Source organism: Strix uralensis, chromosome 3, assembly GCF_047716275.1.
Source record: "Strix uralensis isolate ZFMK-TIS-50842 chromosome 3, bStrUra1, whole genome shotgun sequence".
Lineage (NCBI taxonomy): Eukaryota > Metazoa > Chordata > Aves > Strigiformes > Strigidae > Strix > Strix uralensis.
Window position 1 is genome coordinate 9,293,796 of NC_133974.1, and position 72,089 is coordinate 9,365,884.

General features: G+C 39.4%; 1 long non-coding RNA gene across 1 annotated transcript; it reads left to right on the plus strand.

The window, feature by feature from the left end:
* Nucleotides 1-3,274: 3,274 nt before the first annotated feature.
* LOC141941712 (uncharacterized) lies at nucleotides 3,275-46,372 on the plus strand. Its single transcript, XR_012628393.1, has 3 exons — nucleotides 3,275-3,395; nucleotides 43,614-43,798; nucleotides 46,039-46,372. It is a non-coding gene; the product is annotated as an uncharacterized LOC141941712 (long non-coding RNA).
* The last annotated feature ends 25,717 nt before the right edge of the window (nucleotides 46,373-72,089 follow it).

A 72,089-nucleotide genomic window follows, 5' to 3' on the forward strand; every position in this document is an offset into this window, starting at 1 on the left:
CAGACATGGTGGAAATGTGGAATTTCTGTACTATTGGAAGATTTCTGGGTTTTTTTAAAAGGCTCTGAGGCCAACAATTATGAAGTCCTTCTGAAAGTGACATTTTGGGAAAAAAACAATTTTCAGGTCGGTCAAACCATTCTTTCCCCATTAATGTGACTGTGTTCTATTTTTGCAGAAATTGTTACATCACTTGACATTAAAATACATATTATGAACAGAGACATAATTCTATTTAAAAACTGAAAGCCAAAATATTACATTTCAATCCTGTTAAAATAAATTCCACTGAATATTCTTGGAAAATAAACTTTTTTGGAACTTAAACAAACAAAAAAACCTGATTCCAAAGAATAGAAATTTTCTCAGGAAAAGAGTTGTAACACTGAAATGTTTTTCATCTGTTTTTAGTTGCTGAAGTTAGACTGTCTTCTGAATTGAAATGAAGAGATTTGTGAAAAATTCTGTACACTCCTTCTTGCCTTTCCACCTCTTTACAGAGAATTCACCATCAGTTGGGTCTATATCCACACTGCATTATGTCTCTGATGAGGTTTGTTTTAATGAAAGAGAAGAGATAATAACTCATGGGTGGGTACAGTTCTTCAGTAATATCTCTTGTAATGATAAATGTCATAATTTCTCTAAGTCCCTCTGTACCATTCTTCCCATCTCACTGTTAAGAATATTTTGATCTAAGGAATATCCACAATAATTTAAAAATACAGTTTCAGACGGAATAAAAAGTTACGTTCCTTCTGAAATTTAAATTAAAAGCATTTACCAAGCAATCATGACTCAATTCCAGTTAATAATTATATAAGATATATATGCTCCAAAACTCCAGCACTGGGAAGTAGAAGAGGATTTTTTTGCTTTTGCATTTTACGTAATTATCTTTGTTACAGATGGATTTTTAAAACTTCTTTTCCACTTAAAATATCAAATACTGGTTGCAGGGTAGCACAAGGGTGGCCAATCCTGTGTGTTTTCATATGGCTGTAAACAACAGGACACATGGTGAATCAATGGGAGAGATGATTGAAGAGCAATTCACAGATGGGAGATGACAATGGCTCATCATGGATTGTATTTTGGGAATTGGTGGGGCTATGCGTATAGTCTTTCAAGGTCACCCAGTGATATCAGCTTCATTAGCCCCTTCTGGCTTGGTACTTGCTATTAGCAGGAGACTCTGATTATACCCACAGTCCCTGTGCCAGCATGGCCCATTACTCCTCTTTCTACAATGTGATTTAGCCCTGGCATGGAAACCTTACTTGAACAGCTCAAGAGGTGCATATGGCTCAAGAGCCACATGTTGCTCACTTCTGGTCTAAGGCCATGAAACAAAGCATCAGTTTGATTGTCTCAGTATACCCCCCTTAACATGTATCTGCAGATTAATTTTTAGCACATCTTTGATGGAAATTATTCCTCTCAGCAAAATCAACAGTTGCTCAGAGCAAATCTCATATGAGAAGACTTGATTTCTTTATTATGTGTTACAGATCATGGGCTCTCTTGGATAAGATAGCTTCTAACAGCTATTGGTATAAGTGAGCCCAGTACCTAGTGGCGTTAGCAAGGAGGTGATGAATGCATGCAAATATCTTTCAATGCTTTTTTAATAGGAGTTTAAAATAGAAATGTTCCCTAATCTGTCTAATTTATCAAGGGTAGTTTGGACATCTACCATTGGTAGTGGAGTCTTAGATGATCACATAGGAAAACTTTATCCTTCTCTTGAAGCCATTTGGTCACATAACAATTGTGTTATCAGTAGACAATGCATATGTAAATGTGTGCTCTTAAATTGTGCTAAAAGAAATAACACTTTTCTAAAAAATGTTTTGAAAAATCACTTGTTCTGAGTATGGTTTGTCTGCAATAAATCATGTTGCTGTGGAGACTCAAGGATGCTTGACTGGCTCTGCTCTACTGTTGGCTGCTAAATGAAACCTGTGTACTCCATGACTGAATTCTCTAGCATCTTTGGTTTCCAGAGGGGCAGAGTTAAATGTTGCCTGCCTAAGAAATCCTCAGCTGAATAGCAAAGCATAGAAACTCAAGCTGCAGCCAGCAGTCACTCACCCCTTTTTTTTCATGACAGTCACCAAGAGTGGAACAGTGATAATCTCTTTTGGTAACACTGCTATGACTATTGCATCAGGAAGACTACTATTAAGGATGTACTCAAGAGTTTCTGATCTTCCAGTGTGTGTGTGTACATAACACAACAGATACAAGTCTCTTGGCTCTCCGGGTTTAGGAAGTAGAAGGCATAATGTCACCAGCATGGGCTAGACTGAAGTGTTACTCATAAAATCCACTGACATCTCTGCTTCCAACTGTCGTGTTATTGATAACACATTGCTGTTCAAAGGGGTTGTTCAAGTGTTTAGGGTTAAAGTTGTGGGACATATTTTCAGTTGATGTAAGCTGGCCAGGTGTCCATCAATAGACCTATACTATTACAAGTTTTTGGTGGCATGGTTCTGTCTGAAATCCTCTGGTCTTAAAATTGTCGGAGAAATACTTTTGACATAGCAATTTAGGAAAGCTAATTAAAGAGTACCTGGCTTTCACTGATGACTTGGATGTGTCATGCTGAATGCACCTGTCTAAAGATGTTGAGAAGTTTTAGACTTGTTCTCTATTTGGATGGGAAAAGAACCTTGGCAAAAGCCAAGGACACCTAGGTAAACATCTCCTTACAAAATCCATAAACTCATTTTAACACCCTCGGTGATCTGACAGCAAGGAAATTCTTGATAGGCACCACTCAGATCTCACTATTGCATCTTCTACTTTGTTGTATTCAAAGCAAATAAGGATTTGTGTTTGAACAGTTTGGGGTAGAACTGTTCAGTAATTTACTTTTAAAACAATGACTAAAAGGGAAAGCTAAAGGTAAATCTCAGGTAAGCAAGCAAGGAATTAGCTACATCAGGCTGCCAGCATTAAGTCACAGCAGTGAAGTCCAACAAGGAGCAGGAGTACTTCTTTCAATCTCAGGAGCAACCATATGCCTAATTGTATTGTCAACACAGTGTAGCATTGGATCTGCTAGCAGCAGACATGCCAAGTTTTGTGTCTTGCCTTGAGTAAAGTATGCTATTTACTAAATGAAGATGCATAGTCACACTCACTTATGCATACTTTAAGCTGAAAATATTTTCCACTGCAGCCAGCGAAGGTGAGGAGTAACCATGGAACTGCACAGAAAGTAGTCAGTGGGGAATGTGGAGACTATTGAGAGCAGAGGGAATGATATACAGAGGGTATGAGGAGGTCTGGTGTGGATAAATATTAGTGTCTGAGAAACACCTGAGAACAAGCTGGACAGAAGATTACTGGTAAAATGATTGAAAACTTGCTGAAAGAAATCTCAGGTGAGTGTAGAGAACCTGCTAAATATTGAAGAAGCTGCTGGAAAATTGCTCTGTCACCTTTCAGCTCTTTTCTGCTGGGTGGTACTGCCATCTACTCCCCCTTTCTTACTTTGGACTAAAAAGAGACAACTTCCTTGTTTCTTTTTCAACAAGTATCGTTCCTAATGGCCAGAAACCTTAATTGCAAGCAATTGTTGCCAACACACTGAATATAAACTTAAACAGAAATGTTATCAAATGCATGTGATATATGCTTCCTGGCCAGTCTTCAGGGCAAAATTTCCTGTTGACATTTCCTTCCTTTAAAATTCTAGTTGCTTAAGTTTATAACTTAAAATATCTGTCATGTAATAGGCATTCTCATTAAATGGTTATTATTTTTAATTAAATGCTGAAATCCTGCCTGGGAATCAACAAATAGTTTTGAATTTTCAGGCTTTTCTTAGGGTGCTTAAGTAAGATCTCAGCATCGTAATTTTTGACAGGTCTTCTTGAAAATCCCAGTGTGTATAGTGCTATCTCAGCCAAATTAATTCCTAGAGTAATTCAGTTTGATTCATTAAGGATTTAGCCCTTGTGAGATTGTTTTTGGCATGTCCATTGCCTTGGAGACATAACTGTAGAATTAAGTGTGTGGAGACTTTTGATCACCTACAAATTAAATTTTATCATTACTAGTGGCACTATCGTTTTCCAAGTATTTGATGATTTGTGTAATAGTGTCACTATGCTTTAGAGATGGGAATTTCATATATGTGCCTTTTAAGATGTTGGGTCTTTTTCATATTAATCTCTAGAGCAACAATTTTCCAGCTCTGAATAAGGCATAAATCCTAACTTTACCTACCAATGTTTTCGAAATACTAGATGTTAGAACTTTTTTTAATGAGTCCTTATTCGCTTTTCTCTCTCCTTTTCATGGGGCCAGGGGCAAGGAGAGAAGGTGAAAACCAGCTCTGTTGAGGGATGGGTAGGCAAGCTCCCATCCTACTAAACTCAGTGGGAGGATTGCTACTGTTGTGAATAGGGATCTCTCTGATGCACACAGCTCTCCTGTTAGATTCAGCAGGTATCCCAGCAAGTCAGTACAAGCTTTGAGCAGAAATGCATAACAGGGAATGAATGCATTTCTAAAATATTCCTTTCTTTTTTATTCTTTTAAAATTACATTGCCTATAGAAGGCAACAGATAGGACATGCAGTCTGATCTGTAAGTCTTTGTGAGTAACTGCTGAGATTCTTGCTAAAAACACACAACAGAAAAGGAAGAATGCCCTAATAAAAGCCCTTTAATTTCCCTTCTCCCTCATTTTTCCTCAGAGTGCCTTTATGTTCTTTTGATAGAAGAAAACTGGAATTAAATATTGAAAAGAGTTAAAAAAATGGGAAACCTCTTTTCTCAGACTCATAGAAAAAAAGATTTTAAATCCATGAGACACTATTTTGACCATATAACTTGAACTTCTGCAAAGTACAGGACATGGAATTTGGCCTTGTCAACTCTGTAAAGATACCAATAACCTGTGCTGGACTAAGGTATAGCTTACAGAAAGACATCTTATTCAGAGACACCAGAACACGGACAATCCACTACTTCGTCTGACAGTGTATTTCATTTGTTAGGTTATTCATATTGTTAGAAAGTTGTGCCTCATTATTAATAATATCAGATCCAGCCGTTGCTTTGGAAATAGGTACCGTTTATGTACTTTGCTATGTGAGCAATTGTGAACTATTGCTCCAAGTCTGAAGCCTTAGTTTGAAAATGTCAGTGCAGCAGATTATCCATTCAGGTCAGGATTTATGGAGATCCTGTGGGGTGCCAGTTTCTGTTAATTAGCGTGGGAGTCGGAAGCCAAAGAAAACCACAGGATCCTCCTGTCCAGCTGTTGGAGAAGAGAGTCTTCTTTTCTTCACACTGGTGCTGAGCTTCTCCACTCCTGGAGACTCTGTCATTACCAAATCACAAAAAGCTGATGCTTTCTCCCTCATCTAGTGAAAATGGTTCTTCTGGCAGATTTGCAGCCCACTGAAACAGCTTTCTTGTGTAACTGCCTGCTGCCTTGCAGTGCTGAGGGAGAGGAGGTAAAAAATGAGGTTATGATTGGCCCAGAAACAATGAAGTTTTGAATGACAGCATCTACCTGATTCCTAGAACCTGTATTTAAGAGCCCCAATGGGGAAAATACATTTTTCAAAGCAAAGGGGAAAATGTATTTTATAGGCAGTTGTGCATGGCCTAAGATCCCTAAAGGAATAATTGACTTCTACAAATCAGAGAAGAAATGTATTTTTCAGACTATAGTTTAGAAGCAAAAGGAGGAAGAGGAAATCACTTTTTCCATAGCTGAAAACCAATATGTTTTTCAGGTGGCTCTTTGGAGTGTAGTGGGAAACAATTATTTTCCTAAAGAAAAAGGAAGCAAAATAGATATATTAGGAAAGTGCTAGTAGAAATGGAGTGAGAAAAGACTTCATCCTGAACTGGTATATGAGGACTCACCTGAACACCACAGAGGTGATGGGGGTACTAGGCAGCAGTAGCTCAGGGCAAATCAAAGAGACCTCTTATCTGTCATGGTTTGACACAATTCAGCATAGCACAGGAACTGCTCCATACATGCTCTGCTTGAGATAGCCTGAGACACAAACATGGAGAGGAAGGTTGCTCAGACTCATTTGTTGTGCTTTTCTGTGTAGTGAGAACACATGAGAGAGTAAAGTATAATCCACTAAGTGTATGGTGTTGAGGAAGATGCTATCCTCCCAAAGGGAAGATGGAAAATGGTTACGATCTGTTGCCCCCAAAAATTAAAGCATCTCAGGTGCACCCCATGAGCTCTGAGTTGCCATATCAGTATTACTTCCAGCCTGTTTTTTAGTGTGCCTGTGTCCTGGTTTCAGCTGGGATAGAGTTAATTTTCTTCCTAGTAGATGGTATAGTGCCGTGTTTTGGATTTAAGATGAGAATAATGTTGATAACACACTGATGTTATAGTTGGTGCCGAGCTGTGCTTACACAGAGTCAAGGAGTTTTCAGCTTCTCATACTGCCCTGCCAGAGGGGAGGCTAGGGGTGCACAAGCAGCTGGGAGGAGACACAGCCAGGACAGCTGACCCAAACTGGCCATGGGATATTCCAAATCATATGATGTCATGCTGAATAATAAAACAGGGGGGAGCTGTCTGGGGAGTGGCTGCCCACTACTCAGGGATGGGATGGGCATTGGTCAGAGGATGGTGAGCATTGTTCATCACTAGTTTTGTCTATTCTTTATATCATTATTATTGTTTTCCCTTCCTTTTCTGTCCTAGTAAACTGTCTTTATCTCAACCCATGAGTTTTACTTTTTTTCCGATTCCCCCATCCCCCTGTGGGGGGAGTGAGCGAACAGCTGTGTGGTGTTTAGCTGCCTGACACAACTGTCCTTTTTGGTGTCCAATGTGGGGCATGAAGGGTGGAAATAATGACAGACCTGACCAGAGTGTGTTAAAACAAATTTGTTATAAGCATTCTTTCTATTAGTTTAATAGTTGCTGGTCACAATGTTGATTTATTGGCTCTTAGAGTTGTTGTGCTTGTTCTCAGAGTTGTGTTATGTAACACCTTCCTTGCTGTTTATGTTCCCTGTTGTGCTGTTTATCGTCTCTGGGGGCTGGATTAAGGTTATCATTTTGCTGTACTGTGTAAGACTGGCTTATGATATGATAGAATTACTGGTCATGAGACTAATCTGGTATTTGTACTCAGCATTGCTGTCATCTCTGTACTTTGGGAACCATCTCTTGGAAACTATTAATAATTACACTCTTTACCTTTTCTCCTTGGAGAGTCAATCTGTGGGGGACACAAGGGAGGACACTTTCCGCCACTCCTTTCCCTTTCCCATCTCCTCCAGGTTAGTTGCAATAGCCCTTGAGAATTTTTAATATCCTTGGGACATTCAAACCAGCATGTTCCTATTGCTACATCTCCTGAATGTTTCAGGTCTTGCTTAAGGTTAAACAACTATTTAAGACTACCAGCCAGAGATCTGCACCAAGGCTGGATAGTTATGAGTGGTAGTGTGTGTGGGATAGTGTGGGCAAGTACCTAGGACAGTGGACATGTCCAATATTTTGGACTTTCACCCCTGAACAAGTGCAGAGTCCTGAAAATCTAATGAAATATTTGGAAAAAGTATGCTGTTGCCCTGTCAGTTCTAGAGACACAAATCACTGCAACGTGCTGGGGCCTGGCCCATGCCTACTGAGCCCTGTTCAGCACTATTGAGTACTCTCAAGGGGAAAAGAAGGTATCTAGATCTGATGACAAAATGACAGTCACTGCAGCCGCTCCAACCACCGTGACAGGCACTGCAGCTGATCCAGAAAACCAACCCATGCCAGTATCAGTCACCCCTATACAGAAGAAGAAATATTGGATGCGAAAATCAGCTTGTTTAGTAAGGGAAGAAACTCTTAATAAAAAGGGGAAGGAGGAAGAAATGAACAAATCAGGCTACTCTGAAGCAGGGCCATCATGAGAAGAGGAGGAGGAAGAGGCAGAACTCACAGGTAACCACCTGATCCCTAGCCCTGAGTAATCTGTGAGATATGTGAAAAGATTTCAGTTGTCATCCGGAAGAACACATTGCCATCTGCCTGCTCTGATGCTGAGATAATGGAGCCAGTAGCCCCTAGGGTTTTGGAGTCGGGGATACAGAGGATCCAAGGCCCGCTATACTCCAGCTGAAAAGGAGATATTGGCAATATATGAAGGAGCTCGAGCTACTTCAGAAGTGTTGGTACTGAACCACAGCTCCTCCTGGCACCTCAGCTGCTGGTGCTGGGCTGGATGTTCAAAAGGAGGTTCCCCTCTACGCATCACGCAACTGATGTCATGTGGAGTAAGTGGGTCACACTAATCGCACAACGGGCTTGAATAGGAAACCCCAGTCTCCCAGGAATCTTGGAAATGATCATTGATTGGACAGAAGGCAAAGATTTAGGAATATTGCCAGAGGAGGAGGTGATGCATGCTGAAGAGGCTCCACTGTATAATAAACTACCAGAAAATGAAAAGCAATATGCACTGTTCACGTATGGGTCCTGTCATATTATAGGAAAGCATCAGAGGTGGAAGACTGCTGTATGGAGTCCTATACAAGTTGCAGGAACTGCTGAACCAAAAGGTGAATTGAGTCAGTTTGCAGGAGTGAAGGCCATACAGCTGGCTTTAGATATTGCTGAGTGAGAAAAATGGCCAGTGCTCTATCTCTATACCGACTAATAGGTGGTTGCAAATGCCCTGTGCAGGTGGTTACATCAATGGAAGCAGAGCAACTGGCAGCACAGAGGCAAACCCATCTGGGCTGCTGCATTATAGCAAGATATTGCTGCCCAGATAGAGAACCTGGTAGTAAAAGTACATCACATACTCAAGAGTTGAGCCACTGAAGAACATCAAAACAACCAGCAGATGGATCAGGCTGCTAAGATTAAAGTAGCTCAGGTGGATCCGGACTGGCAACATAAGGGTGAATTATTTATAACTTGGTGGGCCTATGACATCTCAGGCCATCAAGGAAGAGACGCAACATATAGTTTAGTTCATGATCGAGGGGTGGACATGACCATGGACACTATCACACAGGTTATCTTGAATGTGAAAAGTGTTGCAGTCAAGAAAGACAAGCAGTTAAAGCCTCTGTGGTATAGAGGAGGATGACTACAATATAAATATGGGGATGTCTGGCTGATTGACTATAGCACACTCCCACAAACCTGCCAAGGCAAGTGCCATGTGCTTACAATAGTGGAAGTAACCACTGGATGGATGAAAACATAACCTGTGCCCATGCCACCACCCAGAACACTATTCTGGGCCTTGGAAAACAAGTCTTATGGTGACATGGCACCCCAGAAATAATTGCATCAGAGAATAGGACTCATTTCTGAAACAATCTCAAAGACACTTGGGCCAAAGAGCATGGCATTGACTGTGTATATCACATGCTCTATCACGCACCAGCCTCTGGGAAAATGGAACCATACAATGGACTGTTAAAGACTACTCTGAGAACAATGGGGGATGGGACATTCAAATATTGGGATACATATTTAGCAAAAGTCACCTGGTTAGTCAACACTAGGGGATCTGCCAGTTGAGCTGGTCTTGCCCAATCAAAACTTGTCTGTACTGTAGAAGGAGATAAAGGCCCTGTAATGCACATAAAAAATGTGCTGGGGAAGACAGGCTGGGTTATTCCTGCCTTGGGCAAAGGCAAACCCACCCATGGGATTGCTTTTGCTCAATGACCTGGGTGCACTTGGTTTGTAATGCAGAAGGATGGGGAAGTCCCATGTGTACCTCAAGGGGATTTGATTTTGGGTGAGAATAGCCAATGATTTGAATTATATGATGTTAATTGTTCTATAATACTGTATGTCATCAGTGCTATGGTTGCTATACGCCATATCAACGGTATTGCAGTAAAAATTACCCAGATTAATGAAGAATGAATTCTGATGAAACTGAGCAAAGTGCAGCGATGATAGAACTGTACAAGCACAGCGATGATGGAACCAGAACTGGCTTTATCTTGGAACAACACTCCAACACCACACACCATCTCTCTTGCCCTGAAGGACTGTTATAACAGATGGAGACCAAAGACATGGACTAAATAAACTCAACTGGCATTTTAGAGGGATGGCACATAGACTAAGTGAATGATATCTGTATGTATATATCAAAAGATGGGAAAGGTGGTGGTGATTCATTGGAATGTATTGGAAAGTGTGGGACCTGGGCATGACTTAGATGGTATAGAATAAGAGGTGGATATTGTCCTGGTTTCAGCTGGGATAGAGTTAATTTTCTTCCTAGTAGCTGGTATAGTGCCGTGTTTTGGATTTAAGATGAGAATAATGTTGATAACACACTGATGTTATAGTTGGTGCCGAGCTGTGCTTACACAGAGTCAAGGAGTTTTCAGCTTCTCATACTGCCCTGCCAGAGGGGAGGCTAGGGGTGCACAAGCAGCTGGGAGGAGACACAGCCAGGACAGCTGACCCAAACTGGCCATGGGATATTCCAAATCATATGATGTCATGCTGAATAATAAAACAGGGGAGTTGGCCAGTGGGTGGCAGCCCACTGTTCAGGGACAAGCTGGGCATCAGTCAACAGGTGGTGAGCAATTGCATTGTTCATCACTTGTTTTGTCTATTCTTATGTCATTATTATTGTGTTCCCTTCCTTTTCTGTCCTAGTAAACTGTCTTTATCTCAACCCATGAGTTTTACTTTTTTTCCGATTCTTTCCCCCATCCCCCTGTGGGGGGAGTGAGTGAACAGCTGTGTGGTGTTTAGCTGCCTGACAGGTTAAACCATAACAGCATGTGAACTCCTTCCCTGTTAAAACTATCCTACATTTTTGGGTGGAAGGTGAGTGACTGGTTGCTGCTCACTGTTGCTGTCCTCAAAATGACAAGAGGTGTGGTTAGCATCTCTTGGTCACTCTTCCTTCTTACAGTCATTAGGGTGCTCTTCAGCCAGGTCCTTTGACAGCGTTTCCTCACAGGCAGGTTCAAATGTACTCACGGTGATTTGTCTCTCTAACGGTAGGAGTCAGTTCTTGTTTCCAGCCACAGCTAGATTAAACTCTACATCTTTCCTGTTCTGGTGCTGCCACTAGCTGCTTCATTGTTGCTATTGGCAGGTGACATGGAAACTGCAGTTACAGTCCGGGAAGATATTCTTTGCTAGTTTTGGTGGTAAAGCACTAACTAGCAATGGGAGAAATTGCTGCCGTGTTATGATTTACATTCTTTGTGTCTGACTGTCTCTCCTGGTGCCACCTTTGTCTATGAGCATGGGGGTGACCCCTTCATTGTGGCTAGCCCTTGAGATAATGCTGAGACTTACTTAATCATCAGTTCCTTTCCTGCCACAGCAGCTGCTGCACTGCGGTCTTAATAAAACTGCTCCATAGTGATATATGTATGTCCAAGACATAATCAGGGCTCCTACTATGCGTATTGTCATTGCCAGAGAGATTTCTTCACTAGAATACCCTTCTGATGGCTGATCATGCTCACCGTTTGTGGCACCTGTCAGTGATAATTCAGCAGCTCCTGCTGATGAGACAAAAAGTCAGGTCCAAGATAGTTAATAACAGGGCCACTGCAGCAGCAACAGAGTGGGCATGGCAGAAGAGTCAGGCCTACATAACTATTTACAGAAAAAAGAAATTAGACTATTCAGTGGCAGAGCCAGAATTGGACAGTGTAGTGCTTGGCGCTGGTTAAACACCAATCAGATATTAACAGCTAAAGTAACCTACACTCTTTTTATCTGCATTTACCACTAAACCAGCGTTTACTATTGTTATAGCTCTTCATTAAGCCCTTTCCATGTTCTGCAAGGCTTTTCAAATTCGAGCAGTACTTCAGTGGTTGTTAATGGTTATCATCTGAAACCATTAGTGGGTTATCAAACCATAGGGTAGTTTAACCAAGAAGAAAAGGCAAGTGAGTTGTAGTGATGAAGCACAGAACTGAATGGGAAAGTTGATGTAGGAAGGCAGAAGGTGGGGTGAATGCTTCATTAGTGACACACTGTAGGTAAGGCAGTACTTGGACCACGCAGATACTAATCCCTTCTTTACAGATTCTGGGATTTCAGGTGAGCTATGTCTTCCCTAAATACAGTTCATTGCTGTCTTCATTTTAGAGGTCTTGAAATGCTGTCCCCCACTTTCTACAGACCATATCTCTTACTGCAGGTGGGAACATGTTTTTAAATCAGTGTTGTCCACACAGCCTAGGAGATGACTGGGACTCCTTATGTGGTCTGGACTGAGTTGCTTCTCTTGCTGCTGCTGATTGTCAAAGGGAATACCATCACCTGTCCATTCAGACTGGGATTCTCATAATCATCTTTGAAAAAGTGCCCCAAATACAACAAAGTACCCTCTCTCCTCCCCCTCCCTCTACTACTGTCTGTACTCACTAGATTTGATGAGACTTGGTATTTCTGCCACTACCCCTTGTAGAAGAGAACAGAACAGAAGAAAGCAGCATAATGCTATCTAAGTATGATGTGAACAGAACACATTTATTTATGTCTGTTCATTAATTAGACTGCTGTAATGCAGCCAGTTTCTCCTCCGGTTTTTGAATAGGAGTAGCGTGGGTTTTCATTCATCTAACAACGATTTTATGACTTGCAGTATGGCATAGAGTAAAGTCTCAGAAGATAAACCTGTCAGCCTGCCTTCTTTGGTGGCTTGAGTTTCTGGACACACAGGGATAGAGAGAGCCCAATGGAGAAATAAACGGGGATTGTTTGGGTCTTGGCTATAAACAAGGAGCCAGGAGCTCCTTCTGTCTGGCTTTGTGTGTCTGCATTATTCTTTCTAGTGCCTACTGGATACTGAAATCAAAGCAAAATTTCAGCAATCCAGAGGAAAGAGAATGCATAGAAAAAGGGCACCAACAGAAGAGCTGGTAACACTTCTTTACATATTTAAAGGCCAAAAATAGCCTTGGTCTGACTTCTTATGTATTACAGACAGCTACATTTCAGTCAAGTATTTCACCACTGAATTCAGGAGCTACCAGTATAAACCACCTTTCAAAGCATATTTTCCACAAAGGAAACAAGAGATGTAAATCTGGTACCCTTCATAGTCTGTTCCAATGGTTAATCACACTCACTGTGCTCTATTTCTCATTTGAATTCATCTGGCTTTAACTCCCATTCACTGATTCCTGTTATGACTTTCTCTGCTAGATTGGTTTAATTTTACTTCCCACATCCTGTTCCTTTCAGATTTATTGGCCAAGTTATTCTAAAAATAATATAAAAGCAACAACAGTCTGCAGAGGGAGAGAGGGGGAAAGAGAGATAGGAAGACAGAAGGAGAGAGAGAGAGATGGAGAGAAAGCAAGCAAGCAAGCACTCTCTCTCTTCATGTTTTCCTGATGCACAATTCATTGATCTGTCGTGATAGTATTCAGGGCAGTGAAATCTAAAGTTAGTGTCATGAGTCAAGATTAACAATGTCATAAGAAGACTGATTAGAGCATGTCACATCTGTCACTTGTAAGTCCTTAGAAATGCTCATCTTAGAGTAGCTCAGGAAGGTTGGCTTCTGGGCAGTCATAAGGTGAAAGTATAAAAAAATAATGATAATTACTATAATGATCTCTAAGATCAGGTCTTATATACTTGCATTCTTAAATATTTTTCAAAGTATTTTTTTTTTTTTCTAAAAGCCAAGTATTTTTTAAAACATGACTTTATGCAGGGCAGAACAAACTCATGAAGTTTTAAACACAACTGTCCTACACTAGTCCCAAATCATGTTCACTGCCCTAATTCCCCCTTATCTGATAGGTTTCTTGACATGATGTGCTTTCCTTGTATAACCAGGACTCAGGATATCCCATGGAACAGAGCCATTCTGCCAAATCTTGTCTCTGACTCCATGTGAATCTAACCATCTTCTCTTGATCTCTGACCTGAGGGTAGTGGTGGAAGGGCACACCTGGAGAATAACCCTCCAGTACTTCTGTCTATAACAATTTTAGTTCTTCAGGTACTGGAAGAGACTGTGAGATAAGCTGTGTATTTTGCTACTGTCATGTGCATAAGCAACCATATGCACTTCAAACAAGAGTCCAATGACAAAGGCTCTGTTATCTTTGAAAGCTTTTAATGAGCTCCATATGTCTAACAATCTGCAGCACAAATTTGAGGCACAAATTAAAATGTGGCTTTTTTTTTCTCAAGGACTCATTGGCTTATTACTATGGACCATGTTCTGAATGCTGTTAGGACACTGGGAGGTGGATATCTCTGGGTAGTGTGACTGGTTCCTAGTCTGAATCCTGTATCAAGCCAAGGTTTGCAGGGATAGGTAACAGCTTTTATTAAACCAGCTGTTGGAGAAAGTAGAGGAGATGTCAGGAGCACAAACTCTGCTGCCAAAACTTGACTATATTTTTCCCTGCCTGTATTAGGTGGCTTAATAAGGCCTCTCTGCAAAACTTTTTAGTCCTATACCTTCAGATCATTATGGCTTCAGTAATAAGGGTGCCCGTGAAAAGAACTGAGAAGGTCACATTAAGTCACTCTTATAATGCTGTAAACATCTAGTTTTGCATAAAAATAGACTAGTGGTATCATTACTAGAGATAGGTTTAGAGCAGTGATTGTTTTCTCTGTGCATTTTTGCAAGACTTTGCATTTGGAACCAAATTTTGTTTCCTGAGCTCATCTACAATCACAACAAGGTGGAATTCTATTTTGCATATCTTACAACACTGTCATGAATAGCCGCAAGCTGTGCATGATTACTAGCTTAGAGTAGGTTATTTCAGCACTGTACCAATCTACCTGGAATTTGATACAACAGTTACTGGCCAAGTCTTCTCTACTGGCAGCAAAGGTTCGTTGTTGCTGCAGCCACCTTCAATCACAGCATCCCAACTTCAAACTTCCGGAATATTAAAGGCTTCTTACAAAAGAAGACTTTGATTAATTCAGTGATGCATTAAGGACAGGCTGATGCCTTGCTCAGAAAATGATCTGTAGCTCTGCAGCTGAGAAGTGATGAAAAGGAATGATCAAGCTCTCTTTGTGTTATGTCCTTGCAACATTGCTGTATTTAAGGTTCCTCATCCTCATGACTTAACCAAAGTCACAAACAATGCAGAGTTAGCCAAGGATGTCCATCAGTCTGGAAGAATGTTTGGTTCCTTCAGGCACAAAAAAGGCCACAGGTATTCAAGCAACTGGCTTCTTTGCAGTGGTAGTAGTAGCAGGTTTTTTTCCTATGTTTTTCATAGAAGGGAAACTGGTGAAATCTGGCTATTTTACTTGGGCATTTAGCTTCAGTCAAAGGCTAAGTGACCTCTCCTGCTTCTTGTCGATAGGGTGAAATAACCCCAATTTGCTTTACAGTAGAAATTGCCTTGAGATTATCTAATGAAGGTATTATTATCATTATTATGAAGTGAATGGGAAAAGCGTTTGGATAATTGGCAGAAGAGAAAATGAGAACAGTGAACAGTTACAACACTGAGGCCCCTTGGCAACAGATACCTTCTTAAGTGTATCTGAAACAGGCAGCTCCCTTGATCAGTACAGACCTCTCTGCTGGAGAGGCAGCTTCCTCTAGAAGTGTAATTGTGAATTTAAATGCACAGGAACCAAGAAACAGAAATAACAAGTTTCTTGATTTCCACCCCTCCCACTGGCTATATATGCATTTACTGCTAATTAACTTAGAGGTATAGACCACATTGCCTGGCAGAAATTTGTTTCCTACTATTTGTTAGGCTGAATAGCAAAGAAACAACTTTTCCCATTTGCATTAGCATGTCCTTGTTTTGTTCTGTTGGTAGTTATGTTGGTTTGGTTTTTTTAAAATAGTTGATTTTACTACTAGAAAAATATGTCTAGGTTCCTCTAAGGAGGGAATATCTTTCTCCCATTCTACTGAAACACAGGCGTAAAAGTTGGAGCAAATATTTTAGGGTAAATGCTTAGAGCAGCCTCAGGCCCTGTCTCTGCACCTGCCCCTTCACTCTTAGGAGTGGTGTAATTGCACCAGGCAGGCGAGAGCCTTTCAGTGCTGCTCTGTCCAGGGAGGGCGATGTGTGGTGTGAGATCAGCTACCCTCCTGGGGTGCTGAGTTGGGTCCCTGCTGCCACTTGTGATGCTGTTCTCCATCCAGGGAGGCTCCAAGTGAGACACTGTGGATACATATCCAGTGCGTTTTTGCTTGTCTATTTTCCTTTTTGTTTTGCTTTAGTTTTTTTTAACCTTTAAACACAGGGCTCAAGTGCCTTTTATTTATTTTTTGTTATACTCTATTCCACCTGGCCTCTGGCTGTTGTGCCAGGAGGTCATAGAGCTCCCCTGGGTTCTACATCATGTCATCCAGCCTTTTGCAGGTCTCTCCAGCACCATCCCAAGGAGTCTAAGAGGGAACCAGCGGCACCTGTTTAGACAACTGAATTTCTTTCCCTGAGCGTTGTTCTGGCATCATGTTTATTCTCCCAAAACATTTCTGTTAGTTTCTCTCACTGGCATAGTTTTCAGGGACTAAAGTTTTCTATAGAAAATAAAAGAAAAAGCAACCTGATCTCAGTATTTTTTCTTATAAGAAAATATAGGTTTTTATTCGTGGTAGGGGTATTGTTTATAAATGGGGGATGGGAAGGGACTTAGCATGCAAACCAACTATACATTCCTTTTCTCCTCCTCCTTTTGCATTCTTGTGATTATTGGTATTCAGAGAGCCTTTGTTGTCCAGTTGCATGTTATTATGCTCCTGGCTGAAACATCAAAATGGAGGACAGTAAATTTTGGCTGTTGTAATGAGATAGGAAGCATGATCGAATGTGTGGGGACTGAGGCGCTGCATGATAGCTGCTGAAATGACTGCTAGGGAAGGCAATTTTCTACTTCATGTTCCTTTTCTCCATTCATACTCATCTATATAGACTGTAAGTTCTTACCATGTTTCCATGAATCTACACAATGCCTTATACAACATCGCTTCAGTCTCAGATGGAGCCTGTAGAACCCCTTGTCAGAACATATAATAAATACCTACAAACAAATGATAATAAATTCTAATAACAGTTAGTGCCACATGAGGATATCACAGAGTCACTGATTGTTCTTTCATTACACTGAGAAACAGAAACATTCAGGCAATCAACACAGTTTGTTCAAGACCTGGCCATCAGCACTAATAATGTCACTTGTTGCCCAACCTAAGCAGCAACCTGCCAGAGGAGGAAAGGGTAAATAGCTACAACCCACCTCTGAAGTGACCCAAAATGACACAGCCCAGATCATTTTTCCATGTGAAAATTTCAGGGGTTTTTTGTTTGTTTTTTTGTGGGTGGTTTTTTGGTTTTTTGTTTTTTTCCTGAGAATAAACCACTGTTAAAATAAACCATAAACGCCACAACCCTCATGGCTCTCATTTGCCTCCTGCAGTCTGATCACACGAATAAAGTATGAGAGCATGAAGCAGCTCTCCAGTCAAGCTGAAAGAGGAGGAGCTGACAAGCCAGGGAAATGTTCCCCTGTAACCTTGAACTTGTATTCACTTCCCTCTGAAAACAAGATGTCTCAAGGCAGACAGGGGTGGAGGTGAAGTACTTCACAACATCAATACCATGTTATAAATACCTCAGAACTGTGGTAGCCTGAAGGTTTTGTGGGCTCCATGGAATTTAAAATCAACCTACCACGGAGCATTTCCTTTTTACACTGAAAAAAAGAATTAAAAAAATCCAAGTTCAGCTTGTTGCAATTATAAATCGTTGGAAAAAGAGGGCTAAACAAAGGAATAACTCTTGTTTGGTGATTCAGTGCTTCAGCTGATGGAGAGCTGAGCCAATAATCTGGGTGATACTCTAGAGAACAAGGGTAGGGCTGAGGAGCTATACTCAATTCCTGGCACATCCACAAACTGTATAATACTGGACAAGTCAGTAAGTCTGATTTGTGCCTGAGTATATCCTTTCTGAAATGTACACACTCTTTCCCTACTTTACAGCATAGCTGTGGGAATAAAAATCTTTAAAGTCTGTTAAAAATGATTTGCACAGGCAGGAGGACATCTTACCGTTCGTGACACTCAGGCATGTTATCAGTTATCAGATGGAGGAAAAGGAGGTATGACACCAAAACTTGGTCTCTTCACCCTTTATATGCTCAGTAGTGTTCGGCACATGATAAAGTGCCTGGAAAACCAGGGCGATTCTGGAATCCTTGTGAAGAGCCTGTGTATGAAGATGAATAATCTTCCTGTGAGAGCTTGAGCCTCTTGGTATTTTTCTTCAGCTTTTCTTGCAACCATCCTGAGAGAAAAAGGGTTAAAATAAATACAAATAAATACTTAAATCCTCAACTTCTCTGTTAGAAGAAGGAATGGAGAGAGAGACAGATTTCACGAGAGCTCAGAAAACGTAGACATGGGTGAGAGCCATACAAAGGCAGGGAGATAGTAAACAATATGAAAAATGTTCCTATCTCTCATGGCTTGAGGGGCAGATGGGCTCCAAGAGCCCCACTGCTTGGTTTCATTGCTGTACACAGGGTCATGAAAAGACAAAGCCATGCCCCCAGCAGGGTTATTAATTGAAGACCAAGGGAAGAATGAAGAGAGATGGGGTTTAATAGAAAACATCAGGAAAAAATAGTGAAGTAAAAATTTTTCCATGCCCCACCCTGGCATTTATTATCATTTTTGTCCCAAGTAAGAGGAATAAGGATTAGAAGGCTTCCTGGAGAAGAATGAAAAAAGACAGATTAAAGATTCTGGAGATTCTGAGTGTGGGAATGACATGCTAAATCCTAAATGCAGCAGTGGAAAACAGATAAATGAGATGGTAAAAATAGAAAGGTTATTAATCAGGTGATTTAGTCAAATCTCTGTTGGAAGAACAAGACAGAAACATTGAAGGTGATAGGATCTTATTTCAAGATAAGGGGAATAGTATTTTGCAGGTACTTAGTTTTTTCCAAAACTACTTTTAGACAGCAAAATTAGATGAACTGAATCTTATGTGTGGGACAGACAGCAATGTATCGTGCTTAGATCTTCTAAGCCTCAAATCCACATCCAACCATTAAGCTATATTTTCGTTTTACATGTTCATAAGTTCTTCCTTCTTTTATCATCACGACCTCAAATGATGTTTCTAAACATGTTATCTGATCATGTAACGGAACTGCGTTCTAAACAGAGATCATGACAGACATTTTCACAATGGAAATGTGGTGAACAAGTCAGTTCTGTTGCCTGTCAAGGCTTTATGGCATCCAGGAATGGGCACCCACAGTAATTTCAGTGGCTGGTCACCTTATCGGCATACTCAAAGTAGCTAGAACTCATCGGAAAGTGAAACTTGGATTTTAGGAAATTCAGGGACACTTTTATTGACAGGGGAAAGAAAGAAAAGGGTAAGAATAAGTCAATGCAGTGCCTTTTGTCTACATTTAGCTCCTCTAATAAAGACCCCTGAAAAATATGGTTGGTGTCTGTCTGGAGTTCTTATGACAGTGCTGCACAGAAGGCATGTGATGGGAAAATTGAGACAGGTGTCTTAACACAGACCTGCTGCAGATAAAGAGTGGTTAGTAAGCAGGGTGCTAACATGCATCATTCAGATCCATGTAATCAGACCAGACACTTTATCAAATCCCAGATGAACCTAAAGGCTTCACTTTTCTAGGCATCAAAAAAAAAAAAAAGAAAAGAAAAGATGCGTGAATGAGAATATATGCACAAAATCAAAACACATGCACCCCCCTGTTGACATGAAAAGGACTAATTAATTATCTAAGTTGTCACATCCCCAGCTATTCTGCATTCTATCTCACATTCACATTCTCACTCTATCACAGTTAGTTTTTTTAAGGATATAAAGCAAAATTTAAATTAAACACCTATAATGCTTTGTCTGATATTAGTGATCACAACATTTTAAACACAGTGAGGGAATGGAAGAAAGAAAGATTCAGAAAAAAAAGAAAAAAACCCCAAACATAGAGAAGGAAAGGTCAGGGAGATGCATAAAATCTTACAAAACCACAAAGTAACAGGGGAAATAAATAAGCAACATGCATGCGTGCACAGACACACACACTCACACTCACAAATCTCTTCTTGGGTTAGTGGTGGTTTACAGATGCATCTAATATTTCTGGTAAACAGAACTACCAACTCTTTTTCTCTAAACTTCTAAACTCATTTCCAAAACAAACAGAGCATCAGGCAGCTGTCCTGCCTGGGTACTCATGTTTAATCATAGGCTGAAGATCAGCCACTTCTAAAAAAAATAAATAACCCTTACCATTTATTTTAGCTCTGGAATTTTATTTTGATTTAGCTGTGCTTTTCTTATCTCATCAGGCTTTTGCATTTATGTCCTTAGCCCGTCCTTATTTCACATTGCTCTCTTGCTCACTGTTTGCTATACTTTGTTGAACTCATGAACAGCATCAGCGCTGACATACAGTAGAGTCCAACAGCTTATATTTCCCACTGACTAATGTGCAAGGATTTACTACTTTAGGATCACATGAAACCAAGATAGAAACCAACCCAAGATTTTTCTGCAAAATCTCAAACTTGTTTCTTCAGCCTTTGGTTTGCGCTCACTTTGGGACAAAGAGTATTTCTGTTTCTGTCACAGAGAAACAACATTTGGATAATATACATATTAAAAATAATATTTTATGTAGAGTTTTTTTAAGTGGAGAAACAAATTGCAGTGCAGAATCCCAGGAGATCCAACTGAAATTTTTAAACTGCAGTTAAAAATATAAATAAACACTCCCCCCTGATTTTAGAGTAAAACAGCTCCTTTTTTAAAGAAAAAAAGAACTCCAGATATACAGATATAGTAATGTTAAAAAAAGAAAGAAAAGTGAAATATTTTCACATTAACCAAAAAATTCCCCAATACCCGAACCCAGACCCCACTTTCTATTTCTAAACCAGCTCTGAAGTTTCATAGGCCTTAAAAACACAACTGTGACCATTTAGTCTAGCAACATCTAAAACACCAAACCATTAATTTAGCTTCATAAATCCTGCATCAAACCCAATAACCTGAAGATGAACTAAACTGTGTCTCAGAGAAATATTGATTTTTTTTTTAAGGTTTCCAGAGACAGGTGGTCTACTACAGTGTATGATTTGACAGTTATTTACCTGAATCATTAAATATGAGCACTTTTATTTCCACTTTGAATTTTCTGTTCTCCATCTTCAATCTCCCTGGTTCTCATATGCCTCTCTGAGATTAAACCTCTCAGCTAGATTTGAAAGTTGTCTTCTCTTGTAAACCTTCTCCCTGTTTTGATACACATAACTATTTCTGAAAATATCCTCTCTATCATCAAAATCTCATGAAATATGATATATCTTGAAGGCAAAACCAAATGTCATAGTGATAATATTTCATAGTGTCTCCAGCTGAAGACAATAATACAATTTAAAAAAAAAAAAAAAAGTTAGCCAAGAGTAAAAGAAATTAAAAAGAAACTTCTAAGCACATCCAAAGAAAGAAAAGACCCTCAAATGCATCCACATCCACTCACTCCAGGGTCCTGCTCACTGCCCTGGCTGTCCTTTGCTGGCTGGGTGCCATCTCCCTGCAGCATCCCAGGGGATGTTCAACCCAGACTGGGCAGAGTAGTGATGCCATGGGTCAACTTCTGACAGCACCAAACCAAATTCAAACTGCTGCCTCTCTTGCTCTGAGATCACTCCCTACTTTTAAAACTTTTTGAGTTATGTTGATGTGCCTTCTCAGGTTGACTTCTCTGTTTCAAAAGTAACTTTGAAATTACACACTGATTGTTTAGTCTAGCTGACACTCATTTATTTACTATGATGGATTTCAGCAAACACCCTCCAGAGACTGCTGTGTGTTTTATCTGCACACAGTGTGTGCTTTCAGATTTTCATCTTAACAGGGGTTGTTGTTCAGGCCATTTGCAAGGGATGTTTGGTTGCAGGGGGTGAGCAGGCACCTGCATGTGGCCAAGTGTCATCTGCAGCCTGGCTAAGCACAGGCGGTCTATGGCCTTTAGACATGTTAAAATACAGTTACAGTAGCCATGAGACCATCTGTATAGAGAATACTGATATGTAGTCAAAGGATATTAGTGCAGTATAGTTAGGGCAGGATTTGGCTTCCCTAATATCAGATGCCAAAAAGTTAGTAGTTTAGGTCCAGGCAAGACACATTTTATAGTTAATGGAGAGCAATCAGCATTACTGGAAGATGATTTATCTCAGTTCTCTCAGAAAATCATTTTAGGATGGGAAATTTTTCTTTCTGTTGACTCTGAAAGAATAAAGACTTGCTTTGATTTTGACGAGAAACTGTTAAATGTCTCAAGGGTACTACAAGCTTATGAGCAAAGGTATTTAGAACTGTCTCCTGTTTGGTTCTTTTTTTCATCCTCTATTTTGTTAGCATTTCTTTTTTAGGAATTCTCATGTTTTCTAGATCTTTTGAAAGAAATACACTCAAAAGCAGGCAAATGAGAAGGATTAGTAGGTTTGATCATGAAGTAGGAATATCCTTGGAGAGAAAATTTACCAAGGGAAAAAGGAAAGATGAAACAGTAGGTAAGTGTTAATCCTAGGGTTGTTAAACTGAAAAAAAAAGAGCCAAGATTTTACTGGGAATACAAGGGACTGTCTCATATGTGAGCTTCACCATAGGTCAGAGATAGGAGTAGTGGTCATAGCACTTCCCCATTACCATTTATAGATTTGCAGGGTATACTGGCTTTTGCTCATTTTTCAAGGAAATTTTCCAATCTCTAATGAAAAGGTGACTTTCTAAGTGTATGTAATACCTATGCATTTGCACTATTTTCCATCAGGTATTTTGCATATAATCAATGTTTAGAACTAGTTTGAAATATGTTTTGTACCCTACATACAGTTTGTTTTGGAACAGCCAACAAAGAAAAAATAGCTTCTTGAGCACATGCAGCCACACATACACAGAAAAACAAAGAGAAACTTGTTACAATGCAGAGGGCCCATAACTTTGGGTAAAATCATCAGCTTTGCTTTAAGCTTACATCAGAGCAAGAGAACAAAAGATGGATCATAACAGTACACTAATCTGATCTTATTCTGGCTCTTTCTCTGAAAAAAAAAGAGACTGTTTCATAATATGAGAGGCACGCTTTTTCATATCTATCTAACCACTCTTCATCCCAAGCCATGTGGTTCAATTCTGACTTGACATGAGGTCAGCTAAACAGGTGACAGTAGTATATAAGGGATTCACACTCAGGAGAATGGCCTGCTTCAACTCTAATTGCGAGTCAGACACACAAAAAGTTTCTGATGGTTTGGGTACCACGACCATCAAAAGCTGGTTGCACTGCATTTTTTTTTCTTTTTTTTTTTTTCTTTTTTTTTTTTTCTTCTTTTTTTTTTTTTTTTTTTCCCTGCCTCTGGATTATGAAAATGTTCTTTACAACTCGTCTGAAACATAATCCTTGCTTTCCTCTTTATTCGGAATGAAAAACCTCAAACCAAATTATAACAAAACACAACACCCTGCTTTCACCGGCTGTATGAGACATTTGGAGACTTGTTAAAATGTCTGATCTTACTTTATAGTAAAGCGCTGCAGACCAGCAGACCAAAACAGAGACCACTCTGAACAAGCAGAGAAATTTACAGGCTTTTCTCTTGGGGGATGGATGGAAAGGATCCTACAGGTCCATCCACATCCTCCAGAAGAGTGAAGAGGAGATGGACTATCCAGAGGTCCCTCCCCTGAAATAACAAGGGTCCCTCCCCTGGAAGGATACAAATATCTAACCTGAAGAAGGTCTTCTGTTTCTTACCTGCCTGGAGCTGTCCCAGCCCTCAAGAAGTCCAGAGGCTTCCCTTGAATGATTGGTTATTTATTTTCTTGGACACCGCATCTCTGGAGGACACCTACACTTCCCCCAAATCAATAAATTCAAAACCCAACAGTCTACTGTGTATGGTGGACTGTAATTATATCTTAGCTTGATTTGGTTTACAGACAACCATAGCTGTTTTACAACAGGTGAACATCTGAGACCATGGGAACAGAATTCTGAATTCTGAGAATCAACTTGTCCCTCAGACAGAATTATCTTCTCTGTAAACTCATACTCTGAAATAACCATTCCTACTCTTTTGGGGTTTTTTTTTTGTTTGGTTTTTTTTGTTTGTTTGTTTTTTTTTTTTTTTTTTTTTTTTGTAAGTTTGTACCACATGGAGTGGTGGTGGCATCCTCAGAAACAGATTTGGGTAGGGAGTAACATTCATTTTTCTCTCTCCTAGCTGCTAGTCAGGCTGTATAGGGGCAAAAGGCATGTATTTTGCTAAGCAATTGTTACTTCAGAAAGGCATGGGCTTTTGTGTAAAGAGAGGATGGAAAAAGCCAAAAACCCCACAACTGCGTTTTACATGTGCTTCAGGTATGGTTTCATAACAGCCTACTGGAAGCTTTGAGAAAAAAAGATTATAAACACTTGGTTTAATTCTTATAATTTAGGTTGAGTTTTTTGTAACCTTCAGAAAAGCATCATTCTCTTCAGAAAGGATGAATTTGTTTCTTCTTAAACTGCCTAATGAGATGAACGAATATCACACAACAATAATTTCTTCTAATTATAGGAAGTCTAGAATAAATTAAAGTAGAGAAATATCTATTTCTCTTTCCTGTACAGCAGCATTTTCAGTGTTCATCAACATTGCCCCTAAGGCAGAAACAGAGTCATGCATGATCAATTTGTCTTACAAGTCTTCCAAAATAGTTCCCTGTCTCCATTTAGCACTGTCAAGGTTTGTTCTAATCTGCCATTTCAGACAAGATTTAGAGCTTCCACACTTTGATTCTTTGGATGAACGAGGATTAAAGTTTTCATTGCTTGTTTGTAATGAGGCAAGCTGTAGCTCTAATTATGCAACAAATTTGCTGCAGTTAACTCTTGAAAAGAACAACCATGGTCCAGTCAGAGGTTCATTTTGTGTTGATGAGGCCTGTAGTCAATGCAGACAGTGTAAGTTGAAAGTCAATGGGATCTGGGTGCCTAAAACTGATATGGCTTTGAAAAATCCAATGATAATCATTGAATGACTGGAAAAATAGACACGGATAACAGTGACTGCTTAAGGCTAATGTAAGGAAATCCAAATCTCTCTGTGTGTTTTTCTTTGCGTTAATGCTGTTCTGAGATCAGAGGAATTTCATTAAAAGACCCAAGCTAGTTAAGATCTAGCCTCCAAGTAATGCATTAATCCATTTTAAGGGAAAAGAGACCTTTCTGATCACCTGCATTACACAGACAGCAGAAATAGTTTGCTTTTTATTAGAACCAATAACTTAATACCAAATTCAAAGCTTCTAAAAAGATATCTTGTCTTCTTCAAAGGATTCCTATATATGGAAAGTTCATTAGTAAATTGCCCCAGTTTTTAATTCTACTATTATTAAAAATGAACAACTTATTTTTCATTGATTGTTGTTTGCTTCAGCTTTCAGACTTGGGATTTTTTTCTGTCTTTAATGATACAGCATTAAAAGGACATGCACATTTATGGACAGTATGGTCAGACATGCATACTTCTTAGGTCAGTATTCTTACATCAAGATCCAATTGCTTTTCTACATTCTCTTTCACTAAGTAAATGTAGACTGGATTTTTTCTGATTCTTATTAGAAGAGTATTTTTTCAAGTCCCAGGGGAGAATTTTGGACAGAAAAGAACAGTTGGCAGGTCTTGGTACTTCTTTGGATCACTATTGTGTCCAGTTTGTTATCTCCATATACTAGTCATGAACTTTTTTGACATCACTGTTCTTTCAAGGTGTGGTCCCACAGTTTGCATGTGCAGTCCTCACTTTTCAGTCCCTGATGGATTATGCTTTGCTGTAATACAGTACAGGTTGTTTGACCACAGCAGACCTATAACATTATTGACTCAGTACTGATGGTTGACTATTACTACTAGTTAATCCTAAACTCTTTATATTATAAACAAGGCTTGCAATGATATTTTCTTCCAGTTCATTGACAAAAGCTGCCTGTGAACAATGTGTTAAAAACACTGTAACTAATTTGTGATATCTCAGTGTGCCAGGCGTATACATGTGTGTTTCTGTATCTGTGAGCACTTTATAAATATACATTATTTTGTTGTTGCTGTTTGAGTTTAGATGTGTAGAATCAAGTGCTTTGTTAAAGTACTGTGCAATGTGTAACAGGCTTGTTGTCTTGTGGAAAAAAAGACAGTGGCTGTTAGGTTTGCTACCAGTTAAGAGATACTCTTCTTTAATTCAAGTGGTTGAATGGTGGTAAATTTTCCAATGCTACAAGTGAAAGGCTTTTGGAGCATCCTTGGGACATCCTTGAGAGTATAGGAAAGAAATAAAAGATTTCAGAAACCAGTGCGATTGCTTACATTGCTTCTGCTTGTTGGCAGCTTAACAGTGCAAACATGAAAGCCACGCTTGCATCTTTACAGAGTTCCAGTGTGCTTCAGAAATTCTTCCCTGAGACAGCAAAAGTAAATACATAAATATATTCTTGCCCAAAATAAAACCCACACTTACACACTGGAGTTATTTCTCCTCTTCTAGTTGGGTCTTCATAGGCAACTCTTTTACTGACAGAGTTTGGCCCTTTGAATTGAGAGAGTTATGACTCACATTTTAAGATCAAGAGCCTCTTTGCTCTTGCCTTAGACATGCTGTGGGGCACAACAACAGGTATGGATGAGAAATTTATTCCCTAAAAAAAAAAAAAAAAAAAAAAAAAGAAAAAGGAAGCATGAGAGATTTGGAGTACAGTTTATTGTGGAAAAGTTTGACAGCTTTGCCTATGGGATTGTAATCTGAATGTGAATTTTCTGGCAGTAAGCATAGGAAAAAAAAAAAAGGATAAATTAGTTCCATGTTAGGCTAGAAAAGTGCTTATTAATACACAGAAAGCTGCATTGAAGCACACTTTACAGGGGATCAGAACAATGAAGCCTCACTGCAGATCTTGGGGTACCTCTGCTGGGAGTTTCCCCTCAGATTTCTGGGACTGAGAAAAAAGACATCCTTACTGTAATTTTTCCTACGCTCATTGGACTACCCTGAATTCAGCTGAGATTGTGAAGGTGGTGTTACAATGTGCCTTGTTATAATAGACTAATTGTTTATGCAGTTTTCAGGGAGGTGGGAATCTCGAGATACAAATATTTGGTTCTAGGTTATTTCTAACGTTTACTGAGGAAATATTTAAATACCCTTGAGACTATAAAAGAAGCCTTTTTGTCAGCCTTCTTTTATAGTCCTCTGATTCTGGTTTCTTGCCTGCAAAGTGTCCCTTCTCCTACTAGACAGGTAGAGTGTCTTTCCCTCAGTGTTTGCCACAATCACACCATTCTCCTGGATTCTGGAAATGGAGGGTTCAGAATGCCACCAACATCCAGGCCTCCCCCTTCCTGCACAGTCATTTCTTACCCATAAGCCCCAAGAACCAAGCAAAAAGCATTTCCTTGTAAATTTTGTCCCCAGATCCCTTTAAGAGAACCACAGATTCGAGCTGTATTTCACAGAGGTGCCTTGTGGCAGCCTTCACACTTATGTTCAAGTTAGAGAAAGAATTTCAGACATCCTTTTGCTTGACACTTTAGCATTGCCAGCTCTGAGATGCTGTTTGTTGTGGCTCTCAGTCTAGGAGCTCAACACTCTGTCATACATAGAATACATAGTTGCCTCAGCACAGTCAGCTTCACCGCAAGACACAAAAGTTTAACTTTTAGGCCTAGGACAGCAAATATGTCCATTTGCTGGATCTGGACCATGCCTCTTAAATGTCTAGAAAACAAGCAGTGGTGAAATAAGATGAATCTCTGGACATCACTCACTGTTGCAAAAAAGTAAGTCTGAAGGCAGGAACACAAGGCATATAGGCAAGTTGGCCCAAACTCACTGCTGGTATTTGTGAGTGCAGCTTCTCAATACGGTCATGCCTGTTTATCCCAGCAGTGTATTCATCCTGCTCTGCACATTGAATGGGACCACATGGATTAGCATTTAGAATAGAGTGAAGACCTTTTCAGCTATCCCCTGATGACTTGCTTGATTTTGAAGCTGCTCTAAAGTCTATTGCTATGTCATGTTCCCAGATACTGTATTTTATTTACTGGTAGTGAATGGTTGTCTATGTCAGCTCAAGTTACAAAACAAGTGGGATTTTTTCTGGCAGATTTTCAGGATACAGTCTCTGAAGGATGTAAAATGCTAAACCACAAAGAGCATATGAAATGGTGAATGTGAAATGTAAATTCTCACTATTTCTTTATAAGGGATGACTTTCTCCCCATAGAAACCTTGCCATGCAAAAGAGTGAATAGCAAGTAAGATCCACATTACAGTATGCATAATAAAGCACTGATCACCTGGAGCACTGTCAGGCTGCAATGGTGAGCAAGCAGTGTGGCAGGGCAATGTTTTCAGACTTGTTAGCAGAAAACAAGAAATAATGATGATTATTTTTTTGTCATCGGTCCTCTCCTTTATGGATGCTGGTCACTGGGACAATATCTACTAACTGGCTGTCGTGAGCCTGCTATGTTTCACCTGAAGCTTTTTCAGATACCATTACAATTTGTGTTGTGTTGGCTGCTAATATTCCTCCCGAGCAGAGTTTCTATAATATTATTTGTCCCACTGTTGAAATGAGTTACCTGCTATAGCATTACTTGTCAAAACAAACAGGATATTGGCTGTGGATTCCTCATCACTGGAAGTGTTCAAGGTCAGGTTGGATGGGGCTTTGAGTGACCTGATCTAGTGAAAGATGTCCTCGCCAATAGAAGGGGGGGTGGACTAGATATTTAAAAGGTTCCTTCCAACCTAAACCATTCTGTGATTCTATGATTCTTTGATATGTCTGCAAGACAAAGTTAAGAGAGGACTCATAAGTCTAGTGTCTCCTATGAATGGTCCGTATTACTGCTTGTAGCGTGTCTGAAAAACTGTCTGTAGCTAAATTTCAAATAATTCATGCTGATCTTGTTACCAGGTTCTGAAGAGCACTAAGCTGAAAATGTAGATATACTAAAAGACCAACTAGAGCTTATGTGTACTTTTGGAAAGTGGAAGCTGAACAGGCTAAATATCCTTCCTGAACATGTACCTCATTTGTAATAGTGTATCTGTGATGAATTTTCAAGAATTACAATGGACTTGGAAAGTGATGGCTGTTATCAGTCCACAAACACATCTAAAACCTAGAAATGTTGACAGTAGATACATTGCTTTCAACCACTGCCTTTTGGCATCAGATCAGATTACATATGTGAGCCACCCAAATCACACACTTTCCCAGGTGGGCATTAGCAGAACCATCTGGCAATTAGAAGTCTCCAGGGCAGTCAATCCAACTTTGAGCTGGATTAACTTGGAAGTTTCAAATGCTGCCATTGCTTTTTGATAGTCAGAGAGGTTTTTGGCCTTTGTGAATCAGACAGCCATTTGATCAGGGATAGAAAGAATTATTCAGTTATTTACCTTCAGCTTTGTTCAGCTTTACATGAGGTAAGTCTAAATCATCTCTCTTAGAGCACATATATTGAACAAGTGTATATGCATGGCTCAAATCCAGCCAATTTGGGGGATGAAAAAGTTGGTTGAGCATGCAGAGAAGATCTGTAACAATCTTGGAGCTTTATGTGGTGTGGCAGACTGTGGGTAATTTTGGACAGAGAGTACCCAGTGTTGTTAATTCACAGAAATAGTTTAGCTTTTGCTGTATTTCAGCAGTGACAAAAGCTCCCACAGCCTCACCATAGGCCCTCTTGATAACAACTAACAAATCTGTATCTTCCAAATACATTATATCATTAGATGAAGTGGACAAAAACAAAACAAGTATGTTTATGACTTAGCCTGAGGAGATAATTAACTTCTGAGTGCTGAGATCCTTGATTGCATTCCTAGCATGATCTTAATTGGAAGTCTGAACTTGTAAAAGGTTGTAGTGTTTGGAGGATATCTGAAATGGTTCGCTGAGAAATTGTTTGTTCATAAATTTGAAAGGTAATCCAGACAAATACCTTTTCTTCTGCCTTTGTTGTAATTCTTGTGGTTGATGATGATGATAAAAATAATCTATTGCAGCAGCAGCAAAGGCACTAGACTATGCAAAGAGAACATGTATCAAAATGTATTAAACCACTTCAGGGAATTTCAAAAGAAATAATAAGTTTTACAAAAAGACATACCAGATGATATTACTTTGAAACCTGTATTGCTGCTTCAGAGTGTGGTACAGTACTTTTTTTTTGCTGAAACTATTGACCCCTTGTGTGTCCTCAGTGAGAATTTTCATGATTTAAGTATTTTGCATGAAACTATGTTATGTTGTGCATGCAGTACAGTGGTTTGCTAGCGTAAGATGAAAATGCAATTCTGTTCTGCTGATTTATCCTGCTGTTAGGTGTGGGAGGCCCTGGACGGAGATGAAGTTAGCTCAAAAAGCTGAAATTCTGACTTTGTGGTTGGACAATTATATTTTTGATATTTTAGAACCATCTGTAAATCTTTTTGTTGACCTGCTGGACTACCTGAATCCTATTAGGTACTGTCATTGGCAAAAGGTCTATATGTCATAATGTATTTCCATGCAGGAACACTAAAGCTATGAGCTAGTAAAGATACCAGCACTAAAGCTACTACAACATGGTGCTTCAGTCAGAGAAGGACTAATTAGCTCTGCTGAGACACAGACTATAAAGGCCTGGGATGACTCAGCACTACTTCCCATACATGCACTAGACTATACATTGAGCTTTGTGGATCTATCCTCAGAAGGCTGAGAGATGTATTAAAGAGCAGATTGATGACAAGAAATAACAAGCCATGTCTTTGAGATAACTGCAGTAGCAACAAAAGCTCCAGGAAAAAAAAATTATTCAGAAACTCTTTAGTTATGCTGCTTTTCTGAGGCCAGCAAAAATCTCTGCCCTTTATCTGTCCCAGTTATAGGCACTTGGCTACCAGGTGTGGCCATCCCAGCTCTCTGTATGATCAGAAGAGGTCCACAAAGTGCATCCTTCATTCTGTCCAAGGATGAATCTATAGAATCACAGAATAATCTAGGTTGGAAAAGACCTTGAAGATCATCTAGTCCAACCATTAACCTAACACTGACTATTCTCAACTACACCATATCCCCAAGCGCTATGTCAATCCGACTCTTAAACACCTCCAGGGATGGGGCTCCACCACTGCCCTGGGCAGCCCATTCCAATGCCTAAAAACCCATTCTGTAAAAAAATGCTTCTTAATATCCAGTCTAAACCTTCCCTGGCAAAACTTGAGGACATTCCCTCTTGTTCTATCACTTGTTACTTGGTTAAAAAGACTCATCCCCAGCTCTCTGCAACCTCCTTTCAGGTAGTTGTAGAGGGCAATGAGGTCTCCCCTCAGCCTCCTCTTCTCCAGACTAAACCCCCCCAGTTCCCTCAGCCGCTCCGCATACGACATGTGCTCCAGACCCTTCACCAGCTTCGTTGCCCTTCTCTGGACACACTCGAGTAATTCAATGTCCTTTTTGTAGTGATGGACCCAAAACTGAACACAGTAATAGAGGTGCAGCCTCACCAGTGCCGAGTACAAGGGTAAGATCACTTCCCTTTCCCTGCTGGCCACGCTATATCTGATACAAGCCAGGATACAGTATCAGAGATCATATTCATCTCACCTAAATTTAGTTGTTCAAAAGTTGAGAATGGGTGAAGACAGTCCTAGGTGCCCTTTAAAATCAGCATTGAAAAATGGACTGCAGGTCATTTAACATGTCTACTTTACATTAGACAAGTGAGATCTTACTGCAGCCTTTCAATAAAGTGGACTTATAAGAAAGACGGGGACAGACTTTTTAGTAGGACCTGTAGCAATATATATATAATATATATATAATATATTATATATATATATAATAATATATATAATAGGGGTAATGGTTTTACAGTAAAAGAAGGTAGATGCAGACTAGATATAAGAAAGAAATGTTTTACAATGAGGGTGGTGAAACACTGGAACAGGTTGCCCAGAGAGGTTGTAGGTGCCTCATCCCTGGAAACATTCAAGGTCAGGCTGGACGGGGCTCTGAGCAACCTATCTAGCTGAAGATGTCCCTGCTCATTGCAGGGGCGATTGGACTAGATGATCTTTAAAAGTCCATTCCAACTCAAACCACTCTATGATTCTAGGATTATAAATGTATAAGATACAGAATATAAATAAATATCTAAAGGTGTTGAATATATACAGAGACCTCATGAGAAGCTTAGACTAGAAAACTGACTTTCAGATGTCTGAAAGCTTTGGTGAGATTATAATTTAATGTGACAAAGTTATTTGATAATTCCTTGTGGTCCTAGAGGAAGAATGACAGCAGAAATGTGGGCAAGTATCACATTACCTGTGCCCATTACCTGGGTCATCAAGCCCAACACTTGACACAGCAGTCTGCCGTAAGAGTGTCTGCTCCTGTTACCTTGCAAAAATCATACAGAAAAAGAACAAAAATGGTGAGCTTTCAGATGAAACAAATTAGCACGAACTGGAAGGATGGAAGCTATGGGAACAGAAAATAAACTATGGAGCTCTCAAGGGAACAAAGATGCTGTGAGTGTTAGCAAACCAATTTATTGTTTTGTAGGAGTCTTCAAAGTGAAAAATTTGTGCATGTCTCTGAATGGAGCAAGTACTTACTGTGACAAGGATGAGGTACAAGACAGGGTCCCTACACAGATAAAGTAGAAAGGACACAGTAGTAGACCTAGCTGAGGTGGATTAGCCTAAGGATAGTTAATTAACTGTAATATCAATAAACAGAAAAAGTCATCCATGGTTTATGATGTGGTTGGTTCAGCATGTCCAAATGATTGTTTAGCTGTTTATCCAGAAAACAAAGAAATTAGAGTAAAGAGTCTGGGAAGTATGCAGAATAGAATAGTGGGATAAAGCAACTAACTTGCAGGCAAGAGCTGAAGAAATTATTTTATAGGAAAAAAACACACAAGTAAAATTAAATGAAAGATGCAGGAAGTACCCTCTGCCCTGCAAACATAGGAGATGTAGAGAATAGTAGATGTAAAATGTTATAGAACTGTACATTCAGAGTTGTAATAGGAGTGGGGTAAGAAACAGACTTTGAGAAAGGTCTTGAATGAATACAAAAGCCTAATCTTCATTTCCTGCTGCTGCTGCTGCTGCTCAGGCTGATGGGGTGAGGGAAAATTCTGTTGGCTGGATAACAGCTCAGGGAAGGTGGAGAGACCAGATGACGGAGTGGTGGTGGAGCTTTAGGTGCTAAAATATCTAATGCAGGCTCCACTTTCATCTTCTTAATCTAATCATTTGGCCTGTAGGCTATGTGTATGCATGTTATCTGTATGCTGTATAAGATGTAACATATATATTCCTATTTACTGCACGCCTGTCTTATTCTTTGATAAATCTTTTAAAGTTATTTATGATAAGAAAAAGGTTTCAGACTTCAACAACCTCTGAGAATCAAGCCACTAAAGCAATATTTCTTGATGAGATCTTTCATCATCCTCCTCAGAAACACATTAGAAGGGAAGTGGTAGAAGAAAATTCACTTCCCAAATCCTCTCAACAACTGGACTGGGAGCAATGGGGACTGCCTTGGATTAACCATGGTTAGGGTTTAGTATCTTTTAGATGTGTTTCTTTTCCATAGAGCTTGTAGCTGTGAAAGGAACAGAAATTATACCCTGTTTATGTTTGAGATATTGTTCAAAAAATGCAAGAGCACAAGTTTTAGTGACTTTTCCTTCTAGAGTGAGGTTTCATGGGTCAGTAGATACTTCTACTAGCCCATGCTTATTGGTTTTAATATCCTTGTCATTTTTTCATCAAGCTATTGTTACTTTTAATTTTCAGAGAAAATGCTGAGTAGAAAATCTTCCACATGTCCAAAGTTTGGCCTTGGTTCCTAGCAGTTTAAAGCTGAGCTGTTGAATTTTGAATTACTCTGAGGTTTTGGCTCATGGTTTCTACAATTATTTACCTTTCCTATTTGTTTCTCCAGATCATCTCTCTTTGTTAAATTCAAGGGCATAGCTTAGACTTTAAATTAAATAGCTTTGTTTCCAATTATGATATTGGGGTTTATTAAATTAAAGTTTTGCTGCAGTGGATAGTATTTATACAATTTTCCTGGAGGAAGTTAAAAATAGCTTTCTGCTCCTTAGGGTTTAAGGAGATGCTTTTGCCTATGCTGTTATCTTGGCTTGTTGTATTTTTTAAACACAGTAAGGAAGAAAATAAATAGAAAAGGGAGAGTTGGGCTTCTCTCTCTCACGTACCCTTTTTGTAATTGAACATGAAATAAAAACAAGCCAAACTGGTAGATAATATTGTGTTCTGGGTGGTGCAAAGTGCCAGCAACTGTGTTTTGCCTGCACACAATTTGGTCTTTAATAGTCCTTTTTATTTTTCATTCATAACAACAGAAGTGAACTATTAAAAAATAAATGTTGAGATGAATAGAACTAAACAAAAACATGCTGAAGGCAACAGGCAGGGTTTAACACTCTCTAACTTTTATCTCTCTGGTGTCTCTCTTTGATGGTTGACATGGCAAAAGAATTTTCACAACACTTCTGAATCCTGATCACTTTGGTCATAACAGCAAGAGCACCACTGTGCATCGTTTCTACTCTTGAATCCCTCCAGACATGATTCCTTGCTTACCCAGTTGATATTCATGTGACACTGCTCAGCATCAAAGATTTAATAAAGGAAATGAGGAAATCCCTATAGAATCAGCAGATTATTTGGGTGCACTATTATTATTACTTATTTGTTCATCAGTGGTGCCAAGAGAGACCAATCAAGGATCAGTTTTCTGACCTAAGATGTGGCAGATAGATCCTCAGTGGGGTATATTACCATGTAAATTAATGGAACTGGGATTGTTTAAACCAGTTAAGTCTCTAAACTTATGACAAACCCCAAACAGTGGGGTAAGGTGCAGACAAGTAAATGGAAAATTGAGCATGTTTCCATAGCTATTAATATGGTCTTTGTTCCACAGGCTCCCTAGGCACTATCAGTCCAATGCATTGAATGGGCTTACAGAGAAGTCATGAAGCATGTGATGCTCATCTACAAGAAGGGCTGGAAGAAGGATCTGGGGAACTACAGGCCTGTCAGTCTGATCTCAGTGCTAGGGAAGGTTATGTAGCAGATCATATTGAGTGCCATCACATGGCATGTACAGGACAACCAGGCGATCAGGCCCAGTCAACATATGTTTGAGAGGCATGATTAACCCGCTCTCCTCCTACAACAAGGTGAATCATTTAATGGATGAGGGAAAGGCTGTGGATCCTGTTTACCTAGACTTTAGTAAAGTCTTTGACACTGTTTCCCACAGCATTCTCCTGGAGAAACTGGCTGCTCATGGCTTGGATGGGTGCACTCTTCACTGGATAAAAACTGGCTGGATGGCTGAGCCCAAAGAATGGTGGTGAATGGGGTTAAACCCAGTTGGTGGCCGGTCACGAGTGGTGTTCCCCAGGGCTCAGTATTGGGGCCAATTCTGTTTAATATCTTTATCAGTGATTTGGACGAGGGGATGGAGTGCACCCTCAGTAAGTTTGCAGACGGAATCCAGCTGGGTGGGAGTGTTGATCTGCTTGAGGGTAGGAAGGCTCTACAGAGTGATTTGGACAGGCTGTATTGATGGACCAAGGCCAATTGTATGAGATTCAACAAGGTTCAGTGCAGAGTCCTGCACTTGGAACATAACAACCCCATGCAATGCCACAGGCTTGGGGAAGAGTGGCTGGAAAGCTGCCTGGTGGAAAAGGACCTGGGGGTGTTGGTCAATAGCCGGCTGAATATGAGCCAACAGTGTACGCAGGTGGCCAAGAAGACCAATAGCATCCTGGCTTGTATCAGAAATAGTGTGGCCAGCAGGACTAGGGAAGTGATCGTCCTCCTGTACTAGGCACTGGTGAGGTTGTACCTCAAATACTGTGTTCAGTTTTGGGCCCCTCACTACAAGAAAGATATTGAGGTGCTGGAGCGTGTCCAAAGAAGGTCAATGAAACTGGTGAAAGGTCTAGAGAACAAGTCTTATGAGGAGCGGCTGAGGGAACTGGGGTTGTTTAGCCTGGAGTAAAAAAGGCTCAGGGGAGATCTTACTGCTCTCTACAACTACCCGAAAGGAGGTTGCAGCGAGATGGGTGTAGGTCTCTTCTCCCAAGTAACAAGTGATAGGATGAGGGGAAATGGCCTAAAGTTGCACCAGGGGATGCTTAGATTGGATATTAGGAAAAAATTCTTCACTAAAGGGGTTGTCAAGCATTGGAACAGGATACCTGGAGAAGTGGTTGAGTCACCATCCCTGGAGGTATTTGAAAGATGTGTAGATATGGCGCTTTGGGACATGGTTTAGTGGTGGACTTGGCAGTGTTAAGTTTATGGTTGGACTTGATGATCTTAAAGGTCTTTCCAACCTAAATCTTTCTATGGTTCTATGATTCAAAGTTAGGACTAAAGAGATTTCAGATGTGCTGGTAATATTCTTAAAGGTTTTGTCAGTTTTCTCTCTGTGGGGAAAAGGTCTTTTGTGAAGGCAGTGAGCTGAGGCTCAAAAGATTTGCACTTCATTCCTAGTTCACCATGGACTTCCTCTTTGATCTTGAGGAGTAGCCTGTTTTCCTCACGTGAAAATAGGAACGCTAACAACAAGCTTTTGCCTGTCCTGTAGGTTTAGGTAATATGAACTCTTTGGGCCATGGCATCCCTACATCTGTGTACAAACAGAAAGTGATATGCATTTAACTACTGTCTTCATTGACTGCTGTAACACAAACCATCATCAGGAAATTAAAATCACAGAATAATGGAATACCATTAAAGGAGTTTTTTCTACCACTTATGCCATATTCACTCAGTCCAAAAAAAGAAGACAGTTTTGTTCCTGTGTCTGGACTTCTTTTGTAAAAATAAAAGTGAAATCCTGTCCAAAGGTGAAAGGGATTTATAATATGAGGTGAGCTGATGTTTTCAGGCTTCTAAGAAATCACTTGTTTTCTCGTTTTGTTAAGCGTCACTGATTAGAGGAGAAATAATGTGCAGATTTGAAGGCTTGTGTTAGAGCCTTACACGTTTTTAACATAAAATCAGATTTTATTGTTTCATATTGCCACTGTGCTAGTATATAGACATGTAGGTATGATCCACAGCCTTGACATAAAATTCTCCCTTCCTCACTTGTGCTTGAGCCTTGCATGTCTTTTTACTATGGAGTAAGGTTGCAAGTTTTCCTACCCCTATCTGCTAGATCTCTGCCTCCATTTCTAGGTAGGGAAAGCAAATCAAGGGCTATATCTTTACTGGCAAGTTAAACAGAACCAAGCACAAACCTGAGAGCTTGTATATGATCCCCCACCCTATTAGACTGCTAGCAAACTCTATGACAAGGATTCAACTGATGACCAGCAACACTGCAGCAAACATTGCTTACACAGAGTAAAGGGTTAACACAGGCCAAGAATCATTCCCAATACCTACTTTGGGTGTAGTCTCTTCCTTTTTGGTCAGGATTGGAAAGTTTCGCTGTATGAAGGTGGGCTGTGCCACACCATACCTCAGTGTTAGAGAACTGTCCCTAGTCTGCTTCTTGTACTGCTACAGAAACAGTTCTTTACTGTCTGGGAGAAGAGACTTGACTACGGGATCTGTCATTTGAGCATCTGTCAACTGATAATGAAGTCAGGTTAACTATTTGTGTAATAGAACTGTAAAATATAAGTGTGGGAGGGACATAGTTCCAATTGTTAATCAAAATCAAGTAGAATTAAAGTGCTCTAGACACGTTTCCTTAGGTGCTTCCAGATGTTTCTAAACATCTTCAGTGATGAAGATTGCACAGACTCCCTGAGTAACCTATTCTAGAGATGAATTATCCTTTGAGATGGGCATTCTTTCTTGTAATTAGCAGTTGATAATAATTTTTGTTCTTCATGTGAAGAAGAAAGTTCTTGGAGGTAAAAAGTTTAGCAGTCTGCTGCCAGTCATATGTGCATCCAGGATCCCTTCATTATTATTCTTTCTTACCCTGGTATAATTTCAATAGAATAAGGGAACTGGAAAGTGAAAAAGAGTTACAAGAAGGAATTGGAAGGCTGGCAGCTTGTAATTTGTAGTAGGATCCATGTATTATATAAGATAAAAATAAAACTTGGACAAGGCTATATTTTGGGGTCCTAGTGGCATCATAAAATACTCTTGCTTTATGCTTTTATGGCTTATTTTGATGTCAGCAGAGCCCTGAGGTATATTTGTAGCCTTGAAATTCACAAACATCTTCTCTTTAAAGCATTTGGTTTTAAAAGGAGAACATTTGTAAGTGGTAAAAAAAAAATTCTCTCCATTGTGAAATATCAATTATTTGTAAGTGCTTGGATTAATTTATTGGATTTTATGGGTAAAAGAAATGGAAATTGTTTCTTACATTAAAAATTAATATTTTACATCCAGCTGAGTCTGGCTGGGCAATAAATCAGCTCCTTACAATTACTTATTTGTCAGCCAGCATGTTAGTTCAAAAAGCTAGGGAGCTTGCCTGTGGATCCTGCTTTACTTGAAAGGCAGAGAGAGTTCAGGTCAAATCAATTTGAGCCACAGTAATTAAGAACAAGATTGAAGATCCTTCCCCACCTACGTAGTAAGCATCTGGAGTTGCTTTTTAGAATGGATCCACTTCTCAGCAGCAGCAGAAAATATTGCAGGCAGACAACACTACTTAGGAAGAGCTTTTTTAAATTCTTGAGAAGGTTATATATGAACCAAATACTCAGACTTACCTCTGAATAAATCTGAGTACTTCATATTTACTAAACAGAAATACATTTTATCTTTTCAGCTCGTCTATTTACAGCTGAATATCACATAACCTTCAGATTTATTTACAGAGTGTCTCCCTATATGAGCAAATTAAACAAGGCCAGGGTAAGATAGTGTCCCATGATCACCAAGAGAACTGAATTTTTAGCCTGGTACCTAGAAATTTTTTTGCCAGTAATCCATACTCTCCCTGACATTGTTTGAACATGTTTCAGGAGTTATCCCAGGGACCATCCTCAGTACGAACTTTGTGGACCCCTATTTTGGCAGGTAAGAAAGTTCATCTGTGTGATGGGAGCATTCTGCACCTTTTGACCAGGGTCATAAATGGACACAAGCTCTTTTTACTAGTGTAGATGTAGCATAACATTTGAGTTGATACCAGTAGAATTAAAACCTAGTAGAAAACTAGTATCTTTATCACATGAGTGGGGAAGGAGGCACAAAGACACACTGAAATTGGAAAAAAAAAGTGACTGTCTAATAGCTGCTGATGTAAACAGAAAGTCCCCCTCAAAAATTTATTTAGAGTGTGTTGATTTGACAAGAAAACAGAGAATGTTAATTTCGGTAGAACATAAGTTTTGAAGCTTTTCCTTGGACATCAAGATGAAAAATTAACTGTAATCACAGCTCTAGTTGTACAGCATTTCTAGTGAAGAGTTCTGTCATGACAGGGAAACTAAATTAAGCCAATCACATACCCAAGAATTATAATTAGGTACATATTTCTCGCACGTGCAATATCATATTGAATTAGAGGTAAATGAAGTAACTGTGGAAATAAGATCACTTGAACTTCTACTTTTGAAATCATGGAAGGTGGAGAGAAAGCTCAGGCTTCCCAGACATCCTCATGTATTAATATCACTGCCTTTCTTCTGTGCTGAGATTCTGCTGGTGGAGTGCATGGGGTGTGCAGTGCTGGGGACTAAGGGGGAGATAGCAGTGTGATGTTGAAACCAGGGTGTGCATTAGAAAGCATGTTTCCCACCAGCAGAACAATGCTACAGAAACTCTCATGTCAACTGACCCTATGTCCTATGTTCTGTGCCTGAACAACTTGCCTCTTATGAGTGAAGCTACTGTATGCCTTGACATGTATCCCTCTCATACAGCCACTTGTCTCACACAGTACGATTTCTCTAACTAAATCCAGAAATACTATTTCGCCTGTAATGAAGATTAGCTGGTTGTATAAAACCCTATGTATTTCTGAGTGTCAGTTACTGGCATAATTTGATCTCATATTTATGTGTGTATAGACAGTCATTTATTGAGCCTGGTGTAATGAGAAAAAAGCTGGCTGGTGAAACCAGATCATTCCCTCAACTACCTGTAAAATGTAGCTAACTTGAAGGCATTTGAATGATTATATATGAATTAATTAGAGACTGAGTGAATGATTTGTTAATTTGTGGATGAATAGGCCAAAACAAGGTGGTTACAATAAATTGGCAGTGGTTATCTCAAGATCCAGCAAAGCTGTGTTGTACAAATGATAGTATTAGCAAACAATAAAATAACTGAGGTTGATCTAATTAAAAACTGTATACTGAGTTATAAAAAAGAGAGTACAAGGGTAAACAAGTGGCAGAGTCTAGATTTATTTGCCATAAACATGAAAGCAATCACAGCATGATGTTGAGGTGTCCAGCACAAAGAATTAGGATTCATAAATAAAAACCATCCTCTGCAAGCCTGTGTTGCTTTCAGTATAAATGACAAAGCAATAGCAAGTCTGTTTCTGAATGTATAGCTGCAGACCTAAAGGTCTGATTATGAAGATGATGAAGAGGTATAGTTCTTTGAGAGCTCCTCATCAATTTACAAAGTAACATTCCACAATGGATTGGTTTGTGAGACCGAAGACAAATGACTGAATCAAAGTGAATTTCATCAGGTGCAAGGCATGTATGCAGTGGGATCACAGCAAGCATAAACAGCAGGAGCAAGGCAGCAGCCACCACTATGTCATACATATTGTGAGCAGGAAACAATCCCCCTTGGCCACATCTCAGAAGATTATGCCACATATACTTTGGCATGCTGGCATTGTAAGCAGCCATAGTACAGAGAGGAAGGGAGACATCTCTGCAGTGGGAATGGTAAAGGGCATCATCCCATTGACTTCAGCAGAGATGTGATATTTTCAACAATACAGCTATAGTGAAGCTCTAGTTCATTGCCAATATATAGCAAATTACACAGATTCAGGAAGATATTGAGTTATGAAGATTTTGTGTTTGTTTGATTTTTAACTATAACTGATTGGAAACCATATATTTAAGCCCTAGAAGTTAATTCATATTTTTGGAGTTGGCTGAGAATAAAAACATGCAGACAGCAAAGTAGAAAAGGACTATATTCTTCCTGATATAAGTATACAGCTTTCATTGGCATTTTAGCACAACATTCTCTCCTTCATACATAATATGACCATGCATAATGTGACTTTCTAGAAGATGTCACTCTCAAATTTTGCGATATGCCATATTATCTCAAACTTTCCTTTCCCCTACTGCTGCCTCCCAACCATTCAGATAACTCAGATTTTTTTAGACTTTAGAGATACTAACTTTTCTTGCACTCTTTCTATGGTAATACTATTTCCAGCTTCAGTGGGGACTGAATACAGTACTTCAGGTTGGGGCTGACCAGCACTAACTTTATAAGCACTTTTGGTTTGTATTCTTCTTTGGTAATAAAACCAAGTATAGCATTTAACTTTTTTAATGGATGTGATGTTGGAGGCTTCCTTTTCTCCATTATCCCCAAATACCATTTTTGTCACTGAACTGAACAATTGAGCCATTTCTCCCAATATCCTACAGACATTTCCCTTGGCTCAAGAATAATTATTTCACAGTGAAGTATTTTCATCCCCCACAGGTCCAATCATCCAAACCATCTGAATCTTGCTGAATCTGAACTCTTTTTCTTCATTATATTTTTCTACCTCCAAGGGAGTAACTGTGGCTCTAGGCCCTGGTATTTTTGTGCACTTTTTACTGTATCACACTCAACACTGGGGTTTTTTTAGAGGTTCCTAACATCCTATTTTTTTTTCTTTTTTTTAATTTGCTGGTAACTTTTAATCATTCTTTAATGATTTTCACTGAAATAGTCCATGTTTCATCTCTATACCATTTTTTTTTTTTATTTAGAATGACAATGGAACAGTCAATTTTGAGAAATTCCTTCATATATACTTTATTAAGACTTTTCTTTTTTAATTTGTCCTCTCTGGGTTGCAGAAGATATTTCCAATTAATCAAGGACTAATTGATGGTAAATTAGAGGTCTGTTAGGATTTTTCCATATATCTTTAGATTTGACTGCCTTACAAGTGAGAGGAATACCAACTCTTGACAATAATATCCTTATAGAGACTTCTTTATATTTTGACTGTTCTCTCAGCACTGAACATGCTTTCAGACTACACAGCTGACCTCAACAAGAGACATGCAAGACAAAACAGGTTGGTGCTTTCTGTGTGCTCTTTAAATCTCCTTTTGCCTAAGGCTGTGAGACAGGAAGAGTTTGAGCTTTTTTGACATGTATTAAGAGCCTGACTTCCAGTTCAACTAATTCTCCCTCAATCCTCTCTCACATGTGGCTGATAACATGGTCTAATGCTTAAACTTTTTTCACTAAGTGAGTGGGTTTAAAAGAAAGCTTAAAAATATGGTAAATTGAAATTCATGATTTTTGGAACAAGTGAAATTCCCCAAGAGGATACAGAAGTGTAAAAAAAAAAAAAAAAGTTGGAAGCTGGAGGCAAGAACAGCAGTTTTTGAGTATTTAGAGCATGAGAGAAGCTAGTTATATTTAAAGTCAACTAGAGAAAACAGTTTCTAAAGGGAAGTTAGCAGCTGGAACTAAAGGAGATATCTGTGGTAACCAGGAAAGATGCCTGAATGCCATAGCAGGATAGGACAACTGTGTAAGTAATTATAGCTCATCTCAATGGAAGTCCCACATTAAGAAGTAAAGGAAGAAAAGGTACTGACAGTGGCAAGGAGACAGTGCGACCTGAAGGATGAGGGGATCTGTAATTTACTGACAAACTGACTATGCTTTCCTTTAATATTCCTAACACTACAGGCAGGCTTAAACCTTTTGTTAAGTGACAGAGGGGACCTGAGTTGAACTGGCCAGGCTGAGGTGCTCACAAGCTGTGAGGCAAAGTGTGCCAAGTGTGGATATTCCTCATCCCCATTTCCTCCTTTAAATGTGGTTGATATTAGGGGCTGGATATTACTTGCATTCTTAGAAGCATCTTTGGCACTAGATACTAGACAGGTATTTAGAAGTATTTTAAAGCAGTATATTTAATGATGGGGGATACCACCTGGGAGCCTAAGTGAGACTTCAAACTGCCTGAGCTAATTGGATTGCTATTATTTGAGATAATCTTATTGGAATGCTTGGAAATGAGTTTTATTCTTCATTAAAAGGACAAAGGGCTGTGTCTTTAAAGGGCAACACTAATGTATGCACAGAGGGCAAAAAATAATGTTCTCTAAAGCTCTCTATGGGCTCCTGCCAGTTGTGACTAATGTTGGTGCAGGTATTAGGAAAACATAAGCAAATGTGATGATGAAGAAGGAAGAATGGAGATTAAAAGAAGAGTGGTTTGAAAGCTCTACTCATACTACTGTATGAAGAATAATATATGAGGCCTGTGTAATGAAAATGATAATGTGTTCTGTCGTTTTATTTCAGATAATTATTCTGTGATCCTGGAAGCTGTTTCTTGTGGCTGAAGCTCTGTATCTGGTTAGAGTCTTCCTGCGTTTCCTACAGTTTCCATCCAGAATCCTTTCCTGCTGCCTAGTTTGAGATGCAATGAGTCCAGGCTTGACAAGACACTGATGCTGTCTGTGATGGGATACAGTGACAGGGTCCAGGTAAGGTCCCTGACTGTTCCTAACATGCTGCTGGGTGGACTGTTTATGCTCGGGCTCAGATTAGGAGGGAGCCAACTGGTTTACCATGGATGAATACTCAAGCCCAGAGAAGGGGAGAGGGGCTGGGTCCAGTTAGAAATCACCTCTAACACCCAGCACAAAATTGCTGCTGGGACACATGGTAGGTTCTGGTAGAAAATTGCAACGCTGGTCTGCTGTCTTACTTTCCTAATCTTTTCACATTAACAGATCCACTTTGCTCAACCAGCTGCAGAAAAGAAAGTGAGGTAGATGCAGGATCCATACAGGAGGTCCAACTCTTTTGCAAGTGTTTGTCAAAATAATTATCTATAAGCAAAGGGCTGCTTTCTATGACTTTTTGGGGTCTATTTTCCTCCAGAGTAAAATCTCTCAATCTGCTAATTTGTATTTTTTAAGTGTTTTCCAAGCATCTTCAATAGAATGAAACAGGATACCATAACCCTGAGTAACCAAAGATCAGTAATGATCCTTGTCAAAGAAAACAAAGTACAGAAAACAAAGTACAGAGCCATGGGATCTACTGTCACCAACTGAACAAATCAGATCAGCTCACAAAAACCAAGTACAATGAAGGTGCAAAGAACTGCTTAATGAATAGTTGTGAATAGCAAATACAGGAGGTTTTGACTCAGCTTGTGGGAAATGCCTGAAAAGAAAAACTGGCTACCTTTATTAACCAAAGTATTTGCTAACACGCCTTGCTTTGTTTCTCTTTCTGTCAGATGCCACATTCAGCTGTGTCTAAACTGCTGACACCAGTGAGAATTGTGGCTCTCTATCCCTCTACTAAGATCTATGGGGTATAATTTGCCTATTCAGCTTGATATAGTAGTGTCTTAGACAATATATAGACAACTGGTCGTGGTAAGTGATGAATATAAGCAAGAAGAATTTTGGGCTGCAGGTTCAATATAATTAATGAAGTGTTACTAAAGCGTTTTAAGAGAAACTGGTCCCTGCATTTACAATGTGCTGTAATGATTTAGTTAGAAGTTTCCCTTTAGACTCAGTATACAAGTTACAAATGATGCAAAATGTTGCTGATCAGAGATATTGACAATCGCTCATTGGTATTGACATATACAAGAGTCTCTACTGGTTGCCAGTGCAATTATGAACTGACTTTAAAGATTTGCTTTTGGCCAAAGCCTAAAAGAGGACCTTATTTCAAAGTTTCTCCTACATTACTCTTTTGTTGTTTCCTCCAACAGATCAAAATAATAATGATGATGATGATGAAGATGATGATGAGGATGATAATAATAGTAATAATAATCATAATCAATATATTGAAAGTTTTATGTGTTCTTCTACTTTATCTTCCATCTGTCTGTTCAGGACTCTTCATTCAATGATGACATGGTGATGACTTCTAAGAGATACTTCCAGTATTACCGCTGTAAAACTTCCTTCCTATCAATGAGATATTTGGAAATAGGCTCAGATTTTAGATTTTGAATATGTTCTTCAAAAGAGTCTAAGTGATTGAAGAAAAAAATCTCATGGGTTCTCCTACAGAACACAGGGGTTCTGTTTGAGCCAGCTGAATTTCTACCTAAGACCCTGTGTCTCGTGTTTCTTTTGACTAGGAATAACTGAAAATATCATGGGAGTCTTGAAAATAAAAGTTAGAAAGACTCAGTATCTTAGAGAAGTTTCTGAAACAAACTTGAGTAGAAACCAACCCTCTCCTTGGAGAAGATCCGTTTAGCTAAGCCATGAGCTAAAATTTTAACTCATGCCTACAATGGGTCAGAGAACCACAGTGAAAGCGGCTCTGAAATGTACTAACATTAAACTAGGGAATGGAACGCTGGTTAAAAAATTGTAGTCAAACTGCAGCCTTACTCCTGTGTTCTAGCTTGAACTTCAGACTGTGAACTCGCTGAGTTTTGCTGCTATTTCCTTTTGTTTTGCATGAGTATCAGGAGGGGACTCCTATCAGCTGAGATGGGTTATTCCTGACACAGCTTGAAGGAAAGCATTTGCTCCTTGAGAGTGTGTAGCATACAATGCTTACACTTCTGCTTTAGAAAGTCTGTTGCTCATTACAGAAACATTAAGTTTATTCTCCACTCTGGCTCCACTCTGGCTGCTCTGTTTCTGCAGAAAAAATCCCAATAACGTTCAACAAGTTATTGTAACACTTACGGACTAGCACCAATAAACAAATCTCCGTCTCTTTGTGCTTGAAACAGCTGCTGGTGATTACCCTCCTCCCATGGAAACAGAAACACATCTGGTGTCTGCAGAACAGCAATGAAACAGAAAGGAGAGAAGCCAAAGCAGCCATCCCAGGTGTACACAGCTGCATCATCCCAACGCTGCTGCTTCACCTGAGAGCCATGTCTCATGTAAGTAGTGGGTCAGGATGCTGATTAAGAGAAAGAAAAAAATACAAAGGCAATTTTTCCTCCTTCATGTTCCCCATTGTGGCTGAACGATTCAGCTTTGTCCTCAGATCTCTATGTGGTGTTCACTGTTCCTATTCTTCTATGTTCCTCATGGTCATGTTAAAAAGGTGACAAAAGTTAACTGTCCTAAATTATCATGTTTATGATCTTTGGTGAAAATTCCCTGTGTGAGAAAATAAATACTGCTTATTGGTTCTTCTAATGGCTTATGTTATGACCTGTAGAAATAAAATAATTGAGAAGTTCTTCTGTCTGAAATGTCATCATTTCAAGGTTGCCTACCAGCAAAACACATCAAACCAGAAGCCCAAAGCCTGTAGTTATAAAGTGAATTTTAAAGAACTGTAAGATTTAAAAAAAAGATAAAATGTAAAGGAGCCTGTATGTGTGTTGTATCATATTTTTTTTAGCTTTACATGCCAGGATTAAGGCTTGGAACATTTGACTATGTATGAAAATGAAAGGTGAGATTCTCACATGTTGCCTCATATTGGTGCTGAGGTTCATAAGAAAAATAAAAAAATACTAGGTATTGTGAAAGAGTTGATAACATGTTTGTGTAGTGTACGGAGGGACATGTCCATATGTTTGCGTGAACTGTTTTTCCTCTAACATTTATGAATTAAAATTAAGTTTTAAAATTTCCTTCCTCCCTGCCTCCCCCCCCTTTTTTCCCCAGAGGAAAAGGAAGGGTTAATTTATTAGAAAAAAAGAACTCCATGTTTTGTTTTTTTCTTTTGTCAACTGGGTCTTTGATATAGAAGACTCCTGAACCCTTAATGTTTCTTCAAAAATCTAGTTTCCATTCCAAATGACATTTTGCTGAGAAACCATTTTCTGTCATGTGAAGCGAAGATCTGACACAAGTTGTGCCATATTAAAACATATTCTAGCTTGAGCCAAATTCATTAACACAAAATCAATATAGGCTGGATGCTGGAAAAGCTGCTGTAATCTGGTATTAGTTGTAGAGGTATCTAAGAGGTAAGAGGTTACTAAGAATCAGCTCTCAGCAGGGTGTCAGAAGGTGACAAATGCCAGAACTGACTTGACTTTACATCCTCATGTTCATCTGTTTTCTTCTTTTTTTCCTTTCCACTTTTCCTTCCCGGTCAGCATATGTTACTTTGCAGTTGAGCAACCATTATTATTGTTGCTCTCTTTTTTATGCTCTCTTTTTTTTTTTTTTTGCACTTGGGTGGTGGATAGCCTTGATTTTATTAGATTATCATTTGTTATCATGTCAAACAAAGTGAGCAAGTCCGAGAAGAGAATAAGACTCTTCTGCACTTAATGTCAACTATGAGAGTGGTAAGGGGTATTGAGAAGATGCAAATGCAGGAAAGAGAGGAACTGTTCCTGTATGATAAAATGGTCTTCATTACAGACAGTGTTGAACACTGCTAATTATACTCCTGCATTTTCCTTTGCTTATTTGAGGTCCAAAGTGAGAGTGGGTAATTATGTATGTTGCTCTGCCATGTCCAGCAGAATAATGTTTTGTTTTCATCAGGTTTGACTTTGGTTCCACTAGCCCTCATTTTAGTTTATTCTTTCTTGCTGTTAACTTTTTGATTTCTTCTTTAATGGCATGAGGTATCAGTGCCCAACACAATGGGAAAGTGAGATCTACCCCTGTCTCTGCACATGACGAGTTGGTACAGATTTATTTTATTTTTATTTTATTTTTTAAATGACTGTTTTCTCTTGAAGTGAATTACCCATTGTGATGATATTGTGATAACTGTTCAGGCTGAATGCTTGTAAAGGAGAGGAATACAGTAGGCTCATACATTTTGTGAGGAATTTTTGTGAGATTCACTTTTAACCAAATTTCCCAATTGATTTCCTACGTTATTACTCCTCTGGCTCCCAATAATGTTATTTAGACAGAGAAATATTCTGACAGCATATCTTCCCATTTACACTTTGCTTTCAGCACTGGCCTATAAATAGGCCATTATAGTCTGGAAAAAAAAAATACAAAGAGTAAAACTTTTCCTTCATGTTGCTTAAAAAAATGCAGTCTAACTAATAGTTGTCCAACATGCATCTCCTATTATGATTTTAAAAATTTCTATCGTGTTAAGCATGCTGAGGTGGATTAATATGATTAATAAATAGGTAAGTGTAACAAACAGGCAATTTTATATCCACAGTGCAGACCTGATTACTATGGTATACCTCATGTGTTCAAGGAAAGAACTACCAGCAAGCCCTGCAGCAAAAGGAGCAAGCCCAGCAGACCCATTACCATGACGTGAGTGGGTTTTAGGTCAGTGAGGTTAAAAAAAACTCGCTCCAGAGCAACCCAAATCTAGGTAATCAGCTTAGACAAGGTAGTCAGTATGTGCTAATAGAACACCCACAACAGGACTCAATGTGGTAGTCCTGGGCCAAATTCTGCCTGCCATGTCTGTGGAAAGTAGTCCCACTAGCTTTAGTCATAATGCATACGCAGGAGGTGAATGCATTAGTAGAGAACTAATCAGAAGAGCTCCTTGGAGGAGGCAGCAGGTGGCAGATGCCTTGAGGGGCTGCTCTGATTAGCAGCTTGCCCCACTTCTTCCACTCAGTGCATTAGTCTCCTACTGCACCAGAAAAGGTTGGACCTAGGGCCACCTGCTGGTGTAAAAAATGACAAAGTTCAGATAATTGCAAGCTATCCATTGAAAAAGTCCCCTTCCACTATTTGTGCGTGTGGGGGAGTCCCAGATGTTGATTGTATAGAGTGGACCCATATTCTGATTTTAAACCTGTTGTGCCTCAATGTAAAGTCTTTGGGTACAGCAAATTTTACTTCCGGGTTTATCATCAGGGGAAAGCTTATCTAGTATATTACAACTATTCTTTTCTTGTCATGAATCAGAGATCATAGCAGAGAAATCCTGAATCTGGTCTAACAACCAAAGCCTTGTTTATCTGTAGTTAGGTCATTTTTCAGCAACAGCAACGAAATAGGGAAATTAGCAGATTTACATCAGTGTCAGCAAAACTCAGTATAGTGTATGGTGCTTGAGCTATGTAGTAAGAGACTCTTAGATGGGACAATTTGCTCTGGATATTGGATATATATATATCAACCTGTTAAATTCACTGCATGAAGGGTAAAATTTCACCAAAATTTCAATCCCCACAGAATTCTGGTATGTGCTAGACTGCCAAAATGGTTATGTCTTGTGTGCAGTCCTACTAAATAAAACCAATAAGGGCCTAATTCTGCTCGCTTACAAGTACTTGTTTATCTGAACAGATGTTGGCACCTAGGCCATATTGCATGACTTGGAGGAGACTGGTAGGGCAATGTCAATCAACAGAAGGTGGTGACTCATTGTTTGAAGGATGGAGGTACTGTATGGGAAAGGTACACTAGGAAAATTGAGAAGGGTTGCGCCAGTGAACTGAGGAAGTGTCTCAGGGGCTCAGGCACAAGGAACTTGTAAAGGAGAAGAGAAATTACCGAGTGATGACTGAGCAACATCAGTGAACAGTTGGCCTGTCAAAAGAAGGCATGTGTTCAAAGATAAAGGCATTGATTGTTAAACACAGGGTTATGGTAGACATTAAGAGGTGAAATGTCTATATAAACTGATATTACCACAACAACAAAAATGTATAAACTTGCCATGAGCAAATTAGGTTGGATATTAAAACATTCCCAACCACCAATGTGATGCCTGAGCAGCCATCTCATAAAAGTAGTTGAAGCAAGAAACCATTTTCAGAGGGAACTTGATAACAGGATTATGTGATGAGGTTACAAGATAAGACTGGCAGGATGCAATTATCTAGATCCCTTCCAGGCCTATTCCTCGGGGGGGAAAAGAGGAAATCAAAAGCAGTAGCTTACAATGCACTGCAGGTGTGCATGTGGCCCAGTGTATAACCTCAGTTTGCCAAAGCTGGATACTAATCCGACTAATCTAGAAGTGCTATAATGATCTATTCTCCCCATTAGCCCCTAGATAAGCATGTAGCTGTTAAATTCACTGTCCGAAGAGATGTATTAATATGCAGCTGATGAATGCAACTCCTTGTCCTTCACTGTAGCAATGTTCCTACCTTTAAAATAGTCTCATGCTTAAAAGACATCAGCAATTAAATATTAAAAGCTCAAGTAAAATGGCAGTGATGCTACTAGAAAGAAAAAAGCCTTCAGGAAAGTTTACAGCTCCTTTTCCTGTTTCAGATTTTTGTTTGCAGATATTTATCAGCAATTCATTAATTTGTCAGTTTGCCCCACAATCTCTGAGTGCTCTAGCTATGATCTATCCTAGCACAATTAAAACTTTCTCTCCAATTGTTAGGTAACTCCAGTGTCTGTTCATCTGTGGTACCTCTTATGAGCTCTTCACATCTTTATTTACTTTTCATCTTGACTGTAGTAATGTGATATAACTGGACAGGGAGCCTCCAACATTTGAGAGACTTGTACAGTTACCAGTGTTGCAGTCCATCTTCTCATCAACATTGGCTGCCCTTCTCACAAACATATGTGCCATTCAGCTCAAGTTAAAAGGAGGTTCCAGTTCTCATCTTTGGTTCATTCTATGCATATTTTAGGACTACTTTGAAGTTGTGAATTGGAACCATTCTATATGAGATTTGATCCTCTAACACAATGGATCACTTTGTAATAATGTTTAAATTCAGCCTTCTAATTCTAGGGAGGGAAATAAACAAGGAAGCACACAAATGGACAAAAGCCCTTCCCCATGAACTAGGGACCACAAACATCAGTATCTGCTATAAGAAATAGCAAAGCAACACATGTATTTTCAAAACTTTTAGAAAAACCTTACCAAAACAAGTTATTTTGAACATTTCTCTTCTGGGAGAAGATAAAAAGATGAAAAAAATATGCATAGCCATGCTGTTTACTGCATTGTTTGGAATTCTAGTGAGAAAAGTGACACAAAATTATATGCAAAACTAAAGAACAGAAGAGCAACTGACTTTATTTTGTTGAATTGCAGTAGCTTCTAACAGCCTTATTCTATTCTAACAGAAGAAAACACCTATCTCACACATGACAGTGAAACATTCTACTCCTGAAATAATTGCTCTAACTACAAATCTAGGGACAATGTGAGGGTACAACAAACAGGTGGAGCAGAAGTTCACTGTGGGAGAATGAACTAGGAAATGATCAGAGTGTATCAGCTACCTAACCAAGACCCCAAGGGCTGGGGAAATCAGTTTTGACACATCTTTGCTCATATTACTCTCTGCCAGAGGGAGGTTTAGTTGGTACTATCTGTTACATAGTGGGATCCATGTATGTCTAGCTGTCTATATATCTGTCTCTATACAGAGACATTTATGAACTAAATACACACAGAAATTATTTTATTATTTATTAAGGAAGGAATAGGGAAGCAAATTCAGGATTCTGTCTGGAAAGAAAACCAGTCCTGATGCTGTCCAGTCACTAGTGGATGACCCTTCTTTGCTTTGCTTAGAGTAAGTGCACAATATTTGATAAACTTCCTTCACAGAATTTCTTGGCAACCAGGAAAATGTTATGAACTTCAGAGGGATTTGTTAAAATAGTTTTAAAATCAATGAATCTACTGATCTAAATATATAAATAATAGAGAAAGATTTTACAAGTGGTTTCCTACAATGTGTTCTGAGTGATAATAAGACGTCACTCTTCAAGTTCTTCATCAATTACTTACTATAGTCAATAGGCCGAATTTCCATCATAAACAGACAGCCTTCTCTATGGAAAATGGACAAATAAAAAGCTCTAGATAGATAGGCACTCCAGGATGATGTATATAGTCAGACCCTGTTGGCTGGTGCTGGTAGTTCTCTCTATATCTTTTGATATTTAAACCTCCCCAACTTCCCCTTTTCACACTATTTTACTTGGAAAGCTCTAATGCTCATAAGGTTCTCATTTACAGTACTATATATTAGAACACCTTGAAATTTTGTTTATGTCAAAGCCTTGAATCTATATTCAGAACTCAGAGTACATTTGAAAATTATTTCCACACAATATTATTTCCTTCTTGATGAGAAAAACTGCTGTCTTGGAGAAAATCTGTATGTTTGACCTTTAGGCCATCCATCCATGAAATTCAGGTTTGCCCTCTGACAAGGTGGCATATGTAATGTCATGTATTTTTATTTATGATATATCAGAGATGTGCATGGCACATTATATGTGTAATAACACACAAGGTATTTTATAATCTTGAGTCATGATTTTATCAGGTGATTGAGGCCTCCCTGGAAGAAGCTATGTCCACAAAGTCTACTGGAGTTGTTATTCAACCCATGGTTTCTTTCACCATCCATTCTTGCTTTGATTACCATTTACCCTATACACTGAATAAGATTGGAAATGAGTCTGTGATAAATAAATCAATATCAAAGTCACAAATACCAGAATTAAGTTGCATGAGCAATCTTAGAGACAGTTTCAAATTTTTGAGGTACTTGGCTTTGTATCCTTATGTATTGTTAGTGCAGTGTTCTTTTACTAATGTACATACTTGAACACTGATTGTGATGGTTTAGCCCCTGTCGGGGTCTGAGACTACGCGGCCACTGCCCCTCCCCCACAAAGGGAGTGAAATACAAAGCCCCGAGACTGAGATAAGGAAAGGTTTAATACAGCAGTGTAACAGCAACACGACAAACAACGACAATAACAATAACAGTAACAGTAATAACAATGAACAGAGCAAGGTATATACCGATACAGCAGTGAGAGAACCGGCTGCGCCAACCCACGCGTCCACTGATTCTTCCCGCGCTCTGGCGCCTGGACGTGTCAGCATGATATATGAATAGCCCAGCTAGAGCTTCCCTCCCCACTGCTGGGGAAACTTAACCCTATCCTGGTTAAACCAGGACACTGATGTGCAGTGTCAGAAGGCAAAGAAGACAAGGAATATCTTTGCTTGTGAAGGGATACAATTTAGGGTGTCCTGGAGAAAGATTAAGTTTCTCTGTGCCTTGACTGATAGCATATTGCCTTTAAATAGCACAGTGGGATTGATAAATCATATTCAGACTACATTCTGTAGCTGCCCACGTTAAATGTTTCATCTGAACCCCCTTTCCACTGCTTACAGAATCACAATCCCCATTGCTACTTCTTTTTCTTACATTCATTCACTTCCCAGGACCCATTTTCAGCAAGAGGACAAACGTGTGTTTGAGATTATTATTCTTTTGGGAGATAAGAGCCCCCAGAGGCTGAGAAAGGACTAGAGTTTAGCTCTTACATGTTGTTGAATGCTTTAATCACCCGAAAATTATATGGAAGTTTCTTTGCTTGACTGATTTTGAGTTGAACTCTATGTGTACTAAGGATAATTTGTGCAGGATTAGGTAGTGTTTAGGTGCTTTCCAGCTGCTGGTATTGCATTACAATATAGGCACCACTACAGCTCAAACTGGGGAAAGGAGTTGAGGTTCAGATATCTTGTGAAACATATAATCTAATATAGATAGTAAGTACCACTAGAGCCAGGTTGTCTCTGACAACAAGTGAGCAGAAATGCTCTCCACAACTAATGTGCTTAAATTCCATTTAAGATTATCTGATAGTGAAATGTATGAATAGATACCCAAGTGATCTGTAGAAAAGAAAACATGACAGAGGTTAGATGCTCATTCAGTGATTGAGGCATCCAATCCAGAAGAATGACAAAGAATATTCTAAGTGAGAAAATGAGATGAAGTGCAGTTTTGTCTTATCAAGAAAAAAGTAAATTATTTGCACCTGTACTTTTGCATTTCTGAATGACATGCCTTTAGATCTGTGAAAAGGAGTGGGTTGCAGTGAGGTTAAACACAAGCTTGGAGGTGTTTAATATCACAGGAAGGAAGAAGTAAACAAGATAAATCTAGTGGCTAACTTTCCTGGTAATACCTAGGAGGAAGTGGTGCTTTCCCTTGTGTGAACCCACAGCAGTGTTTGTCATGCTCAGCTTCATGGAAAATAAATATATTGTGAGCTATTATATGCAAAACCACTGCCAGATTCACGAATTCCCTGAGCTACAAATCACTGGAGGCCATGAGATCTTTGCGTAGGTGTTATTATATGTGTTTTGTGGCTTCTCTCTCTATCTGCTATTGGTCAATTTGAAGACCAGATACTGGGCACTGTCTGACCTGTTGGTCTTGTTCTTGCATTCTCAAGTTAATATGAACCATCTAAAAGGGTGTAGTCTAAACTACTCCTCTGGGCTGTATTTACTTAAAGGGAGAAGACATGGTTCTCCAGAAGGAGATTTATCCTACCTTAGCATTTTGTCAAAGACAAAAGAGTAACTCTCTGGTACTGCCTATCCTGCCCTATTGACCTGGGAAGGAAATAAATAACTAGTTTAAATTGGTTATTTAACTTTCAGGTAGATAATTTCAGGCAAAGTAATTCCTACTGTAGTGACTGGTGAGGTTGGTTCACAGGTCTAATTTTTATCTTACTAGAAACAAGACAAAAAGGCTAAGCAAGACTGTTTCCTCTCCCTTTAACATATAATGCTGAAATTTTCCCAATGATGCCCTGCTACAAATCACTTTGCTTTTCTCACTCATCTTTCACAGACAGACACTTATCTTCACCAAATACACATTAGTTACTTCTGTGGGTTTATCTTCTCAGTCTCCTGAGGACCAGCATTGCACCTGCTTCTTTTTTTGCATTGTCTGCCTTCTCTTTAAGGGTCTTAATGGATGTTTTATTAAAACTCACTCTCTCCTTTGTTCCAGGGAGCAGGATTTTTTTTTTTCTTTTCAATGACTGAGCAAAGTCTAATAAAAAGTGTAGTACTCTTTGGGCAGAGGAATCTCAGCCAACCAGTATTTCAAGCTTCTATTGACAATAGAACTTTGGAAATTTAGTAGGCAAAATTTCCACTTCTTTGGGTGGAAGATGGTATTTTTCCCTTTCATTACCAGTCCCAACAGGAAAGAATTTTGGGTTTGAAAGGAGGATGAATATTTGAAAGGAGGACGATTATTTTAGTTTGTAGCTAGCAAATAGATATTCTGCAAGGGGAAAGGGAGATAGAATAAATATATGCTTAGAGAAGGTACTTAATGTGGGGAGCAACCCCCTTCCAGCTATTTCAGTGAATCCAAGTATCTTCCGGAAACTCCATAAAACATCTTTTCAAAGTTCAAAGTACATAAACCCATAGGGTCCTGATGTTCAGAAGCACAGGAATTACTCACAGTCCATCAGCAAAGGAAGATGATGACAAATGGGACCCAAAAGGCCACCTTTTTCCTTCTTAAAGTATGTCTTTAAGTGTTACTTCTTAAAAATATTCATTTGAAAATTTTGACCAAAAATTGATTTAGGCAATGGGCTGTGAGCTCAGGGTAATATTTGGTAATGTTCTATCGGTGTTCCTTTCTTTTGTAACCTTTCTGAGATCTTATTCAGGAATCAGAAATGGATTCAGAGGGCGATACAACTACTACCCTTGCCCTCCTCCTCACAAGGCATAACAAGCCCATTTCCACAAACCTCTTGTAGGTGCTGTAAGGTCCTAACTACCTTTCATCCCTGAATAGACCCTCTCCAGTTTCTTAAAAATCTTCCTGAACTGGGGTCCCCAAACCAGGACTAAACCTGCTGTCTACCTTCCAGACTTCCTCGTGATCCCAAACTCAGGCTTCCAAAGCTTTCATCCTGGGCACAATGGCTCTTTTTTGTTTACAAGCAGCACAGCAAGTTGAAGATTGCTGGTAGCACTGGCATACAGAAATTGCCACTGTTGCTCTTCTCTCCTTCTTCCCCAGACTCAAGTTTCAGGCATTTGGCAGAGATGCACCTCAGTGTTTTTGAGGAACTCTCACTGCCATAGTCTTGGCTGAAATGTGTAGAGTTTATTATGTCTGATTCCTGAAAGCTTTCTGGAACTCCTCCACTAGAGCTACACTGCTGAGAAAGGCAGAGATTTTGTTTTGGCACAAAAAACTCGTTAGTGGCACAGAATTATCATGTTAAAGAAAAATTCCCCTCCTTAAGGGAAGTATGAAAATGCTTTGTCCTGTTAAGGACAAAGCTTTCATTAGCTTATCTTTGCTACTACGGAGTTTGAATTGCTACAAGTTTGAGCACTAGTATTTCATCTTCTGCTTTTCTCTCAATAAAAGTGTGCAAAGAAAGAACCTAAATTTTTATAGGCTTTTGCTCTTTTTCCTCAAGCAAACTTCTGACTGGCTCATCATTCATACCAAAGCAGTCTTGGTAACTATGTTTACACAGTGCTGGAACTTGAAGATATTGTATATAGAATCATGGAATCATAGAGTCATAAAATCATAGAATGGTTTGGGTTGGAAGGTGTGGCAGGTGCACCCATCCAATGAAAACAGGGCTTCTTGGCTGCTGATGTGTAGCAGCTCCTGATTGTCTTTGCTCTCGGGGTTTCACAGTAGTTGGGGCCTTTGGCCAATGGGAGCCGCTGTGACTACAGGTCAGATTCAGCCTGGGTATCAGTGGAGTCCCCTGGGGGAGCCATTTTGAGCTTGTCCCCTGGAGCAGCACACTGCGGTTGAGGACAATCCCCTTGGGTCGAGACATCACCCAAGGCAACTCCATGAGGTGACTTGGGTTGGGACACTGCCCTGAGCAGGTCCTCGAGGTTGAGAGCCCTCACTTGTTGGGTGATTGAGAGAGCATTTTGGGTTGTTGTTAAACCCTAGGGAGTGATGCTTTTTTCTGTATTTTGGGTTGTCGTTAAACCCTACAAAGTTGTTCTGTTCTCCTCTCACAGACATTTGAACCTGTAATTTGCGGAGGTCTAGTTAATTGTGTTGACAATAAATTTTTAATTTTTGGTGGTTGTTTCTTTATTTGAGAGACTCTGTAACAGAGTAATCATCTAAATCACCTAGTTCTAACCCTGCTGTCACAGGCAAGGACACCTTCCACTAGATGAGGTTGCTAAAAGCCCTGTCCAACATGACTTTGAACATTTCTAAGGAAGGGGCAGCCACAGCTGCTCTGGGCAACCTGTCCCAGTGCCTCACCACCCTCACAGTAAAGAATTTCTTCCTTACATCTAATACAAATCTACCTTCTTTCAGTTTAAAGCCATTACCCCTTGTTCTATCACTACATTCCTTTGTAAAAAGTTCCTTTCCAGCTTCCCTGTAGGCCCCCATTAAGTACTGGAAGGATGTTATAAGGTGTCTCTGGAGCCTTCTCTTCTTCAGGTTGAACAACCCCAACTGTCTCAGCTTGTCCTCATAAAGGAGGGGCTCCAGTCCCCTGATGACCTTTGTGACCTTCTCTGGACTTGCTCGAGCAGGTCCATCTCCTTCTTATGTTGGGGGCCCCAGAGCTGAACACAGTACTCCAGGGGGGTCTCATGAGAGCAGAGTAGGGGGGAAAAATCACCTCCCTCAATCTGCTGGTCACGCTTCTTTTGATGCAACCCAGGATGTGGGACCGGATGGGATACACCCGAGGGTGCTGAAGGAGCTGGCTGGGGTGCTTGCCAAGCCGTTTTCCATCATTTACCAGCAGTCCTGGCTGACCGGGGAGGTCCCGACAGATTGGAAACTGACCAATGTGACGCCCATCTATAAGAAGGGTCGGAAGGATGATCCAGGAAATTACAGGCCTGTAGGCTTGACTTCGGTGCCCGAGAAGCTGATGGAGCAGCTCATCCTGAGTACCATCATACAACACATGCGGGACAACCAGATGATCAGGCCCAGTCAGCATGGGTTTATGAAAGGCAGGTCCTGCTTGACAAACCTGATCTCCTTCTACGACAGGGTGATCTGCTTTCTGGACGAGGAAAAGGCTGTGGATGTAGTTTACCTCAACTTCAGTAAGGCCTTTGACACTGTTTCCCACAGCATTCTCCTGGTGAAACTGGCTGCTCAAGGCTTGGATGATTGCACGCTTTGCTGGGTAAAAAACTGGTTGGATGTCCGGGCCCAAAGAGTTGTGTTGAACAGAGTTAAATCCAGTTGACGGCCAGTCACGAGTGGTGTCCCCCAGGGCTCGGTTTTGGGGCCACTCCTGTTTAACATCTTTATTGATGATCTAGACGAGGGGATCGAGTGCACCCTCAATAAGTTTGCAGATGACACCAAGTTGGGTGGGAGTGTTGATCTGCTCGAGGGTAGGGAGGCTCTGCAGAGAGATCTGGACAGGCTGGAGCGATGGGCTCAGGCCAACTGTAGGAGTTTCAATAAGGCCAAATGCCGAGTGCTGCACTTGGGTCACAACAACCCCCAGCAGTGCTACAGGCTTGGGGAGCAGTGGCTGGAGAGCTGTCAGTCAGAGAGGGACCTGGGGGTGTTGATTGACAGCCAGCTGAACATGAGCCAGCAGTGTGCCCAGGTGGCCAAGAAGGCCAATGGCATCCTGGTTGTATCAGAAATAGCGTGGCCAGCAGGGACAGGGAAGGGATCTTGCCCCTGTACTTGGCACTGGTGAGGCTGCACCTCGATTACTGTGTTCAGTTTTGGGCCCCTCACTACAAAAATGACATTGAATGACTCAAGTGTGTCCAGAGAAGGACAACGAAGCTGGTGAAGGGTCTGGAGCACATGTCGTATGCGGAGCGGCTGAGGGAACTGGGGTTGTTTAGTCTGGAGAAGAGGAGGCTGAGGGGACACCTCATCGCCCTCTACAACTACCTGAAAGGAGGTCGCAGAGAGCTGAGGATGAGTCTCTTCAACCAAGTAATAAGTGATAGGACAAGAGGTAATGGCCTCAAGTTGTGTCAGGGAAGGTTTAGACTAGATATTAGGAAGTATTTCTTTCCAGAAGGGGTTGTTGGGCGTTGGAATGGGCTGCCCAGGGAGGTGGTGGACTCCCCATCCCTGTAGGTGTTCAAGAGGAGGATTGACATGGCACTTGGGGATATGGTGTAGTTGGGGTCTGTCAGTGATAGGTTAATGGTTGGACTAGATGATCTTCAAGGTCCTTTCCAACCTAGATGATTCTGTGATTCTGTGATTTTCTTTATTGGTTGTGGGCACACATTGCTGGCTCATAGTCAGTTTGTCATCCACCAATTCTCCCAAGTACTTCTCCGCAGGGATGCTCTCAATCCACTCATCACCCAGCCTGTGTTTGTGCTTGGGATTGCCTTGACCCAGGTGCAGGACCTTGCACTTGGCCTTGTTGAACTTGGGGTTTGCACAAGCCCACCTCTCAAGCCTGTCAAAGTGCCTCTGGATGACATCCCTTCCCTCCAGTGTGTCAAGCACACCACACAGCTTGGTGTCATTGACAAATGTGCTGAGGGTGCCCTCAATCCCATTGTTGTTGTTGCTGATAAAGATGTTAAACATCTCTGGTCCCAATACTGACCCCTGAAGAATGCTACTTGTCACTGCTCTCCACTTGGACATCGAGCTGTTGACCGCAACCCTTTACTTATAACCATCGAGACAATTCCTTATCCACCGAGTGGTCCATCTGTCAAATCCATGTCTCTCCAAATTACAGACAAAGATGTGCGGTCATCTTAATTTTAATTCAAGAAACGTATTCCTGAGATATATAAATTGAAATTTATATAAATCTTAACTTATAATTAGCTCATGATTGCTCCATGTCCATGAAGTCAAAGGAATACTAATCTGTCAACATATTGGGTTTGCGTGTCAAGGTTTTTATAGCAGGGGGCTACAAGGGTGGCTTTTGTGAGAAGCTGCTAGAAGCTTCCCCTGCATCTGACAGAGTCAATGCCAGCCAGCTCCAAGATGGACCTGCTGCTGACCAAGTCTGAGTCAATCAATGATGGTGGTAACACCTCTGGGATAACATATTTAAGAAGTGGAAAAAAGAAACCAAACCTGCACAACACCAGCAGCAGTCAGAAGAGCGAGAAGTGAGAATACTGAGAGAAACAACTCTGTAGACATCAAGGTCAGTGTAGAAGGAGGGGGAGAAGGTGCTCCAGGTGCCAGAACAGGGATTCCACTGCAGCCTGTGATGAAGACCATGGTGAATCAGGCTGTTCCCCTGGAGCCCATGGACATCCACAGTGGAGCAGATCTCCACCTGCAGCCCGTGGAGGACCCTATGCTGGAGCAGTCTGCTTGTGAAGGACTGCACCCCATGGAAGGGACCCACACTGGAACAGTTTGTGAAGAGCGGCAGCCCATGGGAAGAACTCACATCTGAGAAGTTTATGGAGGACTGTCTCCCGTGGGAGGGACCCCACATTGGAGCAGGGGAAGAGTGTGAGGAATCCTTCCCTTGAGGAGGAAGGAACGGCAGAGACAAGGTGTGATGAGCTGACCACAACCCCCATTCCCCATCCCCCTGTGCTGCTTTGGGGGAGGAGGTAGATAAAATGGGGAGTAAATTTAAGCCTGGGAAGAAGGAAGGGGTGGGGGAAAGGTGTTTCTAAGATTTAGTTTTTATTTTCTCATTATCCTACTCTGATTTTGATTGGTAATAAATTAAACTCATTTCCCCAAGTCGAGTCTGTTTTGCCAGTGATGGTAATCGCTGAGTGGTGTCTCCCTGTCCTTATTTCAACCCACCAGCCTTTCATTATATTTTGTCTCCCTTGTCCTGCTGAGGAAGGAAGAGACAGAGCGGCTCTGGTGGGCACCTGATACCGAGGCAGGGTCAACCCACCACAGGCAGCTAGGAAAAAAAAAAAAAATCTGATTCCCTCCAAAAAATATTTTTGAGCATGAATGTATTCAAGCTTTCTGTAAATAAGTAATGTCTTTGTTATGTGTGTACTGTGTATATCTGTTCATGAATTTAATCAAATTTATAGGAAACAAAACATAATTTAATCAGAATACACTGTTCTCTCATTTTTCAGAATTTATTTATTAAACAGTTGCTAAAGATTAATCATTAGTATAGTATTATAATGAACTAAATAATCAAATATTCAAACAAGATAGGCAATGTTTATGAGACTGTTAATGAGTTATGTTGTTTGTCAAGTCTGACCCAGCTAGATATACTCCTTTTCGCTACATTTTTATAAAATATAACATTTTATATTCATATTTTACATTTTTACAAAGATTTTACATTTAATGAAATATAACAAAAAGAAATGGGTCAAATACACTCCTCAGGGTGACTCATTTGTCTTTTCTTGAGATAAATGGATTTTGGCCTCATTTATTTGTTCAAATTAATGTACCTTATATTTACAGTTTAGCTCTACTTGTTTACCTAGGTCTTTTTTTTTCTGCTTCCTGAGTTCCAACTGTTGTCAGGGGACTGATCTCACCAACAGATAAAATTTTCTTTTTTAATGATAAATAGATGTGACATTTTAATCTGAAAAAGACCTGAAACTTTTTAAAGCTTTTGAAGTTGTTTAGGTTTTTTAAAGTCCTTAGCTACCAATCAATGGGAGATGAGAGTGTCTCTCTCAAAGCAAAAGGCACTTGGAAGAGTCTTTGTCCTGCTATGACCAGAGGTGTTAGAGGCCTAGTTTAAGTCCTATATTTCAGAGTCACATAGTGAACAACTGAAGGTTAATTGCAGGTGCCAAGGTCTTCAATGAAAGTTAGTTGATACAGGCTCATTTTCTTCAGTTAAGTAGAACTCTACCTACTCAGTGATACCTTTTCCTATGTATTTCTTCTGCTGCTTAGAATACCTTTTTTTGGCTTATCACTATTATCCTGTTTTCTAGCTCTTAGTCAGTCCTTTGACATTCATTCTAACACTGGATGCTATGTGACAGAGCCTCTAAAGGCTGCAGTAGTTACAAAACTTCTCTACACAGGGACCAGCTGGAGAAAAAAAACCCAAAAAACTGTAGGCAAAAGTTCTGCTAGGAGACAGAAGGGGAAAACAACCCCGCAGGATGAAAAAACAGTGTGCAGGTAGGCAACTGGGAAAAGTGATGTGCAGGGTGGAGCACATATAGCTTTGCATACCTTTCTTACTGATCCATGTGGAGCCACCCGAATGTGGACTTTATACCTAGAAACAACCTGGACAGGACTGAACATAAGCAAAACACCAGGTCCTGACATTCCAGACTCTTTTCATGGGACAGGTTCACTACCTAGCTGTACTTGGTAGACCCTAACTTTTATGATGGTACTATTTGCAGGTTAACATCAGAAAAATAAAGCACATTTTTAATACTGCTAGTAATATTTTACTGGGTTATACTTAGTTATAAAGATGCAAAATTGTGTTGATAAATATGTATGAAGGTTTCAGGTTGCACTTCTTTAAAGGAACTTTACCTTAAGAAAGACTTTGTAACTGAGTACTTTTGAAATACCATCAATGAGCATGTTTGCATAAAATAAAACTTGGGAAAGTGATGTAGTGTTAGTGACACTTTGTATCATGTATGCCTATGAGGAGACTCACCTCTTTTAACTCTAAGAGCTCAAATCACTTAGAATCACAGGATCACAGGATCATTTAGGTTGGAAAGACCTTTAAATCATCAAGTCCAACCATAAACCCAACACTGCAAAGTCCACCACTAAACCATGTCCCTAATGGCCACATCTACACAACTTTTAAATACCTCCAGGGATGGGGACTCAACCACTTCCCTGGGCAGCCTGTTCCTTAAGCATAGGCACCAAGTGACATTTGAGACATCTAAAGATCCTCTGCCTGATTTACAGCTGCTGTTCCAGGTGTGCACAGGTCTCCTACAAGTCTTGTATCCTATCTGCCAGCTCCATGCAGATGTCTCAGATACTGTTGAAGGATTCAAATATCTTTGGATCCCCTTGTTTAAACAGCTGAATTGAACTCTGTGTGAAAACTTACTGTCTACCCTGGACTTTCTAGTTAAGATCTTTCAAAGGATAATGGACAGAAATAAGGTACTTCTGAAGTAATTTTCTCATGTCATCCTGAGAGTAGTCCAAGATAGGGAGGAGGAGTATCTGAAGATGCTTGTCTTTACTGATGGTAGAGACAGCCTTACACTCATAGTCACTTCAACCAGCTACAGCCATCTCCAGTGTCAGACACATCCACCTGAGCTGGTCACTCCAAGGTCCCACAATAGCCACTGAAGAGAAATGGGCACTTTTAAGAAGAGATTGGTTTTACCTACTTTTTTGCTGTTTAGATGTCGTGAAGCAATAAATCCCATCCTAGATACTTAACTTTTAAAAACCTTTTGAAGTTAGGTGAAATTAATCCTAAGTATACTGTTTTTGAGAGAAAAAACTTTCCTCCATTTGCACATACATCGCGCACTGGTTGAGCACATACAGAAAAAATGCAGATTCAAGTCCCCAAATGACACTGATTACAGATTATTCACATAAAGAAGTTTTAATAATACATTTACTGAATATAAATTCTGAAGGTATAAGTTGGATGTTTGTGTTGTATGATCTGTGTTCCAGCTTTGTCTACAGCGGTGAATTTCACCTTATGGATGAAATCTTGATTATACAGCTCCACGCAGCTGTGAGATAAGAATTATATAATTAATGGTGAGCACGCAAATCCTAACTTATAGTCGTGGATGCACACCTGCCATGCAGTAATGGGAGTGAATTTTCTGTTAGCATGCACGTATGGGCTAATGTGGAGCACACTGTGAATTTTTCTCTTTCCATCGGCTGTAAGAAAAGGAGGGTGCAAATAAGATGATGCCTTTATTGCAATTTTTGTTAGCACCAGTCTTTATCTGCCTTCTTAATTAGTCCTGCTGTGTGGTTGAGACTCCACGTAGGCTGTCATGCCCCAATGAAGACCTATATATTATAATATAGCAATTATATTGTTTAGCCTCACACTTTCCTGCATGAATGACTAGTTCTATCTTGCATGCTGCAAGCATTTGTATTTGGCAAATATGTGGCTGTTTTCACTAACTGAAACTTACTTGTTTCAGCAGTGTTGGTCCGTTCTGTTTTCCAGTCCCTCCAGGTGACACAGCCATGAGTGGAATAACAAAGGTGAAAGCAGTTACTGAACTCAAATAATTTTTATAACAAACCTGTTTTATACCATATATTTTCAGGATTCAAGTTCCTGGTGGTGGGGGAAGCTATGAAAAAATGGAATTGAATTTTTGAAGCTGGGGCTTTATTTCTAAGGTATTCCTGCCAGGGTTATTAGGTGTGCTTTTCTGGATATGTCCTCTGAACTCTATCACTTCCAGTGGTCTCAAATATGAATGAGATATCTAAACATTATTATTATTTCTGATTTTGACCTACTGCACTTTTGGCACTAAAATTAATGAGTTCATTTTTGCCATTGAGGGCAGAGATTTTCTTTTTTTATCTGGCATATTGTAGTATGTAATTTCAGACTCACACAGTCTGATACTTTTTGTTAAAATGTTATTGTCCAGCCACTGAGTGAATCTCTTCCATGAACTTTGGCATTTGTCTTCTAACAGCATGAGAGGATCTTCATGATTGAGTAGACTGTGGACAGGCACTAAAGATTTATGTACATCAAGTATTCATAAAACTATGCAATAAAGTTTATCAGAAACTGATGGTTAACACTTTTTTACTAAAACTGGCTAAATAAAGATTTCAACTTGAGCAATATTCTTACAGGATCAGTGGAGTCTTTTACTGGTTTCAAAAAGTCCAGTTTAATCTGTGTGACTGTCATTCACATGTATCCATGTATGTTAACACAGGATTTTGTTACTTTTTCCCCCACTAGGAGAAACTAGGACATCACATACGATCTTCCTAAAACCCAAAGAGAGGGAAGAGAGCGAGGTTCAGTTCATATACGCAGCAACCATGCACTAAGAGTATCTGCTTCAGAGTATTATAGGTTTCTGTTCTTTTTCATTTCTCTTTAAACTATTCATTAATTTTCTGATTCTCCAGATTCCTTGGGATTATGTGTGAAGCTCTGTTTTATTGCATCTGTAACAGTATACTACAAAAGGGTAAAGGTTGTTAATTCAATGTTAAATATCATCTTGGGTTACAAAGAGTCTTCCCTCATTCTGCTCCCAAATCTATGTTTTCCTCTGTGCTTTTCAACCTATTGAAGTTACGCTACTCTTATTTCACTTGGTTACATCCTCAACATGCCATCCATCTAGCAGAAATGAGACACTAATGTGACATAAAAGAGAAGATTTAAACATATCAAGAAGACATACACAATCTAAACTGCTAAATCATATGTTTTTATCATTGCATATTATAGGCCCTATCCTCTGTCCATCTTGAGGTATAAGAATTCATTGAATCATCTCTAAAATGAAGAAAATAACTTTGAATACTATAAAAATAACAGTCTGCCTGTAGAAGCATAATTCAATATCAAATTTCAGTGAATTTATTTTACATAAACAACATTTTAAAGGTGAAAATGTGACTTTTAAAATTACTAAAATATTTGTCATTTTCTCCCCACCTTTCTAAAGCCTTCTAAATAAGATGGGGGTTTTTTTGGTTTGATATCTTTTGTTTAATTAGTTTCTTTAGCTTAATCTTTCACTTTAGAATATCCTTTAAAAATAAATCTATTTCATTTTAATGTTAGCATATACTATTTCAGTCTGCTCCAAATTAATCTCCTATGAATGTTCTAGTCCATGTAAAATTTCAAAACTTTTGGTTTGATTCTGAACAAAAATAACAGTTTTTTAACTTTTAAAAAGTACAGCGAGACTGTGAATTTACTTTTTTATCTCACTCCTATTTTGTGTGTTGTAATTAAAGGGTTACCATCTGTTTGGTGGGTTTCTTCTTCCATACAGTTTCCTACTATCAAGTAGTCCAGAATGACTATCAAGTATTAGACATCCATCTACTGGGTGTTTGTAACCAGGTGAGGTGAAATTCATTCTGTCCCTGTAAGGAACTGGAAAATGTCAAGTCTCCTGTTGTCTCATATACAGGTGAGGGAGAAGCCTGTAGTATGACAGAGCAGAATGTGGTCAGTGAATTTGGCTTCTGTTCTCTCTTAGATGGAATTCATATAGATTTGGTTGTGAGAACCACGCAGCTTTCCCAGCCAGGAGCAATCATTAGCAGCATAAGGAAGTTTCCGTGGAAGAAACAGATTAAATATATAGAGCTTCATTCCTTCATATATCCACCTTGGGAGTGGTCCTGAAAAGGCACAAGGGTTTATGGTAGAGCCAGGCCAGCAAATGACAGGCAGAAAGGGGCTGTAGAAAGTTACAGAGGAGTGGTATGCATAGTGAGTTCTCTGAAAAGCTACCACAGGGCGTCTGTTTGGTTTTGTGACCTTGTGCTAAATCACATGGTCTTAAGCTGTTAATATGGATTTGTCTGAACCATACTGACAGACGTTAGCAGGGGATCCAGAACTTGGGAATCCATGTGGAGGGATCAACCCTTCACATGAGGTCACTGTTTTCTCCACCAGGTATCTATGCAGTGTATTTGGTGACTGACTCCCTTATTTAGCCCACAAAGGAGACAGCAAAAGTCTCCATTCCTCCAGTGTCTCCACCTGTGTAGCATCCTTCAGTCGCCCGTACTTAAAGATAAAAATCACTTGAAAGGAACTTATTTTGGTTCTTTACAATTTCAATATGCTTTTTCCAAAGAAAAGAATGAACTGATTTTATATGGATCATAAGGATGAAAAATAGAAAAATTGTGTGTGTGTGTATGAGATACAGAAGACTGAATACTAAATGTATATGTATGCAACACTGTATGGTGACATCTAATTGATATTTCTGCAAAGTAATTCCGAGTGGTACAGTGTAACAAGTCATGGATTACTGATGTATGCACTCTTTCATGGGCATAATGTTTTGTTCATACAGCTCCCATTTGCTACATGTATCTATCAGCTGAGTATCCAGTAAAGACTGCTATCTAAATTCCTTATTTCTTTTGCTGGTTAGTGGGTCTTAATGACCTAAGGACAGAGGACCCATACAGTGCTCTGTATTTTTTGCTCTAATTGTATATATAAAAGCCCTTTGTTAACAAGAATCATTTCACTTCCTCTATGTAAGATGACATGCAGCCTTCAGTAGCACAAAAAGTAATTGCTTCAGGGGCCTGATTGTGTAAATGTTGAACCTTTCCTGGGATGAGTTCTATGCATGTCATTTAATACCAGTGCCTAGCACCTCTCAAGGTCAGCTGGTAACACTGTTGAGGAAAACATCATTGCTTTCCAAAAGGAAAAGGATGGTGTTATTTACCAGATCCCTAACAATGAATGATATTGCTTAATATGATATCCATTCCAACTGCTGAGAAAATTTAGGTAGGCAGAATGCAATTTCTCAAATTGGAATTTGGCCAGGACACTGGGGATATACTCTTGTTACAAGGGCAATGACATATTTAATCCTGCCTGAAGACAACAAGCCTTTGTAATAGCTACTTCCTAATATTTTTTTTCCAAAGTAAAAACCAAAACAAGAACAAAATAAAAAAAAAAAAAAAAAAAAAAAAGGAGATTTATAGTTTCACAGCTTAGTTATATGAATATGTTTCTTACATAGCACTCGGCTAGTGTTGTGTTCCCTACCCTATTGTGAAACGTAGTTATCCAGTAGTTTGAAGCTCAGAATTTCCAGTTTGTGGGAAATCATGATATATCCAGAGTGTTTTCTCTTCTGAAATAAAGTAATACAACATTTAGAACCTTCTAATGGAATGAGAAACTCAAGGAAAAAAAAAAATTCCTAGGTATCTGGATCAAAGCAAAAAATTTGACATTCTTGAGTCAAATGTAACATTTTGGTTTCTTGACAGAAATTAAGTTGAATATTACATTCATACCATTCTCTGTGTCTGCCTGAATCTGCAGAGTCATATGGGAATCAAAACTCTGAGTCACTCGTATTTCCCTTTTGAGTTGAGTGCTGAACATTTCTGAAAATGGATTTTCATTTTTCCTGCTGGCACAATTGGTCTAACTTGGGTTGGCTCAGCCATAGCCTGTGAGCTCCAGATATCTCCTCTCTGGTCTCAGACATGGCTCCAATTGGACCTGTTTTTCCTTTCGTTTGGACAGGAGCAATGGCATTGTTGTCACAATGGCATTTTTGTATAGTTATATCATTTCCAGTCCTTCTCTCATGGTATTTTTGGACATTGGAAGCACAATGGGGCCTTTTCAGGCCCCAAGAGATTGGGCAGTCACCTATATTAGTAAAACCAAGATACAAAGGACCAAATACATCAATGTTCTTCAGTGTTTAACTATTCAATTTATCGATGTCCCCTTACAAAGGGCTGTGGGCCAAAAAAAATAACACATAATGAATTTCAGTTCTAGTTGAAAAAACAATTGGACAGCTATGATGAATCATCTCCTATAAAAAGAGAAAATACTGTAACTTTTGGATTGTTTCCAGATCAGACACAGCACTGCAGCTCTGAGAAAGCTGTGAGCTGGAGAGGTATTTTGGGGGGTACTGATGTGTAAATAAATCCACTGAGCATTGTCCTCTGCTCTAGACTTCTCAGCTTTGAATTGCCATACGACAGAGCTCTCCAAGTAGAGACAGACAAATAAACAAACTGCTGATACTTTGCAAGCTGCTGAGTTTATTCAGGGTGGCATTGGGTCTAACAAAACCAAGTCCTGAAGCGTGTGGCCATCATCCACCTGACTGAAGGAAACTATCTTTGTGCACTTTTTTCTTTTTTTTTTCTTTTTTTTTTTTTCTTTTTTTTTTTTTTTTTTTTTTCTCATGAGTGCTGTTTCGTTAGCACTGTGGGCAAAGATTGCAGCTGAAATTGTTTTGTGGTGTCGCTTTGATTACACCATGACACCTGCAGCTGATTGGATGTGAGGAGAGATCTGGTTGATATCTTACATACACCTCTGTTGTCATTTGATCTAGGTGATGCTACAGTAGAAGTGGAATAAAGCTGGAGAATTTAATCAGCAGAAAGTCACAAGGTGTGGAGGCAAGTGGGTTAACTCTAGATATTCTTGTTTCTGAATATGGTCATAGGTCTCCAATGATGACAATAAACCACACCTAGTCTCTCAGAATTTCTTATCCTTTTCTGAGAGGACAGGTTTGATTTTTTTCTGTCACTTCACATGCATGCAATTCAGAAGCAACTCCAATAAAGCCAAACAGATAAGCTTTTAAGTGCTGAAGTCAGTATAAAACTCATTAAAGGAAGGAAATATAAAATCTGCAACTTTATACTGTGCCTAAAAAGTCATACATACACAGATTTACTATTTTTTGACAAGGTAAGGTAATGCTAATGCAAAGAGATGATATTGCAGTTTTAAGTTAAACTTCACTTTTACATAAGCCATTAACTTATATAAGCTTATCAACCTGACTTCTTTTGAACTGTTTGAACAGTGGGATTATCTTCTGTAAGAAATTTTGAAATTACTTGCTTTTCTGAACCCACTTGAGAAAATCAAAATATTAAGAGTTTATTGTAAAAAAAGCTAAAAAGCCTTTCCGAGTTGAAAATTTCGGGATGAAAAAGTCAGTATTTTTGCCAGAGTGAATTTGTATTTAAACGGACTTTAGAAAAGTTATACATTGATTCTCCCAAAAGGCAAATAGAAGAATTTTACTGAATCCTGTAGGAATACTATGTTTTGGTAAAACATCTGCAGGCAGGAAAAAAGTATTGATCTCTGAAACTTATAATTCTCCAGCATTTTTATTAATACACACTTTTAATAATGTTGAATAGATTCTATACTTGTTGGAAACACTGTGCAGATATGAAATGATGTTCCTAAAACAGCTTAGCACTATTCTATACACATACTAAGTATTAAAACTTCCAATTAAAATAATATATTTAAAGCATTTCAGTAAACAAATGGAAATTCTGGAATTAGAAACTCTAGAAATACTAGCTCCCAATTTCCATGCTTTGTGTGTGTGTGTATGCAGATGTGTGTGGGTTTCTATATTAATGATGAAAAGTAACAGCTACAGGAATGTAAATAAACCTAGCAGAAAATATTCTTGAATGAGTAGAGCATCACCTGACACTTTAAGAACTTCAGTCTACCATTTCTTTGTTTCTAAGCAGATTATTAAATCTCTGCAAAATAAAGACAGATTATTTTATTTGGATGTCTAATTATTCGGAAAGGAGAGTGATAAACAAGGGGTTGAAATGGAAGTTAAAGGAACTTCTGAGGTCTCAGAAATTTAAGGAAAATAATATTTGATTCAACTCCTCCCCTCCCCCCCCCTCGCCCCGATCTTTGTGCTACTTACAAATAATTTGTAATTGAGAAATAACCACAGAAATGGAAAAAGAAAGGAACCAGAAGTACTCAATCCACATACTAATAACTTCTGAACCACAGAGCTACCTTTAAATTTGATATGTAATCATGAATGGATGAACAATTGTATTTTCTGGACTGAAGGGACTCATTTTCCTCCCTAGTTTTATATAGAACTCATTCTATATATTTTGTTCTGACATTAACTAAGAACTCAATTATTCAAGAAATATTTTAATTAAATATTAATTTATTTAGAATTCTTCCCAAGCAAGTGGCTATCTACACACATCTGTCTTCTCCATAGCAATGTATGCAGTAAATAAATATAAGAAAATCAGTTAAGTCCTGTTAATATTAAATTCCTCTAGTGCCTTCTGCTTATGGAGTAAGACAGTTTTTCAGAAGTTCAACAGGGTCTATTCTGCTATTGGGTACTTTTACCTGCTCAATATTGATCTTGCTTTTCTCTTTGCAGTAGTAAAAATTCTAAATTACTGTAAAATACTAGGAATTACTTAAACCTGAATGACATTTGTGTCTTTGACTACCCATCATGAGATTAGCTTCTCTTCTGAAGAGAAACATGTTGCTTGAAGATTTATTTGAAATTATATTCTTATTGAAAAATTTCATCTTGTTGATGCAGCAGCACTTCCTATAATGATTAAGTTTATTTCCTATTTACTTTCTCAGGCTATTTTTAGTGGTGAATGATATCTCTCTTCAGCTGAGGAAAAGTTACCCTACAAGATAGCAAAGGGAATAAAAATGTATAATAGTGAGGCCTTCTATGCGTAAGAGGCCACAGAAATGCCCAGGTATTACTTTTGTGAGTGAAAAAGAACCTGCACTTAGCAACCTGCTCAAGTCAGGAAACCTCTTGAGTGTTGCACTAACTTCTGATTTGAAAAGGCATTGATCAGACTCAGTGCTAATTCTTTCACTGTGTTTTATGGGAGTGGGATAAGTTCTCTTCCCATCGAGCTGATGGTAGCTATGCCATTGATTTCATTTGGAGTAATAGCATCAGCCCAAGTGTCTGTTGCAGGACAATAAAGTACAGTTTATTTAAGTGCATGAGAGGATTTTATGAGACAGAGAAGCACATGGGCTGTAGAAGCAGCAAATAAACCAAACAAGTAAGACAAACAATTCCAGGCTTTGTTCTTTGCAGTCCACCATTTTTCTGTATCTGTTGATTACAGATCCCAGTTTTTAATCTCTTCAGCCATTAACTGCCCACACCAGTACTTCTTTATTCAACCCATATTCCCTGTCTAAATACCATTTTTCTTCCTAAAGATCTTTGTCATGATTTTACTCCTGGGAAGTCTAAACATATTTTTTTTTTTTTTTTTTAGCTTATTGGGTTATTCCACTTTCTATGTCATCAGGCCATATTACCTGAGTTTTCTAAATCATCAGGCCACTCTCATAGCAGTGTTTCATCTGTGTTCACTATTATTTTAACAGTTATTTCAAGATACAGATTTACTGTGTGAAACAATCCTAATAATCATGTTAAGCTATTTCTATTCAGCTGTATGCATCAGTTCTTCTGATTTGTTATTCTCTTAGGAAGATCCTGAGGGCTCGATTAAAAGTTGCCTCGGGGTTTCAGGAACTTTCATTATTACCAAATTGCACTTCCTCTCCTTTCATTTTCTTGCATGTCAGTGGCAAGAAAGTGCAATGG